Source organism: Trifolium pratense, linkage group LG6, assembly GCF_020283565.1.
Source record: "Trifolium pratense cultivar HEN17-A07 linkage group LG6, ARS_RC_1.1, whole genome shotgun sequence".
Taxonomy (NCBI): Eukaryota; Viridiplantae; Streptophyta; class Magnoliopsida; order Fabales; family Fabaceae; genus Trifolium; species Trifolium pratense.
In genome coordinates, this window is record NC_060064.1 from 44,344,233 (window position 1) to 44,415,427 (window position 71,195).

Genomic DNA, 71,195 nt, shown 5'->3' on the forward strand with positions numbered 1-71,195 from the left:
GGAAAAATGATCAGCGGCTCTAAATACTTCATCCAAGCGATGTTTTCTCTCCCCACCCCTCTTGAATCTTTTATCGCCCTGAATTTCCAATTTTGCCCTTGAAAAAACTTCGGTTTGTAGAAACCCCAAGTTTTTTTCCTTGAAAACAAATTTCGGTTTCTAAAAATCGAAATTTACTCTGAATTTTCACTAATAAAAATTCGGTTTCTGCGAACCGAATTTTTCTGCAAGGGCAAAATTAGAATATTGAGGGTATAAAAGATTCACGGAAGGTGGGGAGAGAAAACATCCATCCAAGCGGACTTCATCTAGGTTGGAAATGGGGACGATGTTCTTAATAGTAATAATGGGGTTAATGGAGCGATAGCATGAAAATGTGTCAAGTTTCATCCTTCTTTTTTTGCCAACAACTCTGGTAATGAGAGAGAACTGTTATTGAGTTATATAATCCCCCATAAGAGCATATTTTGTACCATATAGTCTCTATTTGTGCCTACCGATTATAAAGGTAACTGTACCTTAAACGTTATTTTCATCAAAATCGTAAAAGACAAAATTTATTCAAACACCTTAAATGTTTGTCTTGTGTTGCATTGTTTTGTCATGCACTATTCTATCCGGTAATTACCTTTTGAAAAATCAAACATATACCCTTATGAGGATTTACGTAGGACTCTTGTTGTGGTGCCTTGGAATACTTTGTTTTCTTGAACGCCGGATTTCAACCCGGACAAAGTGATGACTACTAATGTTCAACATTGGATTATGATTCATAGTCTTCCTCGTTAATATTGGAGGCCTAAAATTATTTTTACAATTGCAAGGGGTGTTGGGATTCCTATTCTGGTTCAATTTTACAATATTCATGGTCTGGCACAATTTTATGTTATTGCAAAGCACTTTTGAATGATTGTCAAAAAAATTTCTGGAGACAAGCAAATCTTTGTTCATATCTTTGGAAGAGCGTCAAAATAATATGCTAATTTTCAACTATTTGATTTTATTTACAAATATTATCGTTGATGACATGAAATAAGCTTGTTCCTTTTAAAAAAATGTACAAGCTTGTATACCTGAGGTCTCTATTTGTGCCGACAGTTAAAACGACACTTAAAAAGAAACAGATGGAGTAATACTGTGCATGCATGTTTTATATTTAGCTTGGCTTGATTCATAGATATTTAATAGTAAAAACACTTAGGTGGTTAAAGTCCAATATATTGAACTGATCGTTAGTTGGTTAAGTGGTAATTGGCAGTGAACTTGGTATGAAAGACCGCATTTCAATCCCCCACAACTGCGATTAGGAGGGAGCTGAAACCCTTATTGCGAGAACGGACCCCTGAATCAGTTCGGTGAGTCGAATACTAGTGGTGAAAAGCAAAATAGTCCTGTATATTGATTAAAAAAGCCGATCATGAATTTTATTTACAGTTCGAAAATGAATATAGAAACAAAAAAGTATAATAGCATACCCGTGATAAAAATATTAATAAATATTTACTCCAAAAAAAATTACTCCCGCGGGTCCTTAATACAAGAAAGATTTCACTTTTTAGATACATTAAAAGATTGATGTATCTAGTCTATGATATAGTCTAAATATATTGATCTTTCAATGTACTACATCCGATCCTATATATAAGAGAAAATTTACTTTTTAAATTCATTAAGAATCTAATATACTTTTTAGATTCATTAAGAATCTAATGTATCTAGACTATATTCTGGATCATATACATTATATTCTTAATTAATCTAAAAAGTAAATTTTCTCTTATATACTCCCTCCGTCCCACAATGAGTGAGTCAGTTGACTGCGCACGCATGTCAATGCATAACTTTGACGATTAAATTTTAATTGTATAATATTAAAAATTATAAAAATATAATATTTTGAAAATACTCATCGAGATGAATCCAACAACATCTTATATGCTAAGATTTTTTTTAATTATTAGTAGAAAAATAGGGTCAAAGTAAGATATGTGAATAGTGTATATAGTAAAAATGACTCACTCATTTTGGGACGGAGGGAGTATATATATAATACCGGAGGGACTATCTAAAAAGTGGATTTTTTTTCTTATATTAAGAACCGGAGGAAGTAATAAATATAAATAATTTTAATAAGTGAAAGAAAAAAATCATTAAATACTCCCTCTAGCTAGTCCTTAATATAAGAAAACGTTCACTTTTTAGATACATTGAAACATTGATGTATCTAGTATATGATATAGTGTAGATACATCAATATTTCAATGTATCTAAAATATGAAAGTTTTCTTATATTAAGAACCGGAACAACTATATAAGGTCAAATATTATAATTTAGTCAAAGATATAAAAGATTTTATACCCTTATCAAATGTCATAAATATTGGTAAGCAATTACTTATTCCCAAAATTGAAAAAAAAATTAGTCAAAAAGTAGTCAAATAAAATCATAGATTATACCTCTTCATATTTAAAAATTAGAACTTATCATAAAACCTTTTTGTTTTTTAGGCTATAAATACACATGCCTTTGATGCATATTCATAAACACATCTCTCTCCCTCTCTCCCCCCACCCCTCTCTCTCTCTCTCTCAGACACACACATTCATACATTTACCTTGTCATTACTATAGTATGGATCAACCAAATGATCTTAGTATTGTGGTTTACGTGCCCAACATGGTCACTTCACAAGAGTTTCCCTCAACATGTTCTGTACAACATTTTCAACCTTTGATTGCTTATGAGACTGATCTGATGAAACCGGTTGTCAAAGCATTGGAAAAGCAAATGGATGTAAGTAATCAGTCTAATCATGCATTGTTAGCTCCTTTGCCATAGTGTATACAACTAGATCGAATACCTCTTTTTTTTTTAACTAATATTTAATTTTTCTTTGTAATTAGATATATATTCAGGAATTGAAAGATCTGGAAAAGCCTGAAGATCCAAAACATATGTTGGCCATGGTTGAATTTGAGGATGTTGAAAATAAGGTAATTATTATATGTAACACTAAATATACAATGAATTTGGACTATATTATACACCAGATACATTAAATGAATCCAGAACATATGTTCATTGTATATTTAATGTGTCTGGACTATATATTGAATGTGTTTATTTTAATATATTGCAGTGTATAATTGATTCACTAATGTTTCAACCATATGATGTTGTTGATATAGGTGGAGAAGAAAAGAGGGAGAAAGGGAAAAACCACGGTCGTTGGACCAATATCAGTTTGCTTTGAACATCCTGATCAATATTTCGACAATGATATTCAAAGCGTAAGCATGGTTATTTGTCATTCGTTATAATCGATTCTCATTTTTCGTACAAAGATTAATATTGTACCGATATAAGACATAACATGTTATGGTAAATTAATTTGCAACAGGTGCTTGCAACTCGACTTGCAACTCGACTTGCAACTGGGCCGGCTCCTAATTTTTCTGCGGATGAAAGATTAATGAATTGGAAAATGCATTTGAGAAAAAGGATTGATGAGAGATATGATGCTGTAAGATTGGACTTCAAAATAATTTTATCATAAAATTAGACTATTTTTTTCATTTTGAATTGTAAAATATCATGTATATCTTCCAATAAATTTTGCATTGTTTTTACAACTTATAAAATATAACATTTATGTATTTTTATTTATGCAGTATTTTCGACACCTGCCATCAAATATTATATTTCGTTCGAAGAAAAGTGTGGCTAATTTCATACTTTATGAATATCATCCTTCAAACACAGACAACGACGACGACAACAACTACACAAGCAAAAAGAGAAAGCGCAATGAAATGTACATTATTTTTAACCCCAATTTTTTTAAAACGTGAATTCGAGTTATCCAAATTCTTTAACTATATGAATTGGAATTATTTATAATAACATGAAATTAAAATTGAGTGGTACGAGATGAAGCCGTGATTATTTAATTAAAGTTGTTGTTTGTGATTTTTTTTTTATTACAGGTATTAGGTTCGAGATCAAATTTGCTATACTAGAGGAGAATAGATTGTGCTCCATACAAGAGGAGAAAGTTATTTTGATATTCCCTCAAGTGGAAACGGATAGCAAGATAGAATTATTTTCGGAAGGCAAAACAAGATAGAATATGAATAAGTATCAAATTATATTTTATTATGTAAAATTTCTAAGGATTAGGCTATAAATTGCTCTTTTGATCGATTAACATGTATTGTTATTTCATTTCGGCCCCGTAACTAGTTTTTGTACTGTTTTAATCCCCTAATTATATTTCCGTTAGTCATGGTGGGCATTTTAGTTAGTTTTGTCAAAACAATAAATAAATTAACTCATGCACAAATATTATTTTGGGTTAAAACTTAAAAGAAAACTAAATCACCCTTCTTCTACTACTCCTCCTTAACAACTCAAAAATCATATTGTCAAATGCACAAACATATATAATTGCAGCCACAACCCTTCCGTACTTCTTTTCGGCCACCGCTGCCGTAAATTAGAAGAGTTTTATGCTATTTCATACCAGAAGAGCCCTTGCCGCGGACTGGCTCATCCTCGGCCTCCCTAAAGACTCGCGATGTATATATTGTGGCGGGTGGTGTGACGATCAGAGTAGGCCATCCGCATCATCCAATCCCCAGTTCTCTCGATGACGTTGTGTCGAAGGTTTGTGGTGATGTGATCTCAAGTTCTATGCGACTGCTTGATGCGCATCTCTATCTAGTCATTTCAATTTCAAACAGCGACGACTAATAACTATTATTCTAGGTAGTTTCTTCATGTGTCGGATCTTTCACAGTTGGTGGTTTGGCTTCGTGACTATGACATTGTTAGCAACCAGTTCGATCTCTAAAATCCCGTAACGATGATTGCCGATGTTATTCACATTGTTTCTTTCGAAATGGTTATTATTTGTGTGTTTGGTGGGCATTCTCGTTTTCCGATTCTCTGATTGTTTACACATCTGTTGAGATTTACAGGTTCTGAGGTTTGGGTTTGCCTCCAAGGCATAGATGGTGCCGATGAATATCTGTATCAGTTCTCGGGATTGAGTTTGAACTGTTTAAGATATCCTCGTTGTCGCTCTCTTTGACGCTAGATGGTATTACTCGAAAGAGATTTTAATGCTTGCCCTATCTTTTCAGAGGGAGTTGTTGGTACATGAATCGGTCCGTGTTGATTAATTGCAAAGGAAAAATAATTTTGGGAAGTCAAAGGAAGAATTAATTCATCATATAAAACATTAATTGCATTGTAATTTAGTCAAAAGAAAAAATATATATTAAATTTATACCCCCAATTAAATATCATAAATTTGGTAAGCAATTATTAATTCCCAAAATTGAAAATAAATTTGTCAAAAGAAGAAGTAAAATAAAATCATAGATTATACCTCGCCACCTTTAAAAATTACAACTCTTCATGAAACCCTTTGTTTTTTTAGGCTATAATTACACTTGCGTTTGATGCATATGCAAAAATACATCCCTAGTTGTAATAAAAAAATACATCCCTAGTTCTATCTCTCTCTCACACACAGATCACACATATTCATACATTTTAAGCAAGGTTAGCACTTATTAACCAACCATGTTACTATTTTATCTAGAATGTTCAAAGCTAAATACTATCCAAAGACAAGATTTCTTGAAGAGAATCTGGGTCACAACCCAAGTTATGCTTGACGTAGTATCCATGCAAATCTTTTGATGGGTAATAAAAAAAATATTATCTTATTTTATTTTATGATAAAATTATTTGAAGTTCAATATTACAGCATGCATCATATCATATCTTCGGTTATCAACCCTTTTTCTCAAATGCATTTTCCAATTCATTATTCTTTGCCATAATATGTTATGTCTTATTTGTACAATATTAATCTATGGTACGAAAAATGAGAATTGATTATAAGGAATGACAAATAACGTCCATGCTTACCCTTTGAATATCATTGTCGAAATATTGATGAGGGGCCAAGTCTAGCATGAGAAAGGCATGTAGGTCTCTCATGATGAGAAACAAATTTTCATCTTTAGATCACAAAAGTCTACCATAGACTATAATAAAGTGTCCACACATATTCTATCATCTTTCATCAAAATTATTTTTTATTTTATATATTATTTATTATTATTAAATTAATTATATTTTATTATTAAATTAATTTTTATATGCCAAAATTAATCTTTCTTTATCTTTCAAAGTTTATATCGTGATCAATGTTTTAAAACCCGGACCGGTGATCGATCCGGTCAAATCATTGGGTCACTGGTCGGACCGCATAACTACTAACTCAGTCAATAAAAAATATTCAGATCTTCATAACTATAAAATTTAATAAAAGTTATTCTATAAAAAAATGAAAATACATATATTTAAAAGAAAAACCATAAAAAATAATTAAATTAAAATAATAGATATATGTCTTGTGTCACAAAAATAATAGATATATGTGTTTACAAAAATAAAATAGATATATCTTTTTAGTTTTGTTTTTCTTACCCAAAAAAAAAAAATAGATATACGATGGAGTTAGGATCCTCTCCATTTCTAATTCTTTCCATTTCCTCCATTATTATATAGTTTTGGGAATATAAATGCAAAAATGTGATATCAAGTGGGTCCAAATGTCATTTATACACCCCAAAATATTTAAAAACTTTGGTAATGGAAGAAATGGAAAACATAAGAAATGGAGAGGATCTCAACTCGTATATGTGACATGAGATGGTTAGAAGAAAAAAAAAAAAAAAAAAAACTAGCTTGTACCAATATCATAGCCCATGTTTCTTAAAATCTATTAAATATATTTAATGTTTATACTTTTAAATCACATCAATTAGTGTGGCCAAATGGTAAGGAATTGGACTCTCACTCAGTTCACCTGAGTTCAACTCCTTGCTAGCACTCTTTGGCAATTTTTATTATATTTTCATTCACAAACAAAACCGGTTCGGTTCATTGCGGTTTTCTCGGTTCGCTGGTCTGACCATAGATCCGGCCGGTTCACGCCGGTTTTCTTCGGTTTGTTTGTTTAACCGGTTCTGCATGTTGATTGGCCCGTTAATCCCTCCGGTTCTTGGTCGGACCGGTTTGACCGGCCTGTCCGGTCCGGTTTTTAAAACTATGATCGTGATTGCAATTTTTAATCTTTGTCGATATTAGTAATTGTATTTGTTGTTACCTTCATTTTTTATGTATGACCAAATATCAAGAGTAAGGGAAAATGGAATTCTCCATGTTAATTTATTTTTTATATGCTCAATTCACTAAATTAACATTTTTAAAGTATGTTTGTTACATATTATTTGAGAGAAAAATCAACATTTTTAATAGTTTTATTTGTGTTTCTCTAGGCTTTGAAACAATTTCTAGTCTACAACTGCTATCGGAGAGGGTTGAAACCACTTGATGTCGGAACTGACCACTGGGCTGAAACCATTAGGTGATCCAGTGGGCCGGATACTAGTGGGAAAAAATCACTATATATTATATAGACAGAAACAAATCAACTTAAAAACGAGATATGAAATTAATAAAATTAGATATTTTGTACAATGAGACTTCCTCTTATGTGTGTTTAATCTATCAACTTTCTCTATTTCTAAGTTCGATTTTTAGATTTTTTTTTCACCTTTGTTATTGTACATGTACACTTTGACGTGAAATATATATTACATTAAAATAAAATTTTGGCATATAAAAATTAATTTAATAATAACATATAATTAATTTAATAATAATAATATATAAATTAAAAAATAATTTTGATGAAAGATGATAGAATATGATGTGGACACTTTATTAGTCTATGGTAGACGTTTGTGATCTAAAGGTGAAAATTTGTTTCCTACCATGACAGACCTACATGTCTTTGCAATGCTTGGCCTTGAGGAAGTTCAAAGAAACTGATATTGGTTCAATGACCTTGGTGTTTGCCTTTCTCCCTCTTTTCTTTTCCACCTATAGCAATAACATCATATGGTTGAAAGATTAGTAAATCGATTATACACTACAACATATTAAAATAAACACATCAAAAAATTAGACCACTATTTCTTTTTGTTATGATTTAATAGCTACTCTTTCTCTAACATAATATAAGCATTCTTTTTTTAGTGTCTAGTGACAACTTTCTGGGTCGGGTTGTTTTTTTGTGTTTATTTTCGGTGTTCCGACTATATGCGGCACCTTTATTATGTAGCTACTTTTTTATCGGTCTTTATTCGTCTCGTACAAAAACCCGATTATTAATATATTTTGCCGTTAAAAAAAAAAAAATTCTTTTTTGTTTATATTTTATTACAAATGAAGTACCTATATATAGTAATTACCTTATTTTCAACATCCTCAAATCAAATACAACAATGGCCAACATATGTTCTGGATCTTTAATTTTAACTTGTTTAATTTTAATTTATTTTAAACATAATATGAAATAGAAATTTAAGTGTTATTCCATAACGTTTTAATGAGCTAATAATTTATTAATATTAAATTAAAAATAAATTATTATATATTAGATAATTCACACTTATTTGATTTTCTGTCATTCTCGTTAGTTAACTATGACTATAGTCATGCATTTCAAAAATAAATAACACAACAACTATATGTTCATCAAAGCTACTAGGTTTGGTTTAATGGGTAATGGATTTGGGTTGTATACTAGATGTCCTGGGTTCATGTATTAAATATGACTCTTTGAATCATACATGTTATGTGAGATTGAATATTATATACCATTTAAATACAAAGTGTTTATATATTTTAATCCTTATTGTTTTATTTTATTTTTACGAAATCCTATTATAAATTTTTTTTTATTTTGACATTATTTATGTATCTATTATTATATTTAAATATCCACAAATATATTTAACTGTACACAAATCTTAGCTTAACCGGAGGAATTTTTACGAGATATTATTTTATCAAAATATAATTACTAATTTGTTTTGTTTCTCACTTATTTTCATCTATTCTTTTTGTATTGTTTTATTTTTTTCGCACACATATATATATATATATATATATATATATATATATATATATATAAAACATTGTTGGAAACACACGAATATTAAAAATGAGTATCTGTCTAATTTTTTTTTAATTAATTTTTACTTAATAGCATATGCATATACGAAAATCATAATTTTGTTTTTACTTAAATCATACTTAAAAACCATAAAATCCACAGAGTTGACATATAATAGAATGACAGTTGAAATATTTGGTTGATGTTGTGTAATTATGATAAAGTTTCATGTGGTGAAGTTTTGATGAAAGACGTGCTTGGTCATTTATAATGCACACACTTTAAACAGGACTAGTGAACTTGTTTATTCCAAAAAAAAACTAGTGAGCTCGTTTACGAAAACAAGAGAAGTATGGAAAAGTGACTGTCATGGGAAAAGACTCTCTAGGCCAATATCAGTCATTCATACAACGAAAGAAATGTTAGATGTCAGTACCTGCAAGCGTCTTTGCAGCTTGCCAATATACTAGCACGTGAACTGAACAATGTTCTTTAAGGTGGTGTGCTTGTATAATGTCTGATGAAAGAGACCGTAGAAAATAATCAGATAACTAAGATTTGACAACTAAGAATTGGGTTGGGTAGGGTAGGAGAGGTATGTGGTTTGATTTAGATATTGGGATTCGTATATGATAAGGTGGAAGGGTGAATTTGCGAGACAATACTATCGAAAGGTCAAACCTAATGAAAAAAAATTAAAATATAACCAAACATATTCATATGCCATTTACAACATTAATGAGTAGCTATTGTTCTTGTTTTCAACTAAACAATTAATTAATTTATGATTAATAATTAAAATGTAAAGGGGATTTTCAGATATTTATGATAATAATTAAATTTGCAAGAAGAATTAAAATTGAGAACTTTAATAGAAAAATGAGCTATTAGGAGTTCTTAATCAATTCGAAAGTGGTCAATTAATGAAAAGTAATAAACACAAGATCAACCAAATAATTATAAGTTTTCATTGAATAAACTAGAATATTTAGATTAGATGGCTCAGATAGTTTCAAATCATATGAAATTAACTACTCATAATAAACAATATGAGAAATAAGCATAAAACCATGGAACTTGGAACAATGGAGGCATCGCACTTAAAAGCTTGTTGCTCTGTTCGTTCTGGTTCCATTCTCCGTCTTCTCTCCTTCTGAACAGTAAGTGATGGCTTTTATATATACTGAAACTAATGAACCTAACTTCTCTTTAGGCTCCCGTGTTTCTTTTTCACTTCAGCCTCTCACTTTACACTACTAATATATACTCCCTCGGTCCTTTAATATAAGCCCCCTTTGCAATTTTTTTACGCATATTAAGAAAAGTTAGTAATGTAATAAATGTGTACTTTTTGGATATTACAATTATTATATTGTCCTTTGTGAAAAGATGTATTTGTAGTTAAGTTTATGTATTCCAATGCAAAGTAGGGTTATGTTTGAAAAAATAATAATAAATGTGTCTAAGGAATTGAAAATAAGCTTATATTTAAGGACAAATTTTATCTTTGAAAGAATGTTTATAATTAGGGACAGAGGGAGTATAATATATATTATACTATACTCCCTCCGTATAATATTATAAGCAAAAAAAAACATTTTTTCTTGTCCAAATTATAAGCAAAAACAACACACTTTTATCGTTTTCAAGATTTACTTTTACTTATTTTCATAAAATTAATACAAATTGCATTTAATTTATTCTCTTTTTCTTTTTCCAATAATCAATAACCAATAAAAATTCTTTTTACATCTTCTTATGAAACTTATTTCAAGGAAAACACAAAAAGTCATACTTCAAATTATCATATTTTTTTTACGGCCATATTTTATTTTTCTTAATAAATGTGAAATATTGTTTTTTTGCATATAACATGGGACAAAGAGAGTAATATATAATATAAAAAGAGTCAGGATCCGTTGACACCAACTAGTTTGACACCAAATGTTACACCTCTCAATAACGTTTTAACCGATATAAATTTTATAAAATCCACCGTTGGATTGAAAGTTTACATCATATAGATCATTTGTGTAAAATTTCAGACAAATCCAAAATCATTTGATATGCTATTGAGACACATAAAGATTAACGGCATTTAAAAAAATACAAAAACCGTTAATTTTGATGTATCTCAATAACATATCAAATGATTTTGGATTTATTTGAAATTTTACACAAATGATCTATATGATGTAAACTTTCAATCCAACGATGGATTTTATAAAATTTATATCGATTAAAACGTTATTGAGAGGTGTAACATTTGGTGTCAAACTAGTTGGTGTCAACGGATCCTGACTCATATAAAAATATTATTTGCAACTCTTCTATTTGGCATCGCCTAATTGTATGATATATTTCGCCGCAACTCTTGCAGAAGATCTTCAACTATTGGAAGTAAAATATTGTGTCACGATGTTGATGGATCGTGGTGTAATTTTTCCAAAAATTTTATCTGTTTTGTGTTTTTCCTTCAAATTCTTTGTGATATCTTCAACCCAGCCAAATCCATTATTTTTACCATATAACTACACCTAAAACTTGCTTTAAAAAAAAAAAATACACCTAAAACTTACTAAAATACTATAAAATGACTACTAAAACATCAGATGACACTGACAGACCGTCATTAATTCCCTTAACACTTTTACAAATTTAGATTGCAATTTGTACAGTTTCAAGAGTCTTTCCAATGTATTGTTCTCTTAACCAAACACCAACGATGGCATTAAGGAATAAATTCCAAATGAAGGTTGGAAGTAGAACAAGTCTACAATATTTTATATCATGAAAGATTATTTTATGCTTCTAAATATTAATGTATTTTTTATGTATGGTATGATATTTAAAATATAATAACTATCTATTATATCATCAAATTACATGTTTTTAAATGATGCTTTAGATTAGATCAAGAGTGGATAAATTCTTACTTGGTCAGCTAGAAGTGTTTTTTCAAATAACTTATCCTCCAGATTTTTCTGGTCTGGCCAGCAATAAGCCATGTGTCCGAACTAAGAATGGTGAATAATAATTGCAATGTTCTGTTTTTAACGACAGAAGCCAATAAATCAGCAAATAATCTGTCTTTCAATCATTTGGGAGCTGCATTTCTTTGAAACCAGCTTTATCAACAAATAATCTGATTCAAATAATCACCATAAGTCATTACAAGAACAGTTTCCATTTTTGAAGTGATGAAACCTCAAGGAGTCTCTGACAACAATCATAACACCAACAACCTTAGACATATACTTAATGGCATTGTGACAATCACCACATATTCTCAAATTCTTAAAAACTCGTACTGTCGACTGTCCATTCAAATTAAGTATCCCAAAGGCAACGGCAAGCTTCTCACTATGGTTACAAAGACTCTCAGCTTTTTCTTCTTGATCAATATCTTGCAGAACATAATCAGTGTCTGGCTTATATCCAGCCATTTTCATTTTCTCAACCAATTCATCCAAAAAGTTATAGATTTTATCACTTTCCATATTACTTTTGTCTCCAACAACAAAAGTGTGAACTCTATTTCCCACTTGAAGCCAACTACATCCTGGTAGTTTTGTAATTCCTTTCTCTTTCATCAATATTCTGATTTTTGAAGCCTCACTCCACAATTTGGCAGTAACAAGAATGTTGAATAAAGAAACATAATTTCCAGGATTGTTAGGCTCAATCTCAAATAGTTTCTTAGCTGAAATTTTCGCCAACTCCACATTCTTATAAACTCTACAAGCACCAAGGAGTGCTCCCCAAGCACTAGCAGTTGGTTCCATAGGCATTCTTTGTATAAACTTGTATGCCTCGTTGAGGCGACCAGCACGGCTATAGATATCAACCACACATGAATAGTGATTAGCATCTGGTTCTACAAGATGATCCCTACCCATTGAATTGAATATCTGAACTCCTTCCTCTACTAGCCTTGAGTGGCTACAACCAGATAGAACACCAGTAAAAGTAACAGAATTGGGCTTGACCCTTGATTGTAGCATCTTATCAAAGAGAAAAAGTGCTTCTTTTCCATTCCCGTGCATCGCATTTGCAATGATCATTGTGTTCCAAGCAACAACATCTTTTCTACGCATCATATTGAAGACATTCCTTGAAAGATTCAAGTCACCACATTTAGCATACATATATAATAGAGCTGTTGTGCTTGTCAAGTCCCCAACTTTCCAATGCCTGAAGACATAGCCGTGTATCTCCTTGCCCATTCTCAAGTTTTCTGAAAAAGAGCAAGCTGGTAAGATGCTACTAATTGTTATTTCATTAGGTTTAAATCCCATGTTTTGCATCTTCCTAAGCATCTCTACTGCCTCCTCTATTCGCCCGTTCTCCATGCATCCACCAATAACAGCATTCCATGTAGCTTCATCTGCTTTGACTCCATCTCTGCTCATCTGTGTAAACAAGGATAAACCCTTCTCGTATTCTTTGTTTGTGAAATATGCTGTTAAAACTCCATTCCAAGACACAACATCTCGATGAGGCATTAAATCAAATACTGCTCGAGCTTCTCTTACACTTAGACATTTGGCATACAAGCTCACAAGTCCACTGCAAACAAACACATTTTCTACCATCCCATGCCTCACTGCAAATCCATGAATTTCTTTACCCGATTTCAAATCTTTCAACTCCGAGCACGCAGGCAAAATGCTAGACACAGTCACCGGATTCGGTTTCACCCCATCCAATCCCATTTGACGAAAAACACTCAGACCCTTCCGAGGAAATCCACAATTAACATAGCACGAGGACAACGAGGTCCAAGTAACCACATCTCTAACAACCAAATCATCAAAAACACGTCTCGCACCCTCAACACATTTACATTTACCATAGGCATGAATCAATGCATTGGCAATGTAAACATCAGACATCAACCCTAACCTAGTCGCATCTTCGTGAACTTCCTTGACTCTCAAGGCATCACCAGAAACAGCACAAGCCTTGGCAACAGCCAAAAACACCGAACTGTAAGGTTTGATCCCACATGCCCGCAACGAAGCATAGACCTTTATGGCCTCATTTGGACGACCATTAGTGGTTAAAGCTGAAATGAAAGTTGAACAAGTTGTTGGGTCTGGTTGAGAAATATTATCAAACAGTTGGTGGGCACGCTTGAAATCTCCGACATTTAAGGCTGACCATAGGAGCCTGAGACCAAGGTGAGAAGGGATGTTGGTGGGGAGAGAGTGAGCTGCCATTGCTTGCTTCAGTGTACATGATATGCTAACAGACCTTAAACCATTCAGGTCTGCTTCGGCAAAACAAAAGAAAAAAATTATTGATCAAAACCCCACATAAAAAAAAGCTCCGAGATGATAAATTGAATTTAATTATAAAAATAAAAATTTGAGAATGATCCATCATTGATAGAGACCTTATACCTCTGAAATGTTAATTATGAAGTTCTGGGTTGAAGCACAAAAAGGGATTGAGATTTGGAGAAGAAAAAAAAAACGTGGAAGTGGCAGTGTTGTTATTTTACCCGTCAGCCTGTGTTTGTGTTTGTTTACCGAGAGTTTAATAGATGTGTACCGTCGGAGTAGATTTTTTTTACACATACATTCAATGACGTGTTGCCACATCATTTAATTAATGTCACATATCATGTGTTTTTAATTACCATACATAATGTGTCGGTATATTATTGGACGCACGTACAAAATAACTTTACATCAACAATGCATATAAATTAAAAATAATAGAAAGAAAGAAAAATACATTCATGATATTCATGATTTTCATTTACTATTTTTCATTCAACCTTAGATAAGAGTTCAACCTTCAATAGACACATTCTTTTGGAGTAGTCTAAAAATCTGCGACTAAAATAAAGTCTCTTTTTCAGTGTGATAACTCCATAAAAAAAAAAAAAAAGCTAAGCACTAAATTTTAAAAATATTATTTTATTGGATAAAAGATAGACAAAATTATATCGGGGATCATTTATTTTATTTATTTATAACATGCATAAGTTTCTCTCTTTTTATAAATTTGTACACGTCTTAAAAGGGAGAAGTTATTATACATAAGTGTAATCCTTATGCATGGTACATAAGTCAATAACATCCATTAGATTGAGCATCCACATGTAATAATCCTAGTCAATCTCAACTCACACACTCACACCTAATCTCACACCCCCCAAATTTCTCACGTACCCCCCAAATTACTCGCGCACCCCCCAAATTTCTCGTGCACCCCCCAAATTTCTCATGCACCCCCCAATTTCTCGCGCACCCCCAAATTTCTAGCGCACCCCCCAAAATTTTTCACGCACCCCCCAGATGACTTGTGCGCCCAATTTTTTTTTAACCCCCCATATTTCAAGCCTAAACCATTTTGCTGTGGGAATGGTTTCAAAAATATACACTCCAAAACCATTAAGTGCATAAGATGGTTTTGAAGTACAACCTATAATTAGAATCATAATTGTTTTTTTTGGTACAATTATAATCATTATTTAAAACCAGTTAAATGGTTTCAGATAGTTATACACTAAAACCATTTGTATTGTAAAATGGTTTTATGTGTGTTTTTATGGTTTCAAAAATTCTGGAAACCATTATGCTGGTTAAATGGTTTCAGATAGTTATACACTGAAACCATTTGTATTGTAAAATGGTTTTATGTGTGTTTTTATGGTTTTAAAAATTCTGGAAACCATTATGTTGGTTAAATGGTTTCAGATAGTTATACACTGAAACCATTTGTATTGTAAAATGGTTTTATGTGTGTTTATATGGTTTTAAAAATTCTGGAAACCATTATGTTGGTTAAATGGTTTCAAATCACAATTATTGTTTGTATTCTAATTATAGGGTTGTACTCTAAAACCATCTTATACACTTAATGGTTTTGGAGTGCATATCTCTGAAACCATTCCCACAACAAAATGGTTTAGGCTAGAAATGTGGAGGGGACCAAAAAAATAAAATTGGGGGGCAAAAGTCATATTGGGGGTGTGCGAGAAATTTTGGGGGTGCATGAGAAATTTGGGGGTGCATGAGAAATTTGGGGGTGCACAAGTAATTTGGGGGGTGCATGAGAAATTTGAGGGTGTGCTAGTAATTTGGGGGGTGCACAAGTAATTTGGGGTGCACTAAGTAACTTATGCATGGTGCATAAGGATAGCTTATGTATAATAACCAATCCCGTCTTAAAAGACAAAGAACTTGAACTAGACAAATTTTGAAACCAATTTTTTATTAATATTATTCAATGAATCTAGAAATCAGTTTTTTGTTTATATTTGAAATCAAAGAAAGTAATTTTACAAATAAATAAAATAAATAGTTTGTAGTGTAATTTTGACTAAAAAATATATGATTACCTTAATTATCACTTATTAGTTTACAACTTCAATTAAAGATCAACTTAAATAAAAAATTAAGATAAGAAAGATCAACTTAAATTAAGATATTATATTACTACATCCGTTCCTAATTATAAGATTTTGTTTGACTACTACATGCCCATCAAAACAAATTTAACAAGATCTTATATGTTAATATTTATATTTATATATTATTAAAATAATACGGTCAAAACAAGGTAAATGAATAATATATTTTTGTCAAATATGATCTTATAATTAGGGACGGAAGTAGTACTAGCTAAGCTCACATGAAGGCTGAAGCCACTTACTTGTCCGTATGAATAAAATCAAAGTTTCTGACAACAGTTTTCACTTAAGTTGACCTCCTTTGACATTTATAGGGTTTGCCTGAGCTGAGGGCAGGCTCGTATTTTTTTCGGCTGAGAAAATGCTGCCACAGACTAACATTGTACTGTACTTACTAGTTACTACACCACAATCGTGACATCTCTTTCTCTAAATTACGGGCACAAGTCAAATAAAATATATTTTCTCCTTTTTTAAAATAAGTACTCTCTCCTTTTAGATTATTGTTCCATTTGGTTGAAATGAAAGAAAATAGAAATGAAAGAAAATACAGAAACCGAGAAATGAATTTAAATTAAATCTTAATCAATTTCATTTATTGGTTTCTGTATTTTCATTCATATATATTTTGGTTTTATAATTCTCGACTAGAATTCATTTTGGTTTTATAATTGATTCTAATTTAAAGTTATGATATGTAACTTTTGTGTCCAAACATGACTTTTACATGATTTAGATTGAATTATTTTTTAGTTAAAACTGAGTTTAAGCAACATTATAGTTATAGACTTGTACAACAATATAATGAAATATCAAAAAGTAAAAATAAAATGATAGTTTATCTAAAAAAAGCAGATGTTTTTTGTAACCTAACAGACACCAACAGTACCATGGTATCAATTTAATTTGTTTTGAAAAAGTAACATAAATTCATAACCTTTTTTTTTTTTACTTATAAATTCATAACCTTTGTAAACCATATATACAAAAACACACATTTTCATACATATATCAGGCAAAGTCCTAAAAGTATGTAGCATCCCAAATATCTTCAAAAACTTCAAGGCCTAACATAATTCCTGAATATCTTCAAATACTGATTGCCAAAAGCATTCTGTTTGGAATTGAATGGAAAACCTGCTCCAAGTACAGTATTGCATTGTTTACATCTCTTAAACCAGCAAAGAAGCTATGCACAATCACCAACAATAGACCATGCTTAATTTTGGGTTCAGATTTTCAATTTGTAGCTTCAGGGTCATTCTGGTTATCTTCGCCATGATCAAACAACTCAGAGGCTTCGGCTGTAAATTCTAGGTTTCCTAAAGTCTCGAGGTCGAAAGAATTGTGTCCTAACTGTCCGGTGACCAGCCTCAACATTATGTTATGAAAAGCGTTGGGTGGTACAAGCTTGAAACTGTGATCTGAGGTGTGTTGTTGATTAAATCGGCCTGGAAGTTTGGAGCGGGTGTCGTAGCAATTGGCACAAAGATCAAAACCCATTTTTTCCTTGCAGTCATTGCATCTATATCTATCTCCAATGATAGGAAACATCTATACATATAAAAAAAAAAAAAAACTTATTATCTTAGACAAAAAATAGTTTGGATAAACTTTTCCGAAAACACTTGCAGAAAAATAATATAAAAAGCATTTTGCAGTAACTTCTCGTATCAGCGGAATTAGCTTATACATCTCAATTTCGTCAAAAACTATATTCTTAAACTACTCATAAACATCTATAAAGAACCAGAGCAGTAGAACGCTTCTTAGAGAAGTAGAGGGTCTCTCTGTACCAACCACCAGCAGGTTCTAACAGAATACTCCCATGGCTCCCCCCACACACTCCCCCTAATCATTATATTGGAATATTCCAGCTAACTGCTGAGCTGGCAGAAGCTATCAGTCAGCAGCAGTATCCTTCATACGCTCATACACTTTCCAGACCTTGAGCATATTCTGATTAAAGCCGACTGACACTTTTCCATCGGACCCAACAACAGGGTCTATGTCCAGTACCCTATCAGTGCGTGCACCCGTGGTTAATGTTTTGGAAGACAGATATTTGAGGTATTGATGTAAAACCGTGGTTCTGACAAATTATTGTTGGTAACATTTAGCTTAGTAGGTTTTAGGAGTTCACAAATGATGTCCTATGTGAGGAATGATATTAGTCTGGAATAGGTCTCTAAGGAATTAAAAATACTATCCTTTTGACTGATTGAGAGTAGAATCAGCAACTTTGAGAGATATATGAAACAAGCAACAAAGAAAAACAAATAGGACTTCTCAGCTAGACATCTCGGACAGACAGTGACAGCAGTATTATGTATTAACCCTCCTTTGTATTCTTTATGAGATTACAAGACAAAACTGAAAATAATAAACGGAATAAATATCCTCCCTCAAAAGAAGGAAATTATGCAGGAAAATCATATTGATCACCTGCTTGGAATCATATACAAATATGGCTTTTAACAGAATGCAGTTGCCAAGTTGAACAATATAAGGAATTTAAGATCAACTTGAAAACAATAAAAGCATGCATTTAACAACGACAGGCAACCGCACAAAACGATGACTACCTATTTATGAAGAACCGAAATTTTGTATGATCTACTATAGCAGGATATGAGGGAATTAAGATCTTACCCCGCAAAAGTCACACCCAACTCCAACGTGAACTTTCGAGTCAGGATCAGACGACCATTCGCTATGTTCTCCTTTGTTACCATTATTCAATGAACCTGACAAAGAAGAAAATAATTAGTAGCTAGAAGAATGCCAAAAGATAGAAAATTAGTAACAATGAAACATCCAGTCTGTCTGTAGACGAGTATTGTGCCTAAGCTGTGGGATTTAAATTGTAGGAACATTTTGAAGGTATCGGAATTTGTTTAACAGGAAAGATCTAAAAGTATTTGGAATGAGCATCCATCCACACAGGTTAGAAATAGTGAATAGTGATAACCAAATCAAGAATGAACATGGGCTAGTCCCCATAAATCACTAAAAATGAGTTCAGGTAGTGAGTTGCAAACTCTTAGAATTTGGGCTTAAGGCCTAACTTAACCCCACAAAATAGCTTATAAATTGACCACTACCCAAGTCTTACAAGCACTACATAGGCCATATCTCTAGTCGATGTGGGACTCAATTCACCCCATCACTATAAAAGACTGGAAATCTGAAGTGCAAGCGGAATACCAAAGATTTTTGGCCCAATGACAAATCTAAGATAAGCCTTGCTATCTCTTAGTTTTGGGCTTAACTCAAAGCCACAAAAACGACTTATGAGGTGAGGATTGTCCAAGCACTATACGTGTTTAAGTACATGTATTCTAAGGAAAGTATATGCATGTGTATTCTAATGATTTCAGTACAAAACAAAATGCTTCAAAATATCAAACATAATGAAGTAAATATACATACTAGAAGGAGGGCTCTCAAGTTTCACTTTGATGTCCTTTAGTTCAATTGCATCTCTTCGCCGTGCATATTCTTCAGGAAATTGTTCCTCCAAAAAGTGATCAAACTCCAAACACACTTTTGGAAATCCTCTTGGATGTGGACTTTGACAAACTTGGCATCTAAGCATCTCATCAGCTAACTTGTAGACACAAGTTTCACAGTATACTTCAAAGAACAAAAGGAAAGTAAAACAAAAACAATGTCAGTTAAGTGTTCTAACGATGATAGTTTTGAAAATATATACTTGAAAGTAAACTTAAATGCATTGATTACCATGGCCACAATTAAGAACTACGGGATGAAAAAGCAGTTGCTTGCACATTGTACACATCACATCTGCAACTGATAATTTATGTTGTATATCAAGATTATCTTGAGGCAATGCTTTTTCTTCAACATGAGTCCCAGTAACGTCAGGTTCTCCTTGAGGCAATGCTTTTTCTTCAACAGGAGTCCCAGTAAATTCAGGTTCTCCTTCATGGGCAGTGGACCCCGGTTGCTCCGTACATTCAAAAGTTCCGACATTGAAGGAGGTGGAAACTGAATTTATCGTAGAGGAGGAAGAAGGGCTACATGAATGACCAAATTTGGCTTGTGACTCACATGTCTCGGGATCAAATTGAGGGGAGTAAAAGCCTGATTTATTCTCTTCCTCTAAAACAAGAGATCGATGAAGAATGATTGTCAAACTTAGCCCAATAAATAGATGAAATAATTACTTGTATAATGAATACAAATTTACAAGAGTGGTGTGAAGAAAGGGAGGTGACAAGGACAACTCTCATGTAGTATGTATGGAACACCAATAATCAGAATATAGTAAACAAGAATCAACAAAATCATAAAATAAAAGTTTGTGATAGCCATAAAACGTTAGAATTATATAAAACTCAACAAAGCTGCAAAACTTTATCCATTTTATTATGCTTTAGTCCGGGAGACACAGATAATCTTATAATGTATGACTTCCTATATCAGGTATGTAGAAAACACTAGGATAGTTTTCACTATCAGATACTTTGAACGTGGCTTAGCTATGCACTTGAACAGGCTTGTTTTGCTACAAATATGAAGGCTTACCTTAGAGTTTGTGTCCTGTTTGGACATCTTTTGCTTGCTCATTGTACTTAATTACTTGATCATTTGTATCTTTTCGATTCGTATGTTATATATATATATATATATATATATATATATATATATATATATATATATATATATATATAGATATCTTCTTTTACAACTTACAGTACCCTACTTTCTAGTAATTTTCTAATATACTAACTATATATATACTGGTATGAAATGATATCGTAGTTTTACATAATTTTGTTGTATAAAAGTAAGATTTATTTCATCAGTAAAACAAGTAATTCCTTTTTAGAGAAATTACTAACTAGTAATTTTACATTTTTGTGGTAAACTACATAAATCATAGGTCATATTTAAATATGCTTATGCATAGTTAGAGAACGAGACATACCAAGAGTTTGATTGATCCTTCTATTGTAAGCAACGGGATAGATCTTCAGAAGCAAAAAATGAAGTGTTTGGCAGACTGTTGGGAAGTGATAATATTGATGCCTACATGTTGGACACTGAGACTCGCGCAGACAATTCATTGATTTATAGACACACCAGAAACAGCAAATGTGACCACAAGCTGCAAAAATGGAGAAAAATATATTGAGAATAATCACACTACTAACATGTTCACATGTATTTCAAGAAAATAATAATGTTGCCTTACATAGCACAATCGGCTTGTATAATAGATCCCTGCACGATGAAAGTAGCGTTAAAATCAGTAAGTACAATTTGATAAAATAAAAAAATAAAAAAAGGAAGCTCAAAAACCACCATAAAATGACACAATGATTATCAATAGCTCCAAAACCAACCTAATCCTTTCAACTTTAGAATAAAAATTTCTAAATTCATGAAACAAGAAAGAATCACATTCAAGGGTTTGCAATTCTAATAAAATTAAATAGGTTTAAAATTTAAATATGTGATTGGTCCCTGCAATTACATGATACTTTTATATTAGTCCCTATAAGTTTTTTGTTTGGTTTGAGTGTTTGCATTTTGTAAAAAATTTGCTTCAAGTCCCAACCGTTACTTTGACATTAAAAAAAAATCATAAAACTAAACATAGTGGCACAATAACAAAAAAAATGGTAAAAAAAAAAAACTAAATGAAAGTGGCCTTTTCCCAATTTGTTTTATTAATAAAAATTAATCAGAATAATAAAAAAGATTAAAAACTCTTTAAAAGAGGGTTTAGGTATCTGTTAGGAACCCAAGAATAACAAACTTCTCTAACAACTCATAATTACTTTAACTACTCTAATTTCCATTTATTTTATATCCAAACAGTATCACACCACTACCCAACTTCCATGTACCTTTACCATCACCACCAGTCCACCACTGTGTTTTCTTCATATCATAGATCAATTACTCCCACAAGCACAACCACTTATTCACCCACACCACTTTTCAAACCAAACTCATGGTTCACCACTAGATTCAAAATCAAGGGATCCACTTGGACAAGTATTGCTAACAACAGTTATGTGACACAACAGCGGTCCTGATTGCTGGAAAATTTCTCCGACGAGCCGACCTTGAACCCACCACAACCTTCTTCTCCGTTGGAATCTCGGGTCCTTTAGCTGTAGATTATGGTTGTCGTTGCTCTCTTCCTCTGATTCTACTCCCTTAACGGTGTAAGAATGCTTCCTTGATGCACAAGTGATCGATTTCGATTCTGATTCCCTCTCTGATACTTTGCTTACTTGTAACTTTGTCTTCTCTTGTTTCCGGCACGGTGGTGGTGGTGGAGAAACTTTCGCCTACACTGCATGTTTCTGAAAATAAAGAAACTTCTTCAAAAAGTTCCTCCGGTGCTTTGTTCATGATGGGTCTTTTGTAATTTTTGTATTTTGCATTTGGGTCATTGTTTCTGGTGTCAAGGTCGGAATTTGTTGGATGTTTGGAAATGGCTGAAGGTGCAGAGAAGAAGGTTTGGATGAAGATATGGTGATGGTGATTTTATTAATAATAGTAATAGCAAAAGAAAAATATGGGATATTATATGTATGTCCCTAAAAAGTCTAAAGAGCAACTTTTTGATACTATAGCAACAAGACAGACATAACACCATCAAAGATAACATCACAAATATTTGAAGCAATTTGGAACTAGAGAAGATACGGCATGCAGCCCACGTGAGCATAGCTCAACTGGTAGGGATATTGCATTTTATATGCAGGGTCGGGGTTTGAACCCGGGATCTCCTACTTGTTCACCTCAAGAGGTGAATTTCTAGCCATTAGGGACTTAAAGCATTTTTTTACAAAACACAAACACTCAAACCAAACAAAAAAACTTGTAGGGACCAATACCAAAATGTCATGTAATTGCAGGAACCAATCACTTATTTAGACCAAATAAATATATAAATAATTGATGAATTATAACTCTAACTTGATAAATGCAATGATGTGTTCTTCCTCGGATTTGGACTCTCTACATTAAAAAGTCCTACATTCACCTACATTTAGTTTATTTTTAAGGTCAATTTTGTCATTACCACCTACCATACTATCTCTCCATTCTCTCCCCTAAGTGAATGTAGAGAATCCAAATCCCTTTTTCCTCTTCTAATTACATTTGTATAAAAAATGCGATTGGGCTCAAATAGCTAATGAGCTCCCTCTAAGACAAATCATTCCGAAAACCAAATTCAATTCCTAATAGAAACAACTGAACTCCAGATTATCTGGGGTCTTCTCCGGGAACCGGAGGGTTGACACCAAAAAAAAATTTACACTTACATCATCTTCAATGAATATCCATTCAATTGAAATTTAAGATACAAGCATTACATGAATACCAACTTCAGATCCAAAAATAAAACTTATACAAAAACAAATTATTCAAATCAAATTAACTTAACTCATGAATAAATTCAATTTAAAAAAAACAATAAATAAAGGTACCCTAGATAACCCTTTTGAATTGTGAATAAGAATTTGGGAACAAAATTGAACCTTGGTAAATATGATATTAAAGGTTGATTATATTTCCTCTCAAAATTGAAACATTGGTGGTGAGAGAAACTTACAGACAAACGCAACAACAAAAGGAATCAGGAACTTCTTCATCATCATCATCGTCAAAGTTTCGATTTTTTAATGCGGTGTTCTCCATTTTTCTGATGTTTTGTGCAGAGAGAGAATTTGGAATCTAAGAATTGTGCAGGAAGAAAGTTGTTGAATAATATATATTCAATTCAATCAGTGTACAATATTTAATTTAATTTTTCGTAAAAAAAATATTTAATTTAATTTTAATTTATATACACTATCGGTATCGGTGTAAAGTTATTTTACTCGTATATCAAATAATATATTGACACATCATATAATGTGTTTTAAAACAGATTTTAATTATTGTGCAATGTCGGTGTAAAGATTTTTTGCACATATATCCAATGATGTGTTGCTACATCATTTAATGAATGTGACACATCATGTGTAAAATAATTTTAGACTGACGGTGCATATAAATTAAATTCTTTAAATCACATGATGTGTTACATTCATTAAATGATGTGGCAACACATTATTAGATGTATGTGTAAAATACGTTTACACTGACATTACACAACAATTAAAATTAAATGATGAGTTTAGTTAATTTTTATGGTTGAAATTACCATTTTTATCCTTTTTTTTTTCTTATTCCCACTACCATTTTTATCCTTAAAAAAAAATTATCACTGGTTACAAAAGGTGTGGACTAAGTTCGCTACCTAGGTAGCAAAGCGGCATTTTAGGGTCTATTTGGCAAGAACAATAAGCTAAGCTTATGTCTTATAACTTTATAAGCTAAAACTCCTTTTGATAACAATCTTGCCATCAGCCATAAGTTAGCTTATCAGATATTCGCTATTTTTATCAAACAGAGCCTTAGTCATTTCGGGGGCGAGTGAGAAACCTTGGGGGCTCAAAAAAAATTAAGCACTTTGAAGCGAGAAAAGTGCCTAAAGCCCAGAGGTCATTTGAAAATCTAAGGAAGAGAGAAAAATGTCTAAAGTCCAAATGTCTTTAGTGCACATATTGAGAAGGTCATTGAACTTCTTCACGAGACCTCCCACTACTGATGCGTTATCACTCTCCAATATTATGGATCTGCAGCAAATCACCATGGCAAAATGAACCCCAAGATGCATTATCCATTTGAAACCCTAATCACGCATCTGAAGCCCTAATTGAAGTCGGGATCTATAGTGGCGTCAACATTAACTTTGTAAATGTTGATGGTCGGCGGTTTCCATACCCAGGTCCGATGAAGCTATCATGGATGCATTCTGGCTGTTTGGATTCTGCGACGAAATTTGGGATTTACCATCCTCCGATATTTTTAATTCTCTCTAATACTCTCCTTCAGGTAACACATAACATTTTTAATTGATTTTGTCAAATTGAGATTTGTTTATCTTACCCACCAAATATAGTAGAAAATCGAAACTATAATATTTCAAAATTCTATGTAATATCATAATAAAAAAACAAGTGATATTATCCACAATTTAAACCCCAACTCCTATAAATTTCACCCATTTGTGTTTCTTCTTTTATTATGGATGAAATGCGGATCTTATAAATGAACTGAGGCGTTCATAAATGATAGTCTCGATGGTGAATGTTCAGCTAGTAGAGCTCATGATTGAAGATGATTGAGTTTGATTTCTCGGTTTGGAGGGGAAATATAGAAGAATATTATGATTTTGATGTAGTGGGGTCCCCTAGTAGAGGATCAACCACACATATCACCTGGAGTGTTATTTATTCAGTGTGCGCCTTAGATGTAAAGTACAATGGACATTTGGTCCTTGCTCGTTTGGCCATTTTGTGGTCCTTTGCACCACTTGTAATCTTTATACATTTCTACGGGATATTTGTATGTACTGGGATTTGGCCGCCCCATAACAATAAATTTGGTGGAACTCTCGAAGATTGCTCATCCTTATTTGTACAAGTGTTGCCGATTAATTCTTTTAAGTATTAATATTTATACTTTTTTTTGTTAGATTTTATTTTTCTCCTAACTAGACTCCAAATATATCATTAAACAAAAAATCAAATATAGATGTTAATTGTACATGGAAGTGAGGATCTATGTGAAAATTGCTTTGTTTGGAGGTTCAAAGCAAAGTTTTTTTCCCGCTAAGATGAAAGATAAAGTTCCCCGAGGAAGGTTTGAGGATGGAGACAAGAGTTTACCTCCCGCCCCGTAGAAACTCCGTCCCTGGACTTCTTCTTTTTTTCACCACCAGTTTAATCTAGTTCGGGGGTTAGTTCTGACATCAAGTGGTTTCAGTCTTCTTCTGATCGCAGATTTAGCATATAAATTTTGTTTATATGTTATGTTAATTTTGTCACAAAACTCACAATGTCGTAATTCTTTTATTTGATTTATACTCTCTGAAGCAGGGATAGAGAGATAGGAAAATAATACTCTCCGAAGTATAAAATGAGAATTGGAATGGAGAACATTTTAGATAGTGAGAAAGAGAGTAGAAAAATATCTTCAGCTCAATCCACCCAAGTTGACATCCCTAACTTCAAATGTGTTCGTAATTAAATCAAATAATTAAGACAAAATAAATAGTCAGATACCTACATAGTCACTATATCCTCATGCATTGGCATTCACTCACATCCCTCGTAATCCTAAAGTGTAGCATTGTAGCATGCACTCCAACTTTCGTCTTGTTCTCAAACCACAGCATAAATCTCACTATAATAACATTTGTAACATCTCAAACACATTGTCGGATACTCATATGGTTCTCTTCAATGAGTAAACAATCATTTTGAAGAGAACTTCATGGAAAAGAGGGGGGGGGGGGGGGGGGGGGGGGGGGGGGGGAATGGGGGGGCTGCTGGATCCTCTCCAATGACACGAGAGGTCTAGTGAAATTCTGACCACTAATTGGTACTACCACATAAAGTCAAAGAAAAATGAAAGGTGGAGATATAAACCAGACACTCTCCGGTGTAAACCCCATAGAAGAGGATTCATAATTGAAACGGGACTGGATCCTCTCCAGGGACACAAGGGGTCTAGTGAAATTCTGGCCACTAATTTGTACTACCACATAAAGTCTAAGAAAAATGAAGGCTGGCGATATAAACTGGACACTCTCCGATGTAAACCCCATCGGAGAGCATCCGTTTTTGAAACAATCAGAGGGAGGTGGGAAAAAGTAACAGAGAGAGAAAGTAAAAAAACTAAAATAAATACCAAAATATATTTTAACTTTTTATGCCACTTTAGACATAAGAGGTGTCCAATATGTTGTATCAAATTTGATGTTCACATATCATAACCCACAATAAGGTATACTAATAACACATAAAATATTTTTTGTATTTTTATATGTAAAAAATCCTCAGTACTGCAACTGAGTTATTCCACAATCTGCAATAAGGTATAGTATTGCATACTAAATTCAAAGACCTCTGAATTCTTTTTGCATTCAATAAAGATCTCTGAATTCTTTTGGAATAAAGAGTGAATAAAAAAAGAATATAGGTGTGTTGATATTTATTTCCACAACTTTACAGAGTTGTCGCGACTCGCAGAGGCAACCATTCCAGTGACAGAAGCCTCGGCCAAAGCAGAAATCACATTCTCATGTGCAGAAATTGTCATGCTTTTGTTCTCAGCCATGTTCCACAACTCTATGGACTGCAAATCACCAGAAAGAAAGAGAAGAAAAAAAAAACAGTAAATTAGAAACCAATGAACACATTATGAAAAGGGTTGAATGCTTAACAAAACATAGTTGCATACTATGAAGCACAAACATATACACAGACACCAGACACAAGACCTACACTGACACGTAGACACCAGTAATAATTTGAAAAAATAAAAGTGATTGAATGCAACCACTGTGTTAATGTCGAACATCAGACATGTCTTCAATATTTTGTGCTACTGCTACATATTTAACAATTTGTATTGTCCTATTGATGATTTCAGATTGTATAAAATGCATAATTCAAAGTACCTTTGGATCCATGTTAAATGAAAGCGAAGGTAAAAACACTAATAAGGAGGGAGATGGTTCGATCCTCACCCCCAACAAAATACTAACTATACTAACATTTGCCGTTAAAAACACAGATAAAAATGTTCCAATGGGACGAGTAGACAAAGAAAAATGATGAAGATCAATAACCAATGTAACATGATAACAGTTGAGTAAGTAGCACATATTTCAGAGATGATAGAAACTTGCTTGTGGTTTTGTCGTGTGAAATAGCATTTTTCAAAAACAAAAACACTTACCGAAAACCCTCCGACTACTAATAAAGTTGAATAGCTTGGATGAAAAACACTGGAATAAAACTGGTTTCCAGGGGAGTTGAGCTCCTGAATGCATTCTCCTGAGGTCAAATTCCATACCTTCACCAAATTTGGACTAACAGATGCCAACATCTCTCCAGTACCATCCCAGCAAATATAGTTCACTGGTTCAGGATGACCCTACAAAATCCACAAAGATGCAAATCTTGAAGTGAAAAGACCACAATTGCTTATAGAACAATCCAATGTGCTGTTCCACTTCCACCCATAATTTGCCTAGTTAATTTTTTTTAATCCATATTATTAATCGAATCTTCAACATAGAAATTGGATACAGGGACATCATGCAAAATGCAAATAGGCAAAGAGGGAATCGAACAAATAAAATCCAAAATTTAGGACAAGAAACTTCAATAACACGAGTAACAATCAATAGTAAGATGAAACCATTTCAAATTTATCTAACTTCATAAGCATAAAATATATATTTAGATCTTTGTTTAAAGTAGAGTATATTATATTAATTATTAGGATTGATATACACTGACACTGTAAAGATTGTTTACACTGTCAGTCAATCACTCTCAATCGTTGGATCGTTAAAAATATTTGACTTTAACCATATTTATATGCGAATGTGATTTATGATTGGTATTTGGTTGACAGTGTAAAAAGTTTTGCAACAGTGTATCAAAATGAACCTATTATTATTATATTATAGATAAGCAACTAAGCAAGTAAACAATAGACTTTACCTGGAGTGAGTAAACTTGTCGGTCAGTTTCGACATCAAAAATGGACACTACTTTATCAGAAGCTGCTGCAAGAAACTGTCCCGATCTAGGCTGAAACCTCACCTTAGCACTACCTCCCTGAAACGGAAATAATCAATTGTTATGAATATTAGGGACGCATAAATTTTTTGAAAAAAGATATGACAGATTGAAAGCATTTGTTTGACCAACCTTAGATACACGGGTACAAGAGGGTGAAGCAATGTGATAATACCGAATCTCATTTTCACTATCGCAAAAGCAGAAAATATCAGTCTTCTTAGGGTGAAAATCAAGGGACATAATAGCTGAAGTGTGCCCGCTATATTCTTGAACACAATAGGTTGGCTGCAATGAAAAATACGGTAAAAGAGTAAATTATATTTTGTATATATAATTGCGAAAGATGGTTGCAAGTTTTAAACATCAGATATACAAGTTATAAATAATTATAAGGTTACAAAATCTAACAATGTAACTTACATTGGCTGCGTCCCATAACCGCACAGATTTGTCACATGAGGCTGTCGCCAACTGAGATGAATTTGGTCTAAAACGAACATCTGTAATAACTAATTTGTGTTCTTCAGGAGTGGTCTCTGTCCGTAAAGTGTCCATATTCCACAGGACAACCTAATACATGCCCCCATAAAAATGTAACATATACAACAGTTAGAATTTATAATATATGACAGAATAGCAAAACTCTAAAATGTTACCAAAGGGAAATGCTTGGGATCAAAACATACCAATTCAAAACAAAGAAAAAGGCATATAGCGTATAAAATTCTTTTAAAAGCTACTTTACAGATTTTTTTTTTTGACACAAAAAGCTACTTTACAGATTAAATGTACAAAAAAGTGATAATTTGAGCCGCCAGTGTTCCTTGAATATGACACGGTATACTCATTATGCACACGAATTACCTTCTTGTCCTCCCCAGCACTGGCAAGCAACTTTCCATCTGAAGAGAAGTGACAGGAAGTAACATTGTTCCTTGTTCTTATGCAACTAAATTCAGCAAATGTGAAAGCTGAAATAAAAGTGTGGTTAATCAAACTTTCCCATAATACTTTGTAAACAGAGACGAGAGAGACACATAAAGCTTACTTCTCGGAGGCTCTTTTGGTTGCTCAGCCGGACTTTGTTTTATTGTTCCATAGAGATTGGCACCATCTCCTGCATCATTTGATAGAAAGGACTCCACATTATCATCTAAAGCACCAACATCTCCAAATCGTTCCATATCGTCCTGATTTATGAAAAGATAGTGTCAGAAACACGATAACTTGTTTAACTTGTTAAATCAACATCACAACAAACACAATTAGTCAAATGTTTACATCAAGATTAACGGTTAGAAATAGAGGATTGTTCGTTTAATTATAACTGAATTGAACATATAGATCAGAAAGCTACAAGTACAAAAAATGAAAAGTGTGACATACAAGTCAACAATAATGATACCTATTATACAAATCAAAGCAAAACAAATGTACGCATAATGTCATTTATGATTAATATGATCACACACAAACATGCAAACTAAAATGATTAGCAAAGCTTACAAGTAAATTTGAAGATGATGCAAGGCCTCCTGTTGCCTCTGTACCATACATCATCATGCTCTTTGGCACACTGTTAACATTTTGCATGCTGCTAGCTGTATTTAATCCATCACCGGGGGTGTGTGTTGATGGCGGTGAATTAGGTGAAGGACCAGCTGTGTTTCCAGTACCAGTGCTATTGGCAGCTCCAGAAGAAGTAGCTTGCTTTCGTTTTCTGTTACTCTGATGAAAACACAGATAATAAATATGTTAATTATAAGGCTGGTTTGGTCGTTGAGCTGGGAGAGTTACGTAGTATGGTGATAAAGAGGAAGACGGTCCGATACTCGTCCCCAACATAACAATAACAACAATACTAACATGGGACTCTCACGTCTCAGCACACACCCTTCACACCCAAGACTCAATATTGGGAGTGTGTCCTTGAAACCCGATACCATGGGGCCCGATGGATCTAGGATAGACTCTGATACCGTCTTGTAAGGATGACTATATCACCCATTTATACATATATTTTCAGGTCATATCACATTCAAAGTAGGACTCCCAACATTTACCATGTTCATCTCATTTCATTCCAAAGAAAAAGGCAAAGAAGGAAAAAAAAATAGACACATTAAGCACAACCTGCTGAAGTTGATTCTGCTGCAATTGCTCTTGCTGCTGAGATAACGATTGTTGTGACTGGGTCATCTTCATCTGTATGACACCGATTGAAGATTTAAAAATTCAATATTTCAAAATTGACATCCAAGTCATAATCTACTGCAATTGTATTATACAAAAAAGAAAAGAACAACATAAACATTTACCATCTTAGAACTAATGTATATGGCTAACTTATCACATACAGACAAAGTTTCCTATTTGCTCATGTTTAACACTGAAAGGGGCTTTCAGCATGAAACTTTTCTGCTTTTCATATTGGCAAGTTAAGAGAAATTTCCTATTTGCTCATGTTCTAGGGATTATTGAAATGTCAAGGGAGTGATACCACTTTGATGCTCTTTTAAATTTTAGTTATTGATTTTTATATATCATTGACATCAATGATTTTGAGAGTCAAGAGCTAACGAATTGCATGTAAAGGATGAAAAATCCTAAAGATATTTCATATAATCATTTTTTAGAAAGATTATGAAATATATTCATACTCTTAGACAAAGGCTAGAGAAAGTATTGATTATGCTGAAAATATTGATGAATATGTCATAAAATGTATCATTGGAAATATTAGAGTCATCATATATAGTTTGTTTTATTGTTGACACTGTTCTTGTAAATTAAAATGCACTTACATTTTTACTATGCATACATAAAGGATGCTTATTTCTCTCACTCAAGCAACACGCCAAAAGTCTGCTAAATTTGATATCCTATTAATATTTGAAGAGCAAGTCTAACCTTAGGTGAACCTGATTGCATTTGGGAGGAAATAGTTCCATCGTTCCTGTTAGATTGACCATCCTTCACATTTAAGCTACCTCGGGGAAGACCAGAAAGTCTACGCGGATCCATATCACCATAATTAGAATTTCCAAGGCTGTTTTGTGCCTGAGCCTGCGCCAAGACCTGTTGTTGTTGTGATGCTAACAGATATTGGTTTTGTGGTGTTAAATTAGGCTTCTGAACTTGTACACCCAAACCAGGTCTTAGTTGATCAATTCCCTGTAAAAAAGGGATAAGGATAGGTCATAATCTGCTCTCAAAAAGTTCAACAAACTTCAGAGAAACGGCGCTAATGAGAATAACATTCAACTCACAGTTAGAGGCCATCCCTTCAACGGAAGACTTGTAACTCCTTGATTTAATCCTGAAGGATAATTAAAGAAATAATCAAAAAAATAGATCCACCATAACAGATATTAAACACTAAATGTCAAAGCCATGCAGAATATCTCTGCATGAGATATACACCAAAACTTATAATAAAGCCAACACTACTAATGTTGCTAGGAGTTTCCTTCATTTTTAAAGATGATGTTGGAAATTATAATTTTACACTTAGGAAAAAGGATTATCAAGAAAATCAACAGAAATAGTCTTTTATTTTCATCACAAAAAACATAATAGGCTGCATGAAACAGCATTCTGGCGTCTGGCCCTCTAAACCACCACACACGTGCGCACAGAAAGGAAAAAGTTTTAATACAAAGACGGATCATAAAAAGCAGAAATTTGAAGTAAAAATGTGAAGGAGGGCACAGTATCAACACCTGCACTTCCTAACCCAGATTTTGATTGTAAAATTGCTTGTCGATAAACTGATGTATCCAAAGGCAAATTCTTTGGACCAGCGCCAATGTTAACATCTCCTTTGATGTCCTGGAAAATTAATTTATCAACTTTCTTATCATAGTAGTGGTGAAAATAGAGAAAGAATTCAAAATTATAGTTAAGAAAAACATGTGCAATATCTAAGTTAGGATATGGTTGAAGTAGTTACATTGGTTAAAGTAGACCGTGCTTGCAGTTGCTGCAATGCATTGGACATATTCCCTGAATTACCATGAACCAGCTGACTGAAACAGAAAATAACCCTAATTATTAGCAATTCGATCCATAGATCAAGTTAATAGTGATACTTTCTCGCACACGGTAACTACAATCTATAAAACTAAGCAAAGTTAGTTACCCTTGATGACTTGTTGCTGATTTGAGAAGAGCCATCCTATTCGCATCGATAAGATTTGGAGATGCTTCTGAATCCATTGAATGAGGGTGTTTCATTCGCTCTTCATACATTTTCATAGCCAACACACTTGCTGGTGGCTGCCCCAACATACCTTCAGAGTTAATGGCATTTAAGGAACCACCCAGTCCACTCAGTGCAGGATGATTAGGATCTCTTCTCTGTAACTGGACATTGCGTTGCTGCATTAGTTGCATTTGCTGCATTTGAAGTTGTTCTCTTGCCTTCGTTTGCTGGGTCTATCAACATGCAAATACATGCATAAGATCAAGTTTGCTACCAACCAATATATAGAACTAAAAGCAGCTCAGTGCACCAGGTTCCCACCAAGGGGGGTCCTCGAGAGGATAGATACACGTAGCCATACCCTAACAAAAATAAAATATATGTGTTACATAATAAGCTCACCTCAATGTAAGCGGCAGCAGCCTCAGAATGTTTCTCATTTGTTCTCGAGATGAATATATCCCAAAAGACAGACCACCACTCGAAAAGAAATCCTCCAGGTGCATCAATTGCTATCAAAAACAAAACTTACAAACTCAGTATATACTCAGTTGCGCCACTGCTTTCATCATATCATATAATTTAAACTTTTGAGCTATGATTTCAAATAAAAAACGTTAAATAGAAATACGTGCAAGCTTAGAAGATAAATTAAATCAATTCTCTGCATCTTTACCTAAAAAAAACTCTCCTAATTCTTGACAAACACATGTTAACTTAATTCTTGATAACACATTAACACAACATAGTAAAGAATGATCAACAATCTTAATTCTTAGTTTCTTACCTACTGGATCCGTCGAAACTTTTGCTTCTGACATAAAAGTTTTAGCAGTGGCGTTCAACTTTCTTTTCAGAAAATAATCATGAATATAAACATCAAGCCTGAAGCATAACAGACAAACAGATGAACATCAACATAACATGATCCTCAAGACCAAAATCAAATAAACCAGAAACAAACACAAAAAAGAAAACAAATTCTAGAGTGTAAAAAATGCCAAGCATTTAGCAAGTCCACATACATTTTATCAGCTTCCCAATTACTTTGAGCTTGACCCAAAGTTGGCTTCATATTGACAAACCCAAATTCCTAACAGCTTGTGGTATTCTCTGCAAAGAAAAATAAAAACTTAGTTTTAGAACCCTTTATCAAACATGAAAATCAACCATACTAAAAGTAATTAAACTCTAGCCATGTAATTGAGCTCAAGTGATTAATCAGCTCCACCAAAGGACGAATCATTCGGAGTGGTTCATACGGAAAGGGGTCTGGTAATCCAGAGTTCGGCAGCGAGGTAAGGCTAGTAAACCCCGACCAAAATTTGTTCCCACCAGGAATCGAACTCGGGTTCTCCCGAACGATCCGTCCTAGAGGGAGCTCATTAACCAATTGAGCTCAATATCTTGGTTGGGTGGAACAATTATCAGTCCAAACTTTACTTACATCACGGCGGAACTCGGAATTACAAGAGCCCTTCCCCAGTAACCGGAGGGTTAACACAAAAAAAATGTAATTAAACTCAAAACAATTTTCTTTCTCATTTTTCAATTAAACATTTTTACAGAAACTATGAATTTTGTTACTTTCAGTTCTGATTCTCTGAAATTCTAAGCATCCTTTCACAATTATACAAAAACATTAACATCAGGTTTCACAATTGTACCAAAAAGATAAAAAATACCAGCTCATTGGATCAAACATTAAAGCATCACCCCAAAAGAGACCCATCATACAAAAACAAAACACAAACCATGAAAACACAAAATTAAGCAAAATCAAGGACATGGGCAGAACCAAAAACAAAGAGAAGAAATAAAAAAGGAACCTTTTTGTTTATGAATTTTGAGAGAGTAATAGAGGGAGTTGCAGACGGTGAAAGTTGTCAGAATGTGTGTAAGAGAGAAAGGAAAAGGCGAGAAAAACTCGGGAATTTTCTCGGGAAAAAAGAGGGGTGGAACTTGTTGAGTTGAGTGTCAGTGAAGTGCAATAACAAGTCGCATTATAAGTTTCACAAAAAGTGAACACAACAGCTGGAGAGAGAATGGCAAGGACAAGGATACTTAAATAGACAGATAATCACATGTAACTGTTACTAAGGTTAGGTTATTTCTACAAATATTTTTTAAAAGATGCTTCAGTTTAATCCGCTAAAAAATAAAAGCATCTCCAAATCCAAGTAAAAGTTAAAATGTATTTAGTTTAAATTTTGAGGCAAATGTAGTTTGACTTTTGCTTATATTTAAGATTGAATGGAGTGTATTATTAATAAGCGGTTCTTACAATATTATGTAATGCAATTTATATATATTTTGCTCTAATGGATATAGCACTTTAAATATCATACATTATTAACAAGTCGTCTCATTTATATATTTTTTTTAACTTAAATTGATGATATTGATATGGTACCTTAAATAAGGTACGGTATCATCAATTTTGATACTCTCTAGGTCACGTCATGAAACTTCAATAATAAAAACTAATAAGGTACGGATCATTAACTTATGAATATATTTTTGATACTCTTATTGAAAATGCTTTAAAATATTAAATATTATCATTTTGGATATAGTGTGTTTTATTTTATAACTATTTTTATGACTATAAATATTGGAGACAAAAATGTAAAATCTTATCAATTACTAACTCGCAATACAACTTTTTTTTTGTTAAACTAAAGGTATTCTCAACACGCAACTGTAGAGACTAATCCCCTCGAGATAAGTGAGATTCATTTAAGGTGTTGACCTCTCCCAACAAATGTTTTTCTATACACACTGGCCGCATATAAAATTTGCAATGTAGAAAAACCATACTAAAATAGTATTTTCTTCATCAAACATCGTAGAGAACAAAAAGTTCTTTTTTTACTAATACCTTAAAAGTTCATGAAATTGTGGTGTTCTATTCTATATTTATTTTTTACAAATCAAATGGACCTTTTTTTTTTGAACAAGTCAAAATGAGATATATATATATATATAAAAATAGTCTATTAGCACAAGACGTGCCAAAAAGACTAAACAAGGTTACAACTGAAGTCCAAAAAACAGGAACCAAAAGAAACTAAACAAGGCCCAAGCAGAGCAAAGAACTAGACCACCACCTATGGCAGTTCAAAGCTAAAGTACAACTCGTCACTTTCAACCACAATCAAATGGACCTTTAACACATGTTCTCCGAACACACGTGTTAAAGCATTAAATATAAAAATATTAATTTCAAAATTTGCAATTAAATTTTTTTAGAAATTGAAAAAGTTTTTAATTTTTATAAACAAAAATGAATATCTTGTAAGTTTAATTCTTTTAACATTATTTTGCATCCAATTTTAGTCTATGTATTTTTTATGAACCAAATACAAGGACATGGGCCCAACTAAATATAGGTGGTTTAAAATATTAAAATAATATTTTGTTAACTAATCATCATATAAGATAAAAAGTTGTTTAACATCTTAAATATTTATGTGTTATTCTATTCATACTTATCTTAAACGGACTTTTAAAATATGTCATTTGTGCAGATGTTAAAGAATCAAATATGAAAATATCAATTTCAAAATTTTCAAATGAATTTTTAAAAAGTTGAATAAGTTTTTGTTCTCTATAAAATGAATGAATATTTTCTCTGTGAACAACACAAACATGGATATCTTGTAAGTTTAATTTTTGTTCAATTTTTTTTTAATTCTTACAAAATTATTTTGCATGCAGTCTACATTGTTGTGTTGATATGTATTTTCCAAAAAAAAAAAAATCAATGACAAAAAATGAGCTCAAAATTTAATTTATAGGTCCAATTTTTTGTGACTTTTATTTGAGCTTGTATAAACCCATAAGAAATGTGGATGATCCTGAGTGGCGCAAAACACAAGTCATGAAATAGGCGTCTAGTTGAAATTGATGTTAAAATAATGGGCAAGTTTTACCATGCACAAGTGCATCATATGGTACATGGTGCACAAGTCACCGATTCCATTATAACGAATACGAATTTTTCAAAATTCATCGTTGGATTGAAAGTTTATATCATATAGATCATCCATAATTTTTTTTGAAAAAATTGAAAATCATTTGATATATTATTGAGACCCGTGAAAATTAACGGTTTATGAATTTTTATTAAATACCGTTAATCTTTATGAGTCTCAATAACATATCAAATAATTTTAAATTTTTTCAAAAAAAAAAATTATGGATGTTCTATATGATATAAACTTTCAATCCAACGGTGAATTTTGTAAAATTTGTATTCGTTATAATGGAATCGATGACTTGTGCACCATGCACCATACGGTGCACTTGCGCTTGCGCATATTAGCCAAAACCAAAATAATGATAGAATATACAAGTGGACCACGTGGGATGATAGGAGGTAGAAATCTCATGAAGTGTGAGTAGCTTTTTGTTTTTCCTTTCTTTTTTGCCTTTTTTCTTAGTAGATTATAGATTTATAATCCCTAGCTTTTTTTATATGTATGATTTTTAGCTTATAAAAAATTAATTCATCGTTAAAAAATTATAAATTTTAGTAAATGAACTTTTGATAATGCCTAAACATCCCTATAAAAGAAATTCCAAAATTTAAGAGTTTATTGATAATTAAACAAATTTGATTCTAACAAAAACTCAAATTGTGCGCAACAAAATTTTGTAAGACTAAAAAAAAAAATAAGAACTAAACTTAGAAGTTTCCTCATTTAACATTCATGTTACGGAGACTCCTCCAAATGATTGACTAGCTAATCTCAGCTTTTTTTTTGAATTATTTTAACATTCATGTTATGGAGACTCCTCCAAATGAGATTTCAATTTTTTTTTTTTTATGATATTTATAGAGCTTGCATGCCTAAAAATATTCACGTAACTTTATAGTTTTTTTTTTGGGCGTTAGCCCTCTTTCACTAGGAAAAAATTCCTTTTTTATAAAGGCCAAAAAATACTTAACACTTTCTTTAAATTTAAAAATTATTTTTTCAACACAATTTTATCTTCTGAATGCTTAAAATGCACTCTAAAGACACTAAAACATTTGACCCGGTGGTAATTTTATTAATTGTAAACAAATTTATATAGTAAATAAAAATAATAAGAAATGTATATATATTGCAAGCACATAGAATATGTAATTAATTATAAACAAATTTATTTAGTAAATAAAAATAACAGGAAATGAAAAATAATAGGAAATGAATATATAGAATACTATTAATTTTAAACAAATTTATATAGTAAATAAAAATATTATAGGAAATTCATAAATATATAGAATATTTAATTAATTAAAAACAAATTTAAGTAGTAAATAGAAATAATAGAAAATGCATATATAGAATATTTTATTAATTATAGATAAATTTATATAGAAAATACATATAAGGAAAAACATTAACTACATTGCAATTTTATCAAAGCAAAAGAAAAATATTAAATTTTTACCCCTAATAAATGTTATAAATATTAAATAAATTGTTTATCAAAGATAACATTTATTTCATGGACTGTATAATTAAATAAAGAGTTATAAATTTTAAATAATAATTTACTAATTAAGAAAATTCTAATTAGTTTGTCAAGAATATATTATTCTATTTTTAAATAAATAAAGTTTTAACTTTATTTTATACTTTAAAAAGCAAAGGGATCATTGTATACAGACTAGTTGTTAATTAATAATAGGAAATGCATATATAGAATTAATTATATACTGGCAAAATATTACTACAATGCAATTTTATTTTTTTAATTCCAAAAACGAAAATAAATACAAGAAGTCTAATAAAATCATATGGTCATGAAAGCCCTTTATTTTTTATTTTTAGGTTATAAATACACTTGTGTTTGATGCTTATGCACAACAAATCTCTAATTCATTCTATCAAAAAAACACATCTTTAATCCTCTATCTCTCTCACAAAATTTTACTACCTTAGGTTTTATTAATTTCACACAATCTATTATACTTGTGAGTATATTAATTATAAATTTATAAGGATCCCAACAATGAGTTAAGTTTGGTTTATGTGCCCAAGAAGGTGGATTTGCAAGAGGGTGCAACAATAACAAGTTCATAGAATCAAAACCCATGAGAGCTTATGAGACTGATCTCATAGAATCAAAGTATGAAAGTCCCAAAAAAAGCAAATGGATGTAAGTCATAATTCTAATTGTGTATTGTTAATTCTTTGTCATATATTTTATACAACTAGAATACCTTTTTATTTTAACTAATATTTTTTTTATCCTTTGAAGGCACACCTTAAATAATTTGATGAGTGGCTCAAGTTCAAAAGCCGACAGTAATTTAAGGTTGGAAATAGAAGATTACTGTGATAGCCCTCAAGACACACATGTAGAGAACATTAAGATGAAAACTTTTTTGTATAGGCATTGTGTTGTAATTATAAAAAAAAGGATAACTAGTTGTTTTTGTCGCTTAACTTAATTTTTGATTTTATTTTAGTCCCTAAATAGATTTTTTTTCTTCTCTTTTTCCCTTTTGGTCTCTTAGTTGTACTTTTGAAATTATGAAAGATCGTCACCTTGTAAAAGTTGTCACCTACTTCCTCCGGTCTTATTTATAAGCAAAAATTACTTTTTAAATTCATTGAACAATTGATGTATCTAACTTAAATATAGACTAGATACATTAATTTTTTAATGAATCTAAAATGTAACTTTTGCTTATAAATAAGATCGGAGAAAACATATCTAAAAGTATATCGAGTATGCTAAAGTGGGATGCATAAGTGATGAAATGAAAAAAGAAGTTGATGATTTTATATTACATCAACAAGTGATATTTCCAAGGTATCTTAGGATGAGAGATTCTGTAAAACATGTGATATTGATATAATGCTAGTGTTTTACAATGTGATAGAGATGTGGGATAATATTGGGGTAAAAGAGTAATTTTCTCACTAAATGAAGGAGATGAAGGACCCTAAATTTGGAGAAAGGGGTTGTAGTTTTTAATAAACCAAAAATGACACATGTACTTAGAGTTTTTTTTTTTAAAATCTAACAAAAGGGACTATCATGACTAAAAAAAGTACAATTAAGAGACCAAAGCAGAAAAGAAAAGAAAAAAATAACTATTTAGGAGAAAAAATGAAATAAATAATATAAAAAAATTAAGGGATTAAAAAAACACTTTAGCCACTAAAAAAATAATATAACATAATAGCATTATGATTTGATTTAATGTTAATGAATTAATCTCATCTCATAATCTGTTTCCATTTACTGTAACCACAAATAAAATTGATATTTTTTTGGAGTAAATTACATTTCTCTCAATAGAGGCACTGGAATTAAATTGTTCTCAAATCTTATATTAAAATATAAACTCTCGTTTTATTTCCTTCTCATCACTGTTATATTAAATAAAATATATATATATATTTTCCTTCCCTGATAAATATTTCTTTTTCTTTTATCTATTGTTGATTCAATATATCATTAATATATAGTTCTAACCTTATTCTAAACTATAAGATAACTTCAGTTGTATTGGACTCTTTAACTAAGCTTTCCTTCATTTGTTGTTACTCGATCTTCAGTTTTGCTTTTATTTGTCGGTCCTTCATTGACAAATTTAATCAATCTTCAATGACTGTTTATTACTTTATTTTACGTATGTCGATCAATCATTTTTCTTACATGAGTGTTTCTAGGGAGGACAATGGGTGTCCATAACTCAAACTCAAATATTGTTCGGGTGGGAAAATGAAACTCGCACCCACACCCACTGAGTTCGGTTTTGTCACCCAAACCCGAAACTTATAACAAGAACACGCATGATTGATTATCTGCTCAAATCCGATCCGAATTATATTTGATAAAATACAAAATGTAGTATAATTTGGTAATATAGTTTATAAATTTCAAAATAATTTTTTTTACTAAACAATTCATCAAATGTTATCATCACTACAACATGCACTAGTACAATATTCAAAAACTTAAAATTGAGCAAAATAAATAGGGGTAAATAGACAATTTAATATATAAATGGATGGGTGAATGAGTTTTAGGTGTGAGTTTGATACTACCCAAATCCACACCCATATATTCGGGTGTCACCCGAACCCAAACCCAGTCAACTTGAGTTTTGCCCGTTAACTTGGGTTTGTGTGGGTTTATCGGGTTTGAGTTTTCCTGTCATTCCTAAGTGTTTCATACATTATTCTTACTAATGCTCTCTCTCTCTCTCTCTCTCTCTCTCTCTCTCTCTCTCTTCAAGCATTGATTTATGTAATTTTCTTTTCTCCTACTTTCTTTTCATAGAACCAAACAGACCTAAATGACGGAGCATACAATTAAATAATGTATAATCATTCAAATGAATTATTTATGAAATTGACCGGACGAAAAGGTTGATTTTAGAAATAGGGGGACTAAAAGAAAAAAAATATAAAAATAAGGGTACCAAAATGCATTTAAGCCAAGAAAAAAAGAAGAGCAAAAGATATAAAAAAAAAAGAAGAGCAAAATATGTGTGTGTGTTTTTTTTGTTAACCTCGAGTAAACCAAAGTTCGATAGTGAGATAAGTAATGTCTGACCAAAAATTGTTTTCACCCGAAATTGAACTCGAGTTCTCCCAAATGATTTGTCATAAGGGGAACTCATTAATCACTTAAGACCAATACCTTGGTTAGCAAAAACTGCCTTTGTTGAACGCGCCATTTACAATAGCACCGTCTCATTGTTGAACGCATGATTCACACCAGCGCTACCTGAATAGGTCCCAAAATAGGGATTTTTGATTTTTTTTTTAGCGTTAAATAAGTTTTTTGTCCCTATAAATATTTTGAATTTCATTTTAAGTCTCTATAAATATTTTTAATTTTATTTTTAGTCCCTATAAAAATTTCAATAACTTTTGGTCCCTCAAATATTTCGATAACTCCCGTGTACTTTCACATTTTTGAATGAATATTCATGTTTATAATATTGTACTAACCTCTCCAACAAAAATTTAGAATATTTTAATTTTAATATAAGATGAATTATTTATGTACAAAAAAAAAACTAAAAAAAATCATATTTAATTCGTCTCTCATTATAAAAATTAAACATTTTAAAAAGAGATTTGTTTTTGAAGAAAAAAAGAGATTTTTATAATAGGAGAATGTTAACATGTGCATATATGGCACATGTTAAGGTAGTAAAAATAGAAATTATGTCTTAGAATTTGTGCATTTTAACTTTTCAAGCATTAAATGTCTTGTATCATTAAATGTTAAATTTCTATATTAAGATACCTTATCATGTGCCCTATATGCACATGTTAACAAGACCCTTTATAATATGCTAAAATTAATCTTTGAATTTTCTTATTTTTTTTTTAATGATATACACGAGTTGACTGAAAAGCAAAACCAAAAATCATGATAGAAAGTATATATGATAATATGAGACCCAAATTTGTGATTTTTTTTTGTCAAGTAGCCTAGTGGCTATAAATTCCACCTTAAAAGCGGATAAAATGGAGTGTCCGGGGTTTGAAACCTGACTCCTGCGTATAACACGATGTCCTCTACCAATTGAGCTAAGCTCACGGGACAAATTTGTGAATTTCTTTATAACTACTAAAAATAAAATTTGCATATTTATAGCATGAAAAATATATTTATTTATTTATTTTAATGATAAATATTTTTGAATTTATATTTTTTGTCAAGGTCAATTTTAAAAAATTTCATGGAATGGGAAAGAGGAAACAGAAGATAACCTTGTTTAATTTCACACTGCCGCCGGTAGTTTTCAACGGCATTGCCGCCTTCCTCCCAACTCCCAACCGCCAAATCACCACACCTCACCGCTCTCCGCCGCCAAATTCTCCATTGTCTCCCCCTTCCTTCGCCACCATATCCCTCTTACCCACTCACACTTTCTCACCCTCTTCCTCCACAACCCTCTTCTTCTTCTTAATCAATTTTTGTTATCTTTTACAACACATACATAAACCCTAAATTAAAAAATAGTGCCTTTTTGTTGCTACTTTCAATTTTTCATCTTAACCATTCATTATTATTATATTAATAAATCAATGGTCATTAAAACCATTACAAAAACTAGAATTAGATTCTTTACTTTTTGACTAAAAATTCAAACTTGTTCATCTCTTCAATTTGAACCACTCAAAAAGATTCTTCTTTTAAGCTATTTCATTTCACTTTCTTGTTCAGAATTTTTTTTGGAGTGAAACCATTATTGCACCTTCAAATTCTCATGCCATTCTCTCTTCACACACACCCTATATCATGGAACCTTCTCAAAACCCACCCTAGAACAAAACAATCAATACCCAGTTATCAAAATTTGATATTTAGAAGAGTTCAAGTTTTTTCATCACTTAGAACTTCTCTTGATTGTGTCTCTTCTGATGGAGGAGTTGAGGGAGGTTTGCAACCGATTCAGTTACCCTTTGTGGTTAGGAGTTCAACCAAAGTCAGTAGATTCTTCTGGAATGGTAGCTGCTTGGAGTTGGTTACTGTTGGTGGTGGTTCTGTTGATGAAGATAATGATGATGGGTTGTTTAGGGTGTTTGGTTGTATTGTTAGGGATTTCTTTATTCCGAGAGATGTGAGTGAGAATTACATGGATTATGTGAAGTGGAAGCTGCTTCATCGTGTTTTCAGTTCTGCACTTCAAGTTCTTGCTACTCAGGTGCTTTACAAATTGTTGGTTTTTTGTTTGTTAATAAGCTAAGCTAGTGGTTTTTGGGGCTGTAGTTTGTTTGAATTAAAACCGTAGGCGGGTTTTGTTTTTCTAATGATTTGTTTTGTTTCATGTTGTGTGGTGGATTGATTTGCTTTTTAAGAATTGATGATCCATTTGTTGTGTGAACTTGTGTGGGAAATTCAAATTTTGTGTATCACTGTATTGTCATGCTGTGGCCTGCGAGGAGATAGAGATATAGAGAGAAATTGATATATGTCCAGTTATGTGATGGATTTGTTTGTTTTTAGAAGATTGATTGTTTCTGATGCATGAATTCATTGAGGAAATTGCAAACTTGGTTTATCAGTGTTATGTAGTGTCCTGTGCACATCACGAGAGGGGGGGGGGGGGGGGGGGGGGGGGGGGGGGGGGGGTTTGTGTCTGTCATTTTATGTGCTGGATTTGTTTGCTTTTGTTTATCGATAGTCCATGATGCATGAATTCAAGTGGAAAGATTCAAACTTAATTTAAAAAATGTTGCCATGTGTTGGTTTGGTTGTGCTTGTCATGAGTACGGGGAGGAAGCGAGCAATCTAAGGCCTAGTTTGGAGATTAGGTTTTAGCTTATGAGAGTTGCTCAATAAAAATATATACACTGTTCTTCACTTAACAAACAGTCCTTATAAGCTTATAGATGTTTTTACTTATCAAAATTTGAGATGCACTCATGCACCAACTAATTCTACCTTATACGAGAAGCTATATTGTTTAAGAACTATATTGTCAAAAAAAAAAAAAAGAACTTGTGATTATTGTATGAAGTTTTTAATGTTTCTTTTTCCATTAATGCTTCTTTGAAATCTATCCAAACTTGCTCTAAATAAGGTTCTTTGTATAATGGATGGATGTGTAACTGTGTTGTACTACTACTATGTATCCACCATTTAGCTACATGAACGTTCTTTTAGGTCTTTTTGTATTTGTTTATATTGAACAAGAACTTACTATGTTACAATCAATTAACCTCAGGCAATGTTTACAGCCATAGGAGTTGGATACTCCAGTTCCCTTCCATCAGCGGCTGCCCTTAATTGGGTCTTAAAAGATGGTCTTGGACGACTAAGCAGATGCATATACACCGCTAGCCTAGCTTCTGCTTTTGATACCAATTTAAAGGTATATTAACTTCCGTTTTTGAAGTGCATGATGGTAATTGAAACTTCATTTGACATGTTCGAATCATAAATGAAATCTAATTATCTTTCTCTTCACCTCTCTCCCTCTCTGTTATAAAAAGAGAGTCAGGTTCGCTACATCTGTTCTTTTTGTTGGAAGCATTGGACTTGAGCTACTTACTCCCACATTTCCAAAATTATTCCTGCTGCTTGCAACTATTGCCAATATTGCTAAACAAATAAGCTTGGCATGCTACTTAGCAACTCGGGTAAGGATCAAACCACAATCATATTAAGTTTTCTATTACATTTTTTCTTTTCTTTTTCAAAAAGCTTTCTTGGTTTAGAGTTATTCACGTGATGATATTATTCTTTAAATGAATTTTTTTTTTCTGTATATCTTCAATATAGAGTGTATCTGTAGCAACAATAGTCCGTAAGATAGCTGTTATATAAGAATATTAGCTATATGAGGGAAATAAAGAAAGCTATGTTCTATAGTTATGCATCGAATTATTAGATATTTCCTAATGTTGAATGAAATTACGTAAAATGTCGGGGTGGGGCGTTAGAAGGGAAGAATAGCACAGGTGATTGGAAAGAGAAGTGTCCGTTTCCGATTCTATTGATTTTATAATTTATGGTTTATTTTTAATCTTTAAACCAATTTATCATCTGAAGTTTTTTATTAAAACGTTCTCTTTAACACACAATTATAACAAAAAGGTGAAACGCCTATAAAAATCATTTAAAAAAAAAAAGAAGCTATAACAAACGGGCCCTGTCTTATCAGCATGTTTGAAATTCAGGGATTTTTTTGTTGTGTGTTCTATCAGTGGATCTCTTGGTCTTCAATATACTTCATACATATAAACTGTTTGCCTTCTTGTTGTACCTGCTTATCGTCATTAGTTAAATAGATGTGAATCAGACCTCCTCCTAAGCATTCGGTTTTTCCTTATGCTGAGTCAGCTAGGCTGTTATTACAACAGTTAGGTAGTTAAGCAGTTACTCTTTAGTTCCCTAATTTGCTAATTACTTTCTTCACTTAAAGAACACACTTATTCTGAGTTCTGTCTAAATGCTTTCTTTCTCTTTCCCTCACTTAACCACCACAGTTTTAATTTGTAGCACATATTAATGTATAATCCATGTCCAATAATGCATAAGACACTTTTGAGTTTTTGACATGAGGATAGTTAATATATAATGATTTTGCAGAACTTATGCACTGCCCGCCTTTTCCTTTTTATTTAAAGATTCCACGCATATACATATACTTTTATGCAACTCTTCATATCATAACTTAAGTTCATTATAGAGCATGTGTCTTGCAAAAGTTACCTCCTTTTGTCATCTATATACTGATTTATATACTTCCTTTTTCCCGTCAATTTTGATATTCTCGTTCTGTTTACGCAGTCAGCTGTTCATCAAAGTTTTGCAAAAGCAGACAACCTTGGTGAAATTTCTGCTAAAGCACAGGTTAGCATGAGTTTTTTTTTCTTTTCTTTTTTATTTATCTTTTTTTAATCTGTATATATACTCATGGGTTTATTATGAACATTTAATATATTGCAGATTCAAACAGTGTGCTTTGACATCCTTGGTCTCATGCTTGCCGCCCTTGTTAATATGTGGATTGGAAACCATCAAAGGTTGCTATTTTATCCATCATAAAAAGTTACTATTATCTGTTTTGCTGTGGAACTTAGAGCTGATTTTAGTATATTTACCTTAAGAATTTGTGAGCTTATCGTTCTAAATAAAAGGGGAAAAAAGTTTTAACTATTGTTACATGGCCAGGATGTATATGCTTATCACTTATATTTTGGTAGTGTATGATATATTTTTCATGTTTTTATTGTATGAATAAATTACCTTGTTTTCTAACTTCAGTTTTCTCCTGGCTTGCAAGACCACAAGCAGGTCTCCATCTCTTTGTTTATCCGTTTTTTGCTTCTATGGACCTTTTCGGGATTTATCAAGGACTAAAACACGTCCATCTGCAAACCTTGACTAAGGTAGGTTTTCTGATGGCTTTAATTATGAGGTTGTGTACGGATTGAAAATTTTCTAATATTATACTTGAGAGGCTGAAACTGAGTGATTTTGGAAGAAAAGAATTGTGGTTCCGCATCATGTTCGATTCTTATAAAAACTTGCGTTTTTTTCTTTCCTTTATTTATCAAACAGCATTTGATTGTATAGTATATGACTTTTTGAGAATATGTGTTTAACTGTCTTGTTGATGTATTATTGTTTTAGGATAGGCTTGAAATCATTTTGAACACCTGGATTGAGTTTGGATACGTGCCTTCCCCGGCCGAGGTTAGCGAAAAAGAAGTAATTAACTTTGTGGGAGTTAAAGGTGATATGCACTAACTCTTATGTTCATGTTTAGGACTTTCTATGGTGAGGTTATAGTCAACTAATGAGATATGATTCAGGTAAAAGCGTGTGGCCGATTAGAATAGGGTGCATAAATCCCAAGGATCAAATACCCAAGTGGTCAATGGAGACAATACGAAGCATAACTGACGAGGATTATTACTTTGTATGCATGGAGATCTTCAAAGGTTTAAAAAGAACTCCGCAGGTGAGCATAATTATTTATGAGAGTATCTTGATGGACCTATTCTTCCTTACCTATAAAGTAGTTTTGTATTCTAATTGTTTTTATTTTGCTTGTTTTTTGTTTGTGGCAATCTTCTAGCACCGTATCCTTCTCTCCATCCGAGAAGGAGCCGAAGCAGCGCATATAATTATGGGTTTGTTGCAGGTGATAAGACTATTCTTCTTATGATTTTTCAATTATTACTATTATCAATATTGTTATTAACGTACCGTTGCTGCTATCTAATTTGAATCCTCTGATGCTCCTTCTGTCAATGTCATACTATGTCAGAGAAAGATACAAAATGCTTTTTTGTTTGTTTTTTAAACGAAGATACAAAAGGCTTTGTTTGGGTAAAAAACTTAATTGTGTGCTTATCATTTAAGTGATTATGTTAAGCTATTTCTATAACAAAAGATAAAATTAAAGTCAAATTGTTTATATATAAGCTATAAGCTGTTTTCACAAGTTATCCTAGAGAGCTTATGGAAATAAGCTAAAAACGGCTTATGAACATGTCTTAAGTTGTTTTCATAAGCTCTCTCAAACAATCTTGCAAATAGTTATGCAAGTAAGTTTAAATAAACCAATCCAAACAAGTCCAAAATCAGTTGGAGCAACCAACAATTATTTTTATAGGGTCCATTGAACATGACTTCGTATGTTTCTCAATATCCACCCGTTCCTCTCCTATGATAAAATCCTCTCCTATGATAAGAGAGGAGTACAGTTTTTTACGTGAATCAGGTGACGTCATAACGTCCTATCATGAAAATGTCTAACATCAGACAATTTAACTCCAAATCCTTCTAAATGGCTTGACTATAGTTTTTCCGCGCTTTGGCCCGAAACCTGATTTACTTATTCTAATGATCTTTTCTTATAACATTTTTTTTTCCCGAATTTGTAGGCTTGCTACATCAGAAGGACACTTCTTGCGAACAGAAGTAAGTCGGAGATTATTATCAGAGACAACAATGCATCAAACTCAACACTTGAGGATTGGTTTGTAATTGTTGAGGATGGCAGGAGGTCTGCAGAAAGGGATCTAACTAATTTGATTGAGCAAATGGTTGGAATGGGTTGGGTGGTGAAGAACATTTTATTGTCAAAGCAAGAGCAAGCTAGATATAGTTTTGTGTGTGATTAATTAAAGATGGTTTTTCAAAATTTGGTTGGCTCCTTAATATCATGGGAGTGTTTGGGGTTTATTATTTATTTTAAATTAAAGATTAACCTTAAGGGTATTGGTTAACTTTAGTGGAAAAAGTAAGGTATCCTAATCCTAATTGTATAAAAGAAAGTAAAGAAATGTATTTGTTATATGTTTTATACTGTTAAAATCTTTTATTAAGTGAATCAATTGTTTGATCTGTAATATGTAAAAAAATAATGAATTGTGAAAGGTCTTTTTAAGCATCTCAAGATTTTGTTATGTACCAATCACATACATATATTTCTTTTCTTTATGATAAACATTTGGGATAAATATTTTAATTTAAATGAAAAATATATTTTAACTTCTTCAATTAGATAAATCTATGAAGTTCATTTTCTGGTTAACAGAGTACAATTTCTTTACTTTTTTCTTCAATTTTCTTGACGCCGGTTCTGCAATTTGCATTTGATTCTTAATGTAATGATGTCTGCATCTCCACTGCCTGTTGAAAATTTGAAACTTAAATCCCTAATTGGGGTTTAAGTTCTAATCTCCGTCGGTGCTGCCACTGTGGATGATAAGCTTCTCACCCTTGTCTCCGCATTTGTTCTGAACATCGCGTGCCAGGTTTGTTGCTTCATTTCAACCTCGCTCTTGTGATTTGTTGATTTGGGTTCTCAACAAACATACTCTCTTTCTCTGTGATTGCTTCCGGTTGATTGTGTCTGTTTGTGTGTGTTCTATTTGCTGTCTGTGTCTGTGTTTGATCATACTCGATTGGTTGTTTCAAATCATTTTCGGTTGTACTCTTATGGCTTCCACCACCTCACAATCATCTGTTACAAAAACATTTGCTTAAGCTTTGTCCCATTCGTGCAACATTCTTTTGTCACTGTTATCTAGATTGTATTTGAAAGGTAAGCAAATCTCAATAAAAATATATGAAGATGAATATTTGGCTGGTGTCCTAGACTGTCAAAATGTGCTTCACGGGAGGTTCACTCTCCCAAAGGGTTCCTCCCCACTTCTCATGCTAGACTTGAAGGCAAAAAATTTAAAGTTTTGCAAAACCAATGGTCCATGGTTTCATTAGGGAAAGGTTACTTTGAATTTTATTTTTTTCATCCCTCGATGGACCAAGTGCAATAAGATCCATTGGCTCTTGGAATCTTTCATTGGGTTTCCTTCGGACCTTTACTTGGAAAGCTGACTTCAACCCTCACACTGTGCAACACACCATTGCTCAAACATGGATACACATTCATGGTCTTGCTCGTGAATATTGGCGACCTAAAATATTGTTCGAAATTGCAGGGCTCTTGGCATTCCTTTGACACTTGATGAGGTGACTATGAAGAGAACTTTCGGCCATTTTGCCAAAGTTCTAATCGAGGTTGGTTTTACTTCTGATCTACGCGAAAGAATTCTCGTTGAAAGGAATGCTTTTGATTTTTATGTGGATGTTGAGTATGAGAAATTCTCCTTTTCTGTAACCCATGTTAGATTATTGGACATTTTGTAAAGAATTGCAAGTATCAGACTCATAAAGCTACTACAAGGTCTACAACTGTAAACAAACCCAAAGTGTGACCTATCGTTAATAATTCAAATGTCGAGAAGCCACTTGAAGGTTCAGTTCCGAATATTGTTGCAGATTGTAGTAAAATTGTTGTAGAAATAGACCCTCTTGTTGATGATATTATAAGGTCTAAAGAGGCTATGACTTATATGTTTGTGGGAAACATTTTAAATCACGAGAAAGAGATTCTTTTTATTTCTGTTGAAGCAGTTCCTGTTTGTGTTCAAGATACCTCATATTGGAGTGACATGGCTTCCCCTATTGTTGATGCCATGAACCTTGCGAATGAAGTTTTTTGTGAAGAGCCGGACGAGGAAGTGCATAGGATCTTTAGACATGAAACTAGTATAGTAGTAGATCAACCATCCCATCATATCATCATACACCATGTATGTAAATTAACAAATACGATCAATTAATAAGAGTCCAATCAGTGGTTAAATAGATATAATTAGGGATACAATTACAATTGTATCCGTAAGTGGATTTATGTAGGAATTGTTCAGTTTGAAGATTTGAAGGCGAGAAATTTATTCGATGGAAATGAGATTGGGGTGAAAGTCCTCCGAGAAAGGGGATGAGATTTTATCCACCCTTTGCGGAGACTTCGTCCCCAAATATTCAATGAAAATAACATTTTTATATTTATATTCAAGTACTTTATATTATATTTATGGGTCAGGATCAAATGACACAAATTAGTCGACACCAAATTTTATACCTCACAATAACGTTTTTACCGATATAAATTTTATAAAATCCACCGTTAGATTGAAAATTTATATTATATAGATAATTTATTTGAAGTTTTTAAAACCACCCTTCAAATTATATTAATAAATATATACGGAAATTACATATGAATGAAAGGTAAACGAGCAACAAGTTGCGTCGCTAACCCTTTTTGAATAACAAAACCAATATATTCTCTTAAAAACAATATTCATAGTTCTACGGGACACAACATTGCTGTTCATAACCTTTTGAACTCTTTGCAGAAGACTCACAGCCTCTGGTTGATTATTAGAACAAGCTTTGTCATGTTTGACCACTTTACTTGAAGCAGCTTTAGAGCTGCCCGTCCAACAGTAAAAGCGAAACTCCAGTCAAATCCACACATGCATGCTTCCCGCCTACCCCCATACACCATAACATCTGCCGGTCTGAGAGTTGACCGTCCTTCTTGTAGGTCGATCAAAAAGTTCACAAGCGCCTCTTTTTTTGCAGATATTCCTGTGTGCCTAAAAACATAAAAAAGGACATCTCGGACAAAGTCATGCCTATATTTGAAGCCTGAAAACTCTTTACAATGTACTGCGTGCTCACCATAATTATCCAAGCACGCCTTCGCAGATCATTTATGTAAAACTTCAGACAAATCCAAAATCATTTGATATGTGATTGAGATACATCAAAATTAACGGTTTGCGTCCTTTTTTATATGCCGTTAATTTTTATGTGTCGCAATAGCATATGCAATGATTTTGGATTTGTGTGAAATTTTACACAAATGATCTATATGATATAAACTTTCAATCCAACGATAAATTTTATAAAATTTATATCGATTAAAATATTACTGAGAAGTGTAACATTCGATATCAAACTGGTTGATGTCATTTGATCTGACCCTATATTTATTTATATTTTAATGCAAGATATGTATAAATTTTGTTTATACATGATTTTTATTTTCATAGGTGTTTAAAAAAAATATTTGGATAACATTTAAATATTCTCAGAAACTTTTAAAATATAAAGATTAGTTGAGAATTATACATGATTTTTTTTTTGTCCATAATTATACATAAATAAATTTATTCTTTAGAATCTTATATATTCAAAAATAAAATTGAATAAAATCTTTTGAAAAAAAAATTAATTAATAAACTGGAAAAACACGTGTAGATGAATAAGTGGTTAGTAGATTCTAGAAGGCGATAGATGCAACAAGAAAAGTGAAAAATAACGTTGGTCGTATTGAATCTTAAACCGCTTCTGTCCCTATTTAAGAACCTTCCTCTCTCTCGCACTTTGTTCCTTTGTTCTTTCTTTCACATAAAAAACGTGTTTCGCACTTCTCTCATCTCCTTCATTGTTCTTTCCTTCTCCTTGTAATTTCCCTCTCTATCTCTCTTATTGAGATTTATTTTATTTTATTTTTCTGTGGCGGTTTGTGAATTTCCTCTTATTTTGGAGTTTTTTTTTTCTTCTTTCTTTCTAAAGGTACTATTTTTAATTGGGGTGATGAATTTGTATTGGATCTATGAATCTATTCAAGTTTGGATTTTGGTTTTCAATTGGGTCTTATTAGATACACCATTGTAGGTAAAATTAGGTTTTTTTTTTTCGGGAAAGTTTGAATTTTTGAAAAGAATATTATCTGGGTTTTAGATTGATTTGTTTTTCTTTCAAAAGGGTAATTTTGTTTTGTAGAGGATTACTTAATTATTTCTTTAGTTGTTTTCTTTAGTGTAATACGTGTTTGTTTTTTTTTGGGATATAATTATTTGCTTTGTTTAATTACTGTGTTTGAGTGATTCTGATTCATGATGATTTTTTTTGTAGAATGCAATGAATTGACATGTTAATTTGCTATGTTTTTCATATATTTACTCAAAATTGTGTTTTTTTTTCTCATGTGGTTTTTTCTGCTGTTAGGTTCTTGTGATCGGTTCTATTGAGAATTCTCTTAAGTGTTTCTGATTGGTTGACAAATTTTCATTGAACTGCACCAAATGGCTGAGGTATGTAAATAGTGAATCTTGGCAAAATTGATTTTTGGTTCATTCTTTGTCATTTTATACATTTAGCATTTATGCATTACTATAATTGTTGCAGGAGGGTTATAGGGTTACTTTGAATGTTTATGATCTAAGCCAAGGGCTTGCTCGACAACTTTCAATGTCGTTTTTGGGGAAAGCTATTGAAGGAATATGGTGAGTGTCTCAACTTGTTGTAGGTCTATAGCATAATGATCTTGTTCTATTTCTTTAATTCTTTAATTAGTTGTTGCATTCTAAAATAATGTATTAGAGGGTTGTTACTAATTGGATTGAAACTTTTGAATACCATAAGTTGTTCTTTCCTCTTGTAATTTTTAATGTACATTGCCAACATCTCATGTGTGCTATTTTTTGTTGGCATAATATACATTGTTGTCAAAAACATATTGTTGAAGATAACGGCTTCTTCGAATTTACTACTCCTTCTGGTACTTTGTATAAGAGACACTTCACCTTTCAAGATACAGTATTTATTTAATGAATTTAGAAAGGTGAATTGACTCTTATAAGAAGGACTGGAGGGAGTCCCGTGAGCCTAGCTTAGTTGGTAGGGACATCGCATATATTATGCATGAGCCAGGATTCAAACCCTGGACAATCCACTTATTCACTTTTAAGGTGGAATTTCTAGCCACTAGGCTACTAGACAAAAAAAAAAAAAAGGATCGGAGGGAGTATTTGACATAATATACGAAATTAATAGCAATTTGTTTAAATTCTGTCATACTATAGCCACACACCAACATTGAAAGATTATAATTTTGGGTGCTCTTTTTATGTCTCAGGCACACTGGAATTGTGGTTTATGGCAATGAGTATTACTTTGGTGGTGGCATACAACATTGTCCTGCTGGATCAACACAATATGGAACACCACTTAAAGTGGTAGATTTAGGTGTTACACATGTTCCCAAGGATGTGTTTGAAATGTATTTGCAGGAAATCAGTCCGCGGTACTTGCCAGAAACCTATAGTTTGCTCACACACAATTGCAACAACTTCAGCAACGAAGTTGCTCAATTTTTGGTTGGTGCTACCATTCCTGATTATATTCTTCAGCTCCCTAATGAAGTTATGAGCAGCCCTATGGGTGCTCTTATGTGTAAGTTATCTCTTATAACACTCTACTCATATCAGAAATTCTTTTGTTTCTTGTCGATATGAGTATGTTTTTTGATTGTTTGATAGATTGAAGTAACATAGTTCATTTAGTGAAACCTTTTTGGCTTGTAGAAACTGTTTAACCATAGACAACTTAGAAAAACTTCTTAGTCGTTTTCATATAAATATTGTGTTGTTTGTGTTCTAAGGTTTAGTTTTGTCTAATAGTTGTTTTTTCTATTAGAACCGTTAAGAATTCTATATAGACATGACTTTGAAACAAGTTTATAATGGGTGGCATTTATAATATTATAAGTTAGTTTTGTAAAGTCGATCAAGATTAGTTCAATCCGAATTTAAGATGGTTCTAGAGTTTAGGCAAAATCCGTTGGCCGCCTCTTTCGAGTCACGCTTTGAATGTCTCATCTTGTTGGGGTGTCAAGAGGTCCACAATGAATCAGACATGGCGTGAAATTGAGTTTATAAATAGTTCATGTTCATCAATATTTCAAGTTGGTTTTGTAGGGTTGTTTCAGTCTAAATAAGCCCTCAAACACTTTTGTGGCTTTTCTACTTAGCATTGCATCACTTTGCACACATTTGTAGTAGTTTTTTTTAAACAACATATGTTGGTGTCTAAAATGAATTTTTTTAATGATCATGCATGTTTGATTTGCATAATACATAAATCGATTATTTACTTCTATATTTTCAATTTTACAGTGCCAATGATACAAAACCTAGAGACAACATTAAAATCTGGCGGTGTTCCACAAGTACCACAATTTAGGCCTTCATCAAACCCTTCTCCAAATTTTGCTTCAGCCAACATCCAAAAAAGTTCAAGTGTACCTAACTCATCCGCGGAGAAAACCCTTACCAACAATAAGGAAGCAGTCAAAGAAGAAGATAAGAAGACAGAAAACGCGGTATCATCTTCTGAAAAGCCAAATACTGTTGTCAAAGATCCTCTAGGTGATGCAAGGAACAAGGTTCAAGATGAGATCATGAAAGAATTTAATGCAATAATGGCATCCGGGACAATGCGTGCTAGTGAAGCAGCAACACTTGCTGCTAGAAGAGTCATGGAAAGACATGGCCATATTTCTGTGTCACAGAGTTAGCTACACTTGTTTTTGTGTCTTTTTTTTTTTTAATTAATATGATTATTAACAATTTGTTCATGTATACAATGTCACTGCAACTTATTGTGGTGGATTATTGGATTAAATTTGAGACACAATTGAATCACTCTTTGTTTTGTGGATGAGTCTATGCCTATGTTTTGGTATTTTGGTTCTTGAAGTTAGTGGCTTTATGCGTCTGTTTGGTTGTGCGTTTTTACGCCCTATACGCGAGTTTGCTTTTCCAGACGCGAGTTTTCCAATTTCTTAGGTGTTTGGATAAAAACAAAAACGAATCATGAAACGTGATTCTTCACTCCAAACGCGAGTTCAATGGAAGCTACAATTCCAAGCTTCCGCGTCAAAGGAAAATTGATTTGGAGATCTTTTCTTTAAATGCTTTTTATTCTTCTTTTTTATTCACTATCTGCCCTTGACATATTGTCTTTCCCAAATTCACCCTCCAGATCCACCATTCGAACAAGCTACATGTTACTTTTCCCCTCTAAAATCAACAACACCACCAATTTGTTTGAGCACTGTAGCATGTTGATGATGAGGGAAACGAGAGATTAGATGAAAAAATTGCTAGAATATGGTAGAAGAATATTGAGAGATGGGGAAGGAGAAACGAAAAAAAGGGTATGATAAAGTTGAGAGATGGAAGGAGAAAAGGTAGAAGGTTATTGAAGATTCTGGAAAAATTCTAGAAAAATGAATGATGGTGGTGTTTTAATTTTGACAAAAGTTGTGGTGTTTATTTTATTTTTTCTGAAAGTAAAACAGGTGGTGGTGTTATTAAGAGAGATACATGTGATTTTATTGGATTTTGTTTACCAGTGTCGAGCTGCTCTTTAAAAAATAATATTGGTTGGAGTTGGTGGGAGTTGGAGACATTTTGGTAATTTACAAGTTTAAAAGCAATTTTGATACCAATTATCCTAACATCATAAATTGATAAGAATCACTTTTATTTAATGTATCCAAACATAAATCACGTTACCTAAACTCACTTTTAACCAAAATCAATTCTCTCAAACTCAATTCTTCCAAACTCAATTCTAGCAACCGTCAAACCAAACACACACTATGTCAAATACTCTTTTGATTAACCAAGATCAATAGAGATGATCCTTCCTAACCCTCTTTTTATAAGACTCTCAAGGTTGTTGATTTTTGTTTAAATTTAGTTTTTCTTTTTTTTCAAGAAGTTTAGTGGTTAAGAATTTACCTTTAATGATTAAGTGGAGTGGTTGAGATTTGAATTTCGGCTCTTACATATATAATGTGATGTTTTTATCAATTGAGTTCATTGGATATTTTTAAATTTAGTATAATGTGATAAGACTCTAGGTCTTGATTTTTTTTTTTAGTTTGTTTTCAAGTACTCTAATTGTTAAATTTCATCTTTAAGATGATGAAAAGATGAAATTGTGGAGAGTCTGAAATTAGAATTATATATAATAATGTGATTTTCTTACCAATTAATAATTGAGTTCATGTGACATTTTAAAACTTAGTTTAATTAGGAGAGGATGTTAACGTGATAATTATATTTGTGTCAAATACTCTTGATATACACACTTTCATCAATTATCACTTTATTATTCTCCATAAGGTTCCAGTGGTTTTGTAGATTGGCCGGTAAAATCTGTACTGTGCGTAGTTCACTCAATTAAAAAATGTGATATTCACGATTAATTTAATTCATATATTTAGTCTGTGTAAAAAATTACACTGAATCGATCATAAAATTAAATTATAAAAATTGGTTAACTATACTGTTTTTTTAACTAGTTCAATCCAAATATGTTATATTCACGATGAATGATTTTTTTTTTTTTTGAGAAATATTCAAGATGAATTTAGTTCATATATTTAGTCGGTGTAAAAAAATTACATTATCAACTCAAATATTTTTTGTCTGTTCAATATTTTAAGTGAAAATATTTCTCTGTTTCTCTTACTGTTTGATGTTTGAAGTGAAAATATTGCTCTGTTTTTCGTCTCTTTGATATTTTATTTTAAGTAAAAATGTTCTCTATTTTTTCTATGACTTTTAAATTAAATAAATAAATTATCTGAAGAATCTGGTAATCTGAATTCTGAAGTTAAGTTAAATAAATAAATTTGAATAGAATATTATTCAAACGTTTCTATAGTCAAACAATGGTGAAGGCAATTGCAACGATTTAGTCAAATGTAGAAGTAGAACTATGAAAATGGTGGCGGTCATGAAATAACGCATTTCAAAAGAAGAAACACTTGCTTAGGCACAACACCAAATAATAAGTGTTGGGCATACATACATACTTTAAAAAAAATTAAAAGATAAAATAATTCATCGATATTAGATGATATGACTAATTTATTAAACATTTATTTTTTTAATTTTATGTATGTGTGCCTAGCAAATATTTATTTGGGGTTGTGTCCATATAAGTATTTCTCCTTAAAAAAAAACATGAGCTCATATATGTGACTTAGATTAGGTGTGAATCAAAAGATGCATGACCTCATCATTTATGTGACTTAGATGTGAATGCATGGTCCCAAAAATCAAACAACAACGTGTATATAGGATTAGTTGGAAAGATTCTTTGTCAAAAATGTCAGCATGCATTTCACCCTCACCTTCAATACTAATACAATACTCCATTAAAATGTTAATTTTTATTTGTCCGTTTTGTGACCGGAATTTCACCTTTAAAATAAATAAATGAAGTGTTTGAAGTTCGAACCTCAACCTCTGCGTATAAAATAATATGTCTCTACCACTAAGAATTATTACAGACTTAGCATATTTTCGAGTCAAAATACTTGTTTCATTGAAAAATTACTTCTTTCTAAATCATAAGCAAACAATAGTTTAACATGCTAAGTGTGAATTTCATGAAAATTGCTAAGTTTCCATATTCTTTGTCATCACAAAAGATGCAAGTGATAAGAAATCTCACTTCTGGTTGCAACAAATTCAATGATGGAAGTTTGGTTTCATGAATGTGAAAAAAGCATATTGATGTTTCTTTGTCAAGTAGAAACCAGACTATGCACGTTTCGTCCAATCCAATTTTTCACGAGAAGACAAATTATATAAAAGTAGAGTGCAATTTCCCTAGATAAAAGATCATCTCGAAAGTCATAAGAGCTTCTCTTTTTTGTCAATTCTAATGATCAACTTGCTAATATATTTACTATGCAAGGTTTTCAGAAGTTAGTACATATCTAACGATGATAGTATTCGTTATGATATTATCCTAAGGCGAAAGAATAATTCACCATGTAATCACCACACGACTCCGTCTCTTATTTCTTTTAGTACTAGAAATACAAAGCATGCCGATCACTCACCACATTATTCACGCCTCAAACTCAATAGTACTAGTCGTGAAAATGTGTATTGAGAAAACCCTAGTCTCAAATTAAAATGTGTATACTTCTTTTATACTATTTCCTCTACATTTTAGTTATTGCAACAAATTTGGTGGTACCAAAAAAATATATTACACTTGAAACTAATAACTAAAAGTAATGCAATGTACATACTATGGTACAGAAGCTGAATCTTGTGTTCTTGGCAAAGCATGCTCTTCATCCCTTATACTTGCATCCTCAATTTTCAATTCCACAGCTGTAGCTTCTGTTGATTTGCTAAAAGTATCGGCGGGAATGTTGATTCCCGCAAAGCCGATCATTACGGCTATTGCTCCAAGGTAATCCATGAAGGGAGGAGAATGTCCGGTGATGGTATCGACAATGGCAGCCAATGGAACTTGAATTGTGAGTCCAGCTGTAGCTACTGTGGTTGATGTAAGAAGAACTGCCTTGGCCCATAAGTAATCACTCAGCACATTGTCCAGCAATCCTAGTTATGAAAGGAAATATAAGATGTAAATGTTAAATAATGTAGAATGAGGAAAGGATTCATGAATTAAAGGGAAAAGTTAAAACCGAAAAAACGTTAAGGCATACACTATATTGAATTTGTTTCCAATTTTCAAATATTTGAACATGGAAAGTGCAAACGAAATAGTTGTTGTCAATGTTTCATGTATAGATATTTGAAAGCAGAAACCAAGATGAAAATAATGTGATGGTTTTGTAATCAAAAGGCAAAAATAAGAAATGAAAACAGAAAATATTTCTCAAACCAAACATGGTTTTTTGTTACATATAGAGCCATAAAGGTCGTATCTATGGAAGTAGCAATGAAGTGCTTGCTTAATAGATTATGCACATTTATCACTCAAAGATAAAGTGATTGCAGTAAAATCACAAATAAAAATGACAAATAATATTTACTACCAGCAAACAAAGATCCTTAGAACTTTATACGAAGAATGAGAAACTCGGCAATTAAGTGTAATGACACAAATGACATTTTAAGAAAATTTAGCAAATCTTCAGCTAATGATTCAGACATACAATAAAAATAAGATGTGTTCCCTCGGAAATCAAATTAGTAATAAGGATTAAGGAATAAAAAATTATGCAGTAAAAAGTTGGCGGCTTCTTTTTCTTTCCACACTCCCATTCCATTCTCATTGAAAAAGGTATGGTTGTGCATATATATTGACTCGACCCTTCCCAGATTCCACAATGGACCGACCATCGCGGACTAGGCCACCCTAGGCTACCGAAACTTAATTGTTTGAAGTTAAGAAGTTTGTATCAGGAGCTATCATCAAGTTTTCTCTCAGATTATTTTTCATTTTAAGTTTCCAATGTCAACCTTATACATATTGGCTTATAATTTATCAACAAACCTACTACTGACAGGACTCACAGACACGGAAATATGCAATTACACATTATAAAAGGGATTTGCCTTCTAAAGTGAAATTCACTGCAGAGGAAAAAGTGACAAATTTTAAGTTATAACTGTTGATCGGAAAATCAATGCTTACAAATTGGTTTAAATCCACCATCTTGATTTTCTCATCAATAGTTATAATTCTTCATTTTTCTATCTAAAAAGAACCATTCAAAGGAGCCATATCCATCCAAAAGAATGCTCACAGGTATATCTATTTGTAGAATACAATATGTAAAGGGCATCATTAAGAATAAAGGGTAAATAGGTATGCCATTCATAAATAAAACATTAACAATTACCTATGTTTGGTATCACGGTGAATATGTCAGAATCACGGTGATTCACCATGATTTTGCAGAAGCTACAACGTGTAGCTTTTGGAAAATCACGGTGGATCATCGTGATTCTGACATACCCGTGTGATGCGAAATAATATCTTATTTTAAATCATGTTAATATTAAACCATAATCACGATTGTTGTTTATTTGATCTACTCTTACCAAATAACAATTTCATTTCTATAGTAAAATGCATAAAGAACTAAGCCAATTCATCAAATTCCAAAGAAAATGTATAATATAGTGAATACAAACCTTTGCCAATAATCAGACCAAGCTGCTTCCAGGTAAGCATATAAAAAGGTTCAGTCTTGGTGAAATTGAGTATAACGGCAACCGGAAGAAAAAGTAAAACATTGAAAAGACCAAGAAATCCAAGAAACTGAGCCATACTGACTTCACCATTCTTCCCGTCATCGTCATTTAACTTTTTGCGAATAAGGGTGATATAAACTGCATACAATCCTGCTGAAGAAAGTGCAAAAATATCTCCAAGAAGAGGATTTGATGCAACTGTTTTTAAACCAGATTTTGAATCACCAAGACTTACAATTATTGTTCCTCCCATGCAAAGAAGAACGCTAAAGAGCTTTAACCAAGTAAACCTCTCCCCCAAAAATGCTAGGGAAACCAAGAAGGTAAAAAGACTTGATGCGCTGCTTAAGATTGTATTTGACTGCATATGACATGAAAAAATAACTAATTTAGAGGTGTGTTATTTGACACGAAATGGGACAACAACATTTGACAACTATTTGGATAGTTAATGCAGTTCAAACACATGGTTAATTACGTTTAGTAGATGATTGTTAAATATGACAAGGTGTCGCAACTCATTAACCATCACAGGACACAATTAACAATGATTCCAAATGTCATTAACTACGAGTTTCAGTTGTATATTTGACCACAAATTGTGGTTGATAGATATATGTATATTAGATAACTTGAAAATCATTTATATTTGATCATAATTTGAATGGTTATAATGAGTATCATGTATATTTGAATACCTGAAAATCATGGTAGATGACATTCAAAATTGTGGTTAATTAGGTTCAGTGGATGGTTTATAAAACCTTGTTATATTCATTAGCCATTCGCTGAACCAAATTAAGCACAAAACTAGAACAACGTTAACCATCAAAATGTCTTCAAAATATAACTTTTGCTAATTTGAGCCAAAAAATGAAGTGAAACAGAACTTAAAGGTGAAAAAATTCCAAATTCACTTACTGTAACTGTAGTATACTTCAACGACAGGTTAAATGTGAGTTGAGCGAAAAACCAAAACGGGCATATCAATAGACTAACTTTGGCAACTCTACAACGTGTCCAACGTCCTTTCTCATCCAACCCACTTTGATCAACATTTTCAATCAAACCAACTTGACCAACCAATCCTTCAACTACATCATCCGAAGGAAGCAATTCAGAACCATTGTTCCTATCTTCAATAACATCTACCTCTTGAATAACAACTGATTCGACAACTTCACCACTTGCATCGTTATCTCTAAGAAGATTAGCCTGCTCCGACTCCCCTAACCTTCCTTCTAAATGTGGTTTACTCTTAACACTCTTCCAAAACCATAAACCTCCATAAGAATTCTCTAAATACCTCCCAATTTCAACAATTGGAATCAACACCACAAACAATGAATTGCATATGTAAGTAACAAGGAATGGTGACACACCAGCATCTACAACAGATTGAACTACAAAGCTAGCAGCTATCCATATTATAGCAACAGCAATTATATATATCAAACCCAAACCCCATTTCCATGCTTTACTATCCAAATCTTTTGTAACCATATCTATGTAACCCGAGTTCGATTCCTGGCAAGAACGATTCTTGGCCAGACTTTACTTAGCTCGGCCAAACCCTGGATTACCGGGACCCTCAGGAGAGGGTCAATACCTAAAAATAATAAATCTTCTCAAAATTGCATAGATCAATACTGAAACTCTAAATCTAGTATACCCAGAAATCAAAACCCTATCAAATTGAAAAATTGGCAATACCCATTAAGCAATTCTAGGAAATAATCACTTACAAGCTGCAAAAAAGTGATAAATTGGATCAAAGACTTATACTTTGAAGGAGAAAATCACAATCTATTTGTGGGAATAGATTTTCTATTACGTAAGCGAATCAATCGTTGTTCGTGAAATTGAATCTGAATTTGCGAGTCATTCAAGTTTTCTCAAAAGGGTTATGAAATCGGTCCAAAACGTGACAAAGCCAAATTTTTCTTCGTGAATGTTATTTGCACCCCACGTTTCTCTACTAAACAGTTCATGGACATTAAAATTTGAGTTCTTCTCTTCGCGCCTCCAAGCCTTTTACGCGCCCCCAGCCTTTCAATTCTACTCCTTCACAATCTAGGATGCAAGTGTATAAATAGAAAAAACTGAAAAGTAAATAGTTTGCATCCTATGATGCAATCTTTATGAAATTTAGAATTTTTGTATCTCTCATCCTTTCTTCACTCTTATTTTATAAGGTTTGCTACTTAAGTAGTAGAATTTTATTTTTCCTTTAAATTTTAAGTCCTTTGAATTCTCTGCTTAAATAGCGATGAGATATTTTTGAAATATCCGGAGCATACAAGAACAATCAGGGAGCACGAAAAGAAGATCTCTTAATATTTAGAGTGTGTTTGTTTTTGGTATAATGGGCTAGGAATATAACATTCTTATTTTTGGGAATTTCTTTTTGGTGCCCCGGTCTATTCACATGTCCTGTTTGTTCTATTTTTACCTTTTTAGTATTGTACGTTGACAAAATGTTTCTTTTTTTTTTTTTTGAAAAATCAGAGTTTGTTACTTGTCTTACGAACTGTGTTTGTTTGCTACTTAATTAGTAGATTGGTCGGTGGTCAAATTCAAAGGTATGTGGTCACGGTCAAAACCCTAGTCAAGTGACCAAGGAACAAGGGATGCAAATAATTTTACATAGAAACTATTTCCAAGATAAAAGCTTCATCCTATCGATTATACACTTACCTGTAAAAGTATCTTCCGAAAACAGTACATCATTTCGTGAGCTCCATATAGTCCACACAATCATTTGCCAAATTAACAACACCCTCATACCCAGAAAAACTCAAAAAACCCTAGATTACCAAGAGGGGACACCCACTCAGCACCCAACACTGAAGAATAGCATACCAGACAAGAGATATTTGGTTACAGGAAACAAATGATCAACTGATTCAGATTCTAACCCACATAACACACACCTAAATGCACCAACATCCATAATGACACTCCATTGTCAGATATTATGACGGGTCGACAATTATTATATTCTAAAGAAATTGCCAAAAAAGGACGCCCACTTTTGAGGCCCAAATTTTTCAATCTTTTAGCAAATGCACGCTAATCATATTCTAAACTTTTACTATTCGCATATCAAATCTTAATGTTTTTTTTGAAGAAGCTAAATTAGCCCACCCAAATTGGCACCAGAGAGAATCGAACCTCAGACCTCAAGAGGAGCACACTCCCAGGTCCCAAGCCAATACCAATATCAAATCTTAATGTTATCTTCATATTATGTTAACTTACGAGAACTGATTAAAATTTTGGATGAAGAACCATAAAGAAAATAGATACAATAAATGATGTAAAACAAAATAAAATTCTAATTAATGTTTCATTGAAATATCTGGTAGTTGATTGGCAATTAATTATCTTGCTGTGTGTCTTTGTCGTTCTTGCTGAAACATGAACAAGTAGTATGTGTGATGTCCTACCTCATCTTCATCACCACTCATATATGTTGATCAATATCTATTTTTTTATCTCACTTCACACACCAACACTATCATACACCCAACTATTAAAATAGAAAAGTAATAGAATGTGGATGTAAATAAGAAAGTTGCTAACATATTCTTTTTAAAAAATAAGTTGATGTATTTTAGCATTTATTAAACTCATATGCGCGTGCACGCACATGATATGATCAATTGACGTTATAGCGTCAAACTTAATATTATGACACTTCTGATAACTATTTATTGGATATTTGTACTACAAAATATATCGTTGGGTTGAAAAGTATTACAACATAATCATATATATGTTTTTTAACCCAATAGAACCATATAATCAAACCCTAATGGGAGATAAAGACAATTCACAAAGTGGAACAAAATAGAAACTAGTAGTATTAAGAAAAGCCAAAAACAAAAACTAACCCATATGTGCTTGTCATAGTAAACTTGACAAGCTAAACTTGGCATTTTTTAGTAGACACAATCTCAAATGGTTAACTTTTAACTCTCTTTCATTTACATATAGCTTAATACATTATTCACATATTAGCTCTGATATTTTGAAAATGACAATAAAATAAAATATATACCAGGTACAATTTTATCATAGTACTTCACTAAGCATCACTTCCATGGAATTGAAGCATCTCAACTACTCCACTCATAGTAGGCCTTGAATCTCTTTCATCCACAACACAATCCAAAGCAACTTTAGCCAAAATCTCCATCTTACTTTTATCATAATTTAATCCAATATTAGGATCAACAATTTCCTCCAACCAAAATATGTTACTGCCTCTTTTTTCTCTCACCCATGTAACCAATCTTCCATCACTTTCCTCTTCTCCATTAACAATTTTGAAACATGTAGTTGGACTTTTTCCTGTTATCATTTCCAACACAACAATTCCATAGCTATAAACATCCACTTTAGATGTTATGGGCAAATTGAAAATCCACTCAGGAGCCATATATCCTCTTGTTCCTCTAATCATAGACACACTTGAATTGTTGAGGTTGTTTCTGTTTTGGAGTTTAGACAATCCAAAATCAGCTAACTTGGGTTGAAAGTTAGAATCAAGAAGTATATTTTGTGGCTTTATATCACAATGTAAAATCCACTCCAAGCATTCTTCATGTAGATATGCTAAAACTCTTGCTATTGCTAAAGCAATTTTGTACCTTTTACTCCAATCAAGTTTATTAGATGACAAATTGTCAGCTAAAGAACCATTTTCCATGTATTCATAAACCAATAATCTATATTTTCCCTCAGCACAATATCCCCACATTTCAATCAAATTCATGTGATTAAGCCTTCCAATGATGCCTACTTCAGCGAGAAACTCGCCTTCTCCTCCTTGTTGAGCATTGTAAAGTCTCTTTATTGCAGCATGTCTTTCATCAGATAATATCCCTTTGTAAACAACCCCTCCTCCGCCTCTTCCGATCTCTTGACTGAACCCTTTTGTTGCTTTCTTTAGCTCCAAGTAACTGAATTTTCGGAACCCAATATCCGCTAGATGGTAGCCCTGTTGGTCTGCATTAGTATTTTGGTGCGTCCTTAATAGGGAACACCAAATGACAAAAATGAAGACCACCTCGAAAGCTCCAATCGCGGTGACAAACCATAAAAAAAACTTCACAAAATGACTCTCGCTTGCACTAACGAAAACTCTTTGAAGTTTCACTTGACAAATATGGTCACCTGGAGTGGAAGTTTCTTGTTTCGAAAAGTTATTACCTTTAGGCAATCTCAAGTATGTTGTTCCTACAAAGAATGGCGAATGCCTTCCATTTCTCAATTGTGTTTTTGTATAACACTTATAAAAGCCTTTTCCCGATCCAAAACCGTGCTGAAATCCTTTACAATTACAATCTTGTAAGCATAATTTCTCACAAGAACTATAGTTACTAACTTCAACATAGTGAATGTCATACCCATAAAACTCAACATTTACCATCCCTAAAAAGGTAGACTCGCTTCTATTGCAAGTAAAATCGAACATAGGTTCGCAACCATAAGACCAATCACTATGATTCTTGACTCTATAACCTGGAATACAAGAACATTTTCTTCCATGCTTAGGACTATAACTACATGTACTATTATCTCCACAAATCCCATGAGCTATACAAGCACCATAAATTGCTTGCCAGGAAACATACCAATTTTGCGACACATTAGTTCGGCTATATACTCTAACATTACCATCAGGATCCATTTTCATTCTTCTTGGTAGAATTGTTCCATAATCAGAAGTTATAAAAGTTAAATTATCTGATGAAAGGAAATTACCGAAATAGTCCAAGATTGCAATTCTGCTACCATTGAAACTAGCCCTGCCGGTTTGCGAAATTAGCAGCCAAGGTTTTGGCCAATAAGAGCTAGAAATATCCGGGCCATCATAACGAAGAACAAGAACATTTGAATCATCAAAGGAGAACTTGTAGAAGCCAGTTGAATAGTTACTCTCACTTCTTGAAGCTACAAGCTCTGTATATCTTGTAAGAGGTTGACCAGGAAGAAGAGTATCTGTTGGAGAATCAAAACTCTGCCACAAAATTTTGGTTCCTTGAAGCTCACGCAACACAAGATTTCCATCATTTTTGAGATGTAACTCTAATGGTTTCAATGATGCTGTGTTTGAAGACCAAACATTGTTTAAAGAAACATCAAACAAGACAATGTTTCCTGTGTTTAAAAGGGTGAGTTTTGATCGTTTTCCATTAACGGGTTGATCGCGATTTGCCATCCAAACGATTGTGTTGTTAAGAGAATTTTGTTCTGTGAACCATATGGCAAAGGAATAAGCATTTTCACCAATGGCAGTAAAGCCAGCAGAGAACATGCCATTATGTGAGATGATTTTATCATTTGGATTTTCTACTGAGAGGGATGAACCTTTTCTCAGTGATGATGATGATGATGATGATGATGATGATGATGATGAACATTGGAATGAAAAGGCCAATACTAGAAGAAAGAGTGTGAATGACAAATCCATATTTATGTGGAACAGTTTAAATATCAACAAACAAGAGAAACTATATTAAAAATGTGCCTTAGAAATGTACTGTCAGCAACACTACTGCAACATTACTTTATGTATCATATTCCAATTTTTACAAAGGGAAGGATAGTGTTGGTATGTTGCTAAATACAAATTTAATGTATGATATTTTAGCAATTAAACTAATTTCTTAAATACGTGAAAACAAGAAACTGTAGCTAGTCATTCAAAAGTGTTTAGATGAAATGATGTGGATTTCTTTTAAATTAATCAAGATCTCATATTTCAACCTGAGCTTGCAGCAACGTTAAAATTTTTATTCAAATTTTTGAGATTAGTCTCCATATTTACACGCTGAGGATATTCAATTTAAAAATAAATCAATAGCAGCCTTTACATCTATAGCTGACAAAATTTATCAGCCAATTTAATGCTTGCACCAAACTGGATCATGACATGGGTTGGGAGAATTAAACATGCAACTTGCATATTCATTATCATGAAAAGAGCCTCTACATGATGTGTGCTTCATCTTTCTATTTAGCACGCCATTGTTGTCGGATTAATAAAATAAATACTGTATGATAAGTATGAATTTGCATGGCTAATAACATTGACAAAAATATCATGCCTTAAATAGCATACTTTTTTTGGTAATAGGTATTACTATTAGTGAATGCATTGAGTGTGTTTGGTAATATAAATAAGTTAGCTTATAGCTTAATAAGTTTGTTTTAAAAAATTAGAGGTGTTTCGTAACAAGCTTTTTTTATTAGCTTATAGTTTTTTTCCAGATGCTATTTCACGTAGCGTTTGAGCTTATAACTTATAGCTTATAGGTTTTTACACCTTATTCTATTTTTACCCTTTAATTTAATAACTACACACTCTAAAAAAAAACTACCCACTATCAATTATGTCATTTTATATTTATTAACCACTTTAAAAACTAATTTTTCCAAACACTTTAATTTTAATCACCTAGTTTTTCAGCTATAAGCTAGCTTTTCAGCTATCAGCTAGCTTATCATATATAAGTTAGCTTATAGCTTAATTTTACCAAACAGAGCTTAGTGTAAAATTGTTTTACACTGACCAATAATTGACACATTTATTTTATGAATTGAAAACTAACAGAAAAAACTAACAATTTTGTTGCCTGAAAAATTTGAAGACGTCTATAAGCAACGTTAAATCCAATTGAGGAGGCGGAAAAGTCCAAATCTTTAAAGTATTTTTTTTTGTCTAAGTAGTCCACCTTAAAGATGGATAAGTGGAGTATTCGGGTTTCGAACTCCGACTCCTACACATATAATATGATGACTCTACCAACTGAGCTATGCTTACGGAAACGAGATATCTTTTCTATTTGTACTAAATTTACCAACCAATCAACACACTCATAATAGCCTGAAAAATCATATATTTTAAACTAGTAAATTAGAAGCTCCAAATAGCTGAGAGTTCAATTAGTAAATTAGAAGCTCTATCATAATAGCCACAAAAATCATATAACAAAACTCTATTATCATTTCTTAAAACCTCCAAAATATGCATTTTCTGGATTACCGAAGGAAGAATCATCCAATTCACTTTGATGCAACCATTAGGAAGAGGGCATTAGTTAACACTTAACACGACCATTAAACTCTACATATTTTATTTGAATTCACATTTAATTAGAATATTATCCCAAGTTTGAAATTGGTTTAAAACAGCAGAAAATGATGTTTTGTCCAAAATAAAAATTTGAATGTCGCTAACCACTTTTAAAGGTGAAATTTGAACCATTAAATTATTGTGCTAAATTAAATTTTGACACCTTATCTCCTCCTTTTGATGTGATTTTTAAATCCAAATATATTAATTAATCCACTAAAACCTACATGTCCATTATGTTAAAAAAAAAAACCTACATGTCCATTTTGTTTGATAAAGACATGTCAAATTTAATTTGTTTTTTAATTTCAATTAACCCTCGTTTTGATATTAATTATTCAACTATATATAGTCATGTTTTTCAAGTTACCAAAAGAAAAATCATCTTTTTAAAATCCTAATCTCTGTTTTGCTACCTACATCTCGTCAATGAAACACGGACTCCGACACGGACACTGTGACAAGACACGGATATGGACACTGCGACAAGACACGGATACGGACACTGCAACACCGCTAATGTAAAAAATATAGGACACCGACACAACTACATATTTATAGAAGATATAAATTGAGAATCAAAATATATACATTTATTTCTTAAAAAAGTTTTAAAACAAGATATTATAATATATTTTTTTGATAAAGATATTATAGTATTTTATCTTTATTTATCCATCTACTATCGAAAAAGTTAAAAATATTGTAATCAAAATGTAATGTCTTCAATCTTTCATTGATCAATATTGTTGTTTCGACACATCTTGAACTCTTGTAGATGTGTTTGATATGTGCCTAAGGAGAGTATAAGCAAAGAAAAAACAAATTTTTTTGGAACACTTGTCCTACACTTGTTGTATGAGTGTCTTACATGTGTCAGACACCGATCAAAAAGGAGTGTCAAAATAAAGAAAAAATTGAGTTATTTTGGCTACCGGTCTGAGCTATCCGACACGCGTCGCACTGTCATATGAATTTCGGACACTGATGCTTCATAGCATGTCGTTGTTTCATCTAAAATTCCACGCCATTTGTTTTTTTTTTTTTTTTTGGATTAAAATTCCACGCCACTTTTGTTGAAGAAGAAAAGTGTTTGCGATGAATTCACCAAGAAAAAAGTGTGTGGTGTAAAATTTGTACCATTATTTTTTTTTCTGCTAACAAAACAAAGAAAAAACGATGTTAATAAAAGAATCTCGTTATATTTTCTTTGTTCGTTACTTTGTTAAAAAAGTATGAGATGATTTAGGTCCCACGTATTCCTTAGAATAGTGGAGGTTGAACATTTACAAGTGGGAGAATCCATAAATCTAATACCTGATTTTAGGTGAGTATTGTGTGTCAAACTCAATTGTATTGTTGTTTTGAGTCCGATGTGAATGATTTTCCAGCTGTCCTCCTCCTTGCGACCTAATAGTGGAATCGGAGCCAATGATTTGTCGATGGATTTGACTGACTCCTTGTATCGAAAGACTAAGGTGGTCAAACGACAAGTCCCGCTGAGTAGTGGCAACGAGAGGACCCATAAACCTAATACATTAAGGTTTTAGGTAGAAGTGTGATGTACAACTGACTTGTATTATTGCTCTGAGTCCTATATGAATAATCCTCCAGCTACCCACAGGTGACCCAACAATTTTCTCGGTCTCTTTTTTTTATTTTATTGCAAAAATGTTTTTTTTAAGGTACTTAAACATTAAGCACAAGATGCGCTTAAAAAGAAATAGAAATCAATATACAAAAATCAAGAGGTAAAGAATCAAGATATCGAAAAGCCTAAATAAGCCGATGAATTTATCATCCAAAATTTTTTTTGTTTTTGTTTTCACCACCAGTATCCGGCTTACTAAACCGTCTAATCTAGTTTGGGAGTCAGTTTTGTCATCTATCATCCAAAGCCTTAAATCAAAAGGAGAATTCTTTTTTCGAGCTTTCAACCACCACCGAACATGTAATAACAACCTATTATTTCTCTCTTTCCAAATAGTCCA

At 32.4% G+C, this 71,195-nt stretch overlaps 7 protein-coding genes across 13 annotated transcripts; 2 read left to right on the forward strand and 5 right to left on the reverse strand.

Annotated features, from left to right (window-relative positions):
* Nucleotides 1-12,071: 12,071 nt before the first annotated feature.
* LOC123888066 (pentatricopeptide repeat-containing protein At2g29760, chloroplastic-like) lies at nucleotides 12,072-14,567 on the reverse strand. The gene is made up of 2 exons (XM_045937023.1): nucleotides 14,450-14,567; nucleotides 12,072-14,316 (listed from the first exon to the last, which is right to left on the reverse strand). Exon 2 carries the CDS (start codon nucleotides 14,264-14,266, stop codon nucleotides 12,203-12,205), a length of 2,064 nt encoding a protein of 687 aa, XP_045792979.1. The 5' UTR covers nucleotides 14,267-14,316; nucleotides 14,450-14,567; the 3' UTR covers nucleotides 12,072-12,202.
* A 2,723-nt stretch (nucleotides 14,568-17,290) lies between these two features.
* Nucleotides 17,291-24,276, reverse strand: LOC123888067 (E3 ubiquitin-protein ligase PRT1-like). Of its 3 annotated transcripts, XM_045937025.1 has the most exons (8): nucleotides 24,074-24,218; nucleotides 21,692-21,720; nucleotides 21,425-21,604; nucleotides 20,215-20,595; nucleotides 19,903-20,106; nucleotides 19,123-19,217; nucleotides 17,688-18,024; nucleotides 17,291-17,631 (listed from the first exon to the last, which is right to left on the reverse strand). In XM_045937025.1, exons 1-7 carry the CDS (start codon nucleotides 24,157-24,159, stop codon nucleotides 17,710-17,712), a joined length of 1,290 nt encoding a protein of 429 aa, XP_045792981.1. In that variant the 5' UTR covers nucleotides 24,160-24,218; the 3' UTR covers nucleotides 17,291-17,631; nucleotides 17,688-17,709. The 3 variants fall into 3 exon arrangements, with proteins under 3 accessions (XP_045792981.1, XP_045792980.1, XP_045792982.1); XM_045937024.1 differs by having other exon boundaries at nucleotides 17,291-18,024; nucleotides 24,074-24,276; XM_045937026.1 differs by lacking the exon at nucleotides 24,074-24,218 and adding an exon at nucleotides 22,350-23,848 and having other exon boundaries at nucleotides 17,291-18,024.
* A 2,992-nt stretch (nucleotides 24,277-27,268) lies between these two features.
* On the reverse strand, nucleotides 27,269-35,458 carry LOC123888068 (transcriptional corepressor LEUNIG_HOMOLOG-like). 3 transcript variants are annotated; one of them, XM_045937027.1, is made up of 18 exons: nucleotides 35,202-35,458; nucleotides 34,398-34,485; nucleotides 34,160-34,257; nucleotides 33,775-33,884; nucleotides 33,310-33,605; nucleotides 33,121-33,196; nucleotides 32,891-32,999; nucleotides 32,438-32,487; nucleotides 32,079-32,342; nucleotides 31,302-31,373; nucleotides 30,675-30,896; nucleotides 30,217-30,358; nucleotides 30,033-30,139; nucleotides 29,589-29,738; nucleotides 29,298-29,453; nucleotides 29,088-29,204; nucleotides 28,315-28,512; nucleotides 27,269-27,708 (listed from the first exon to the last, which is right to left on the reverse strand). In XM_045937027.1, the coding sequence occupies exons 2-18, from the start codon at nucleotides 34,445-34,447 to the stop codon at nucleotides 27,565-27,567; spliced, it is 2,361 nt and encodes a 786-aa protein (XP_045792983.1). In that variant the 5' UTR covers nucleotides 34,448-34,485; nucleotides 35,202-35,458; the 3' UTR covers nucleotides 27,269-27,564. The 3 variants fall into 3 exon arrangements, with proteins under 3 accessions (XP_045792983.1, XP_045792984.1, XP_045792985.1); XM_045937028.1 differs by having other exon boundaries at nucleotides 33,310-33,599; nucleotides 35,202-35,417; XM_045937029.1 differs by lacking the exons at nucleotides 34,160-34,257; nucleotides 35,202-35,458 and having other exon boundaries at nucleotides 34,398-34,487.
* A 7,604-nt stretch (nucleotides 35,459-43,062) lies between these two features.
* LOC123888069 (protein root UVB sensitive 4) lies at nucleotides 43,063-49,264 on the forward strand. Its single transcript, XM_045937030.1, has 10 exons — nucleotides 43,063-44,053; nucleotides 45,077-45,223; nucleotides 45,345-45,491; nucleotides 46,645-46,707; nucleotides 46,804-46,880; nucleotides 47,141-47,246; nucleotides 47,491-47,593; nucleotides 47,673-47,821; nucleotides 47,939-48,004; nucleotides 48,750-49,264. The coding sequence occupies exons 1-10, from the start codon at nucleotides 43,616-43,618 to the stop codon at nucleotides 48,987-48,989; spliced, it is 1,536 nt and encodes a 511-aa protein (XP_045792986.1). The 5' UTR covers nucleotides 43,063-43,615; the 3' UTR covers nucleotides 48,990-49,264.
* A 3,276-nt stretch (nucleotides 49,265-52,540) lies between these two features.
* LOC123888070 (desumoylating isopeptidase 1) lies at nucleotides 52,541-55,731 on the forward strand. Of its 3 annotated transcripts, none has more exons than XM_045937031.1 (5): nucleotides 52,541-52,691; nucleotides 53,239-53,324; nucleotides 53,419-53,516; nucleotides 54,149-54,465; nucleotides 55,188-55,731. In XM_045937031.1, the coding sequence occupies exons 2-5, from the start codon at nucleotides 53,316-53,318 to the stop codon at nucleotides 55,586-55,588; spliced, it is 825 nt and encodes a 274-aa protein (XP_045792987.1). In that variant the 5' UTR covers nucleotides 52,541-52,691; nucleotides 53,239-53,315; the 3' UTR covers nucleotides 55,589-55,731. The 3 variants fall into 3 exon arrangements, with proteins under 3 accessions (XP_045792987.1, XP_045792988.1, XP_045792989.1); XM_045937032.1 differs by having other exon boundaries at nucleotides 52,650-52,803; XM_045937033.1 differs by lacking the exon at nucleotides 52,541-52,691 and adding an exon at nucleotides 52,855-52,905.
* A 3,131-nt stretch (nucleotides 55,732-58,862) lies between these two features.
* On the reverse strand, nucleotides 58,863-63,098 carry LOC123888072 (uncharacterized vacuolar membrane protein YML018C). Its single transcript, XM_045937034.1, has 4 exons — nucleotides 62,804-63,098; nucleotides 61,980-62,667; nucleotides 60,999-61,419; nucleotides 58,863-59,453 (listed from the first exon to the last, which is right to left on the reverse strand). Exons 2-4 carry the CDS (start codon nucleotides 62,559-62,561, stop codon nucleotides 59,134-59,136), a joined length of 1,323 nt encoding a protein of 440 aa, XP_045792990.1. The 5' UTR covers nucleotides 62,562-62,667; nucleotides 62,804-63,098; the 3' UTR covers nucleotides 58,863-59,133.
* A 1,752-nt stretch (nucleotides 63,099-64,850) lies between these two features.
* On the reverse strand, nucleotides 64,851-67,706 carry LOC123888077 (putative receptor protein kinase ZmPK1). The gene has a single exon (XM_045937041.1). The coding sequence runs from the start codon at nucleotides 67,537-67,539 to the stop codon at nucleotides 65,149-65,151; it is 2,391 nt and encodes a 796-aa protein (XP_045792997.1). The 5' UTR covers nucleotides 67,540-67,706; the 3' UTR covers nucleotides 64,851-65,148.
* Between the last annotated feature and the right edge of the window lie 3,489 nt (nucleotides 67,707-71,195).

Bases quoted from the DNA above. Each gene is read 5' to 3' on its own strand.
- LOC123888077 (XM_045937041.1), bottom strand. From the start codon at position 67,539: ATGGATTTGTCATTCACACTCTTTCTTCTAGTATTGGCCTTTTCATTC.
- LOC123888066 (XM_045937023.1), bottom strand. From the start codon at position 14,266: ATGGCAGCTCACTCTCTCCCCACCAACATCCCTTCTCACCTTGGTCTC.
- LOC123888072 (XM_045937034.1), bottom strand. From the start codon at position 62,561: ATGGTTACAAAAGATTTGGATAGTAAAGCATGGAAATGGGGTTTGGGT. The intron at 61,420-61,979 runs GTAAGTGAATTT...TGTCATATGCAG, and splicing joins TGAAGTATACTACAGTTACA to TCAAATACAATCTTAAGCAG. The intron at 59,454-60,998 runs GTTTGTATTCAC...TTTCATAACTAG, and splicing joins TGGTCTGATTATTGGCAAAG to GATTGCTGGACAATGTGCTG.
- LOC123888067 (XM_045937024.1), bottom strand. From the start codon at position 24,159: ATGGAGAACACCGCATTAAAAAATCGAAACTTTGACGATGATGATGAT. The intron at 20,596-21,424 runs GTATGTCTCGTT...CTCTTGTTTTAG, and splicing joins AAGGATCAATCAAACTCTTG to AGGAAGAGAATAAATCAGGC. The intron at 18,025-19,122 runs GTAAGATCTTAA...TTATATGTATAG, and splicing joins TTGGGTGTGACTTTTGCGGG to ATGTTTCCTATCATTGGAGA.
- LOC123888069 (XM_045937030.1), top strand. From the start codon at position 43,616: ATGCCATTCTCTCTTCACACACACCCTATATCATGGAACCTTCTCAAA. The intron at 45,224-45,344 runs GTATATTAACTT...TGTTATAAAAAG, and splicing joins CTTTTGATACCAATTTAAAG to AGAGTCAGGTTCGCTACATC. The intron at 47,822-47,938 runs GTGAGCATAATT...GCAATCTTCTAG, and splicing joins GTTTAAAAAGAACTCCGCAG to CACCGTATCCTTCTCTCCAT.
- LOC123888068 (XM_045937027.1), bottom strand. From the start codon at position 34,447: ATGAAGCCAACTTTGGGTCAAGCTCAAAGTAATTGGGAAGCTGATAAA. The intron at 34,258-34,397 runs GTATGTGGACTT...GTTATGCTTCAG, and splicing joins AATTGGGAAGCTGATAAAAT to GCTTGATGTTTATATTCATG. The intron at 27,709-28,314 runs GTAAGTGTTTTT...GGTGATTTGCAG, and splicing joins TAGTAGTCGGAGGGTTTTCG to TCCATAGAGTTGTGGAACAT.
- LOC123888070 (XM_045937031.1), top strand. The intron at 53,517-54,148 runs GTGAGTGTCTCA...TTTATGTCTCAG, and splicing joins AAAGCTATTGAAGGAATATG to GCACACTGGAATTGTGGTTT. The intron at 54,466-55,187 runs GTAAGTTATCTC...TCAATTTTACAG, and splicing joins CCCTATGGGTGCTCTTATGT to TGCCAATGATACAAAACCTA.